Source organism: Monopterus albus, unplaced genomic scaffold (assembly GCF_001952655.1).
Source record: "Monopterus albus unplaced genomic scaffold, M_albus_1.0 scaffold24.1, whole genome shotgun sequence".
Lineage (NCBI taxonomy): Eukaryota > Metazoa > Chordata > Actinopteri > Synbranchiformes > Synbranchidae > Monopterus > Monopterus albus.
The window spans coordinates 892,603-961,451 of NW_018127904.1; the positions used below are offsets into that span (position 1 = coordinate 892,603).

Below are 68,849 nucleotides of genomic sequence, written 5' to 3' on the forward strand. Positions count from 1 at the left end.
TTTCCCTTGGAATGTTTGGAAAGTGTGAATGGTGGTCAGTTTCTCAGGCTGACTTGAGATTCACTGTGGGGTGTGTGTATGTGTGAGTACACTCGTGTGCCTATGTGTCTTGCATGCACCCCACCTTTAACAGCCTTCTTCAGAAGGTCTGCAGACTACTGCAAAACAGAGGTTTGTGTTATGGTCGGACATCAGCATGTCACGGAGCAAAAGCTACAGCAAAGAAGAGTTTTCCCTCAGCTGTATTATTACGATCACCTCTTGTATCATTATAAGTTCAAATAGACGCTGTTGTCGGTGTTTACTTCAACCATCTTCAGCAACTACAGTGTACTCTGTGTTCTCACAGGCAAAAGTCTAATTTAATCTTTAAAAATCAAGCTTTACTGTGTGTTCTAAGAATGTGCAGAATGACACCCTAAATGGTCATTTGAATGTTTCTCTCTCCTCAGCTGATGAGCTGCCAAACTACAGCGTGACCACGCTGGCTATCATCATCGTGGTGCCCATCATCATCCTCATCGTTCTCTCCACTGTAGCTATCCTCGTATTTAGACGCATCCACCACAACCAAATGGAGAGACTGACGTCACGAGATGCTGAATACGGAACTATTGATGGCCTCATAGCATCAAATGTAGGGGAGAGCACTCTGGCGGTGAGTAGTGAATATAATCTTAAGTACAGTGTTTGAAAAGGAGAGGATCTCCTGAACTTGTTAGACAGATCAGAATAGGAGCATTTTTAATTGACTGGTATGTTAAATATGAAGCCTAATCAAATTTAGCTTCATTTGATTTCATTGCTTTAATCCAATCCCAGCTGTCACAAAGATGTCATGAACATAATGCACAACATCTAGCAAGACACTGACTGACTGACTGACTGACTGCTGTGTTTTGAGATGCTTGAAATAACAGACTGTCAGTCTCAGTGTATACATTTAGAATATGGACATGAATTACCATTCTGTGTGTATTGTTTTACTTATCAGAATTCACTATAGGTCCATTTGAAAACGTTATTTAAATACTTTACTGATGTAAATGACAATTTAACAGTGTGATAGTGGATCTAATGGGTTTTGGTTTTGGGTAATAGGGTGACTGTTTCCTCTACTCCTGAATTACAGTGTGTCTTTCAAGTTTCCTGAATTTCAGACATGTCCGCCAATAACAAAAATGGGAAATCCCTTCTAAAAGTATATTCAGACTGAGGGATTCAGCTGATGAGCTAAAACACTGTTCTGTTGGTGGGCACATCTGGCCCTTCTTCGCACACATCTGGATTTTATACTGTAGAGACACAATGGCAAGTTAAACATTGTTTACCTCTTTTTTGATCCACATTTATGATCAAAGCTGATCAAGTTTAGTCTTATGTTGCGATTGACTAAGCAAAGCCCTGAGCTGAAGACGGCCCCGAGCTGTCTATTCCTTACATGTAATTTCTCTTAAATTCATCTTTTCTTCTTTTCTAAACTATTTACAATACAAGCCTTAGCTTGTTCCGCCATAGTTAGGACTCTTTATGCAAAAAAGAGAATCTGTCATGCCAAGTCAAAATAAAACAATCTACAGGGCCATTATTGTCAATTTGTAAATGTTATCCCATTTATGTGAGTGGCTTTTGCAGCTCTGTTGGTTTTATTTTGACTTGAAGAGGAAAATCACTAGATAGGCCATTAAAACATATAGTTAGTATGGTAAACATATGGTTAGTATGGTAGTTAGGTCAACATATGCCATGCCCGTCTAGAGAAATGATTAAATTCAGCCGTGCACGCTATCATTGCTGAACCTGGTTTACTATACAGAGCATTATCTTTACCATGTTTAGTAATTGTTATGTAAAAACATTTAACATAACGCATTGAGGCTGCATATGCATGAGCCTTAGTGTGTATGTGGGTGGGTGGTGCTCTTGCTGGAAATCCTTAAAGTGCCCATGGCTCATTTTGCTCATTTCCAGCCATTTAATGTTTAATCTCGAGTGCCTTTAGATTATCTTTGCACCAGTCGTAACTCAGAATAGTCTGTAATTACTTCAGAATGATATAACCAGAGAGCCTCTTCCTAAAAACGAGAGGATCGTTCATGAACGCGCACAACTCCCGTTGCCAGTGTTGTCGCAAGTGGACAGAACAATGAACCGCAACGGCATAAATTAATTTGAATTTCTCCTCCATAGATAGTTAAACAACGGTAAAAGTACCGATGCATAAAGCAGACATATTAACTTTAAACTCTAAAACCTGTTTTGTATCTTCTCAGTCAGTTTTTCCAGTCCGTTAGAGGATTGTCTTCTGCTGTTTATTTCCCCTTGACTCGACCACAGATATTCAGTTTTCTGCAGAGTGGTTTATGTTTTGAGGCCCACTAAACTAATCCAGAGTTTAGGTGGAGTCCTGTGGTTAGTGTTTAGTCAGACAGACAGCCCAGCACATTCAGGAGCTCCCACTCTGTGTAATCAAGTTCAGTAAAAGCTGCTCACAGTGTAGTTTGTGCCCTGAGTAAATATTTGGCTGTTGCTCTCCACTTCAGTGATTCTCTGTCCTTATGAATTATATTAGTGTATCTTAATGTACATTTTAATTTCTTTTTGTAAACATGTCTAAACACAGATCATCCCATTTATCTTTTAAAATTAGAAATAACCAACTATTAAAGTATAATAATTTGTCTGTATACGTATGTGCCAGAGAGAAATAGGTGACTTTGGCTTTTTTTTCCAAGCTGTTACCATCAAAACACATAGCAATGAAAGTTCCAAATATAGATCCACAGAGTGTTTGTTTTAGCACAATTAAAAAGTGCTTGGCAGCAACATGAGGGAGATAATCTCAAACTGTGGAGTGGCTATGGAAGGCAAATCGGACTGAAGAACATGCGGTTGTTCCTCTGCAGCCTGCTGCCCAGAAGTCGTCTCTGATTGTAATAACATTACCGTGTTCTGATTGCATTCTGCTGCTTAACGGCCCGGCCCAGATAGACGCTCCTAAAAACAATCCTCCTGTACCAGAGAGAGGGATTAAAACTGTGCAGAGTAACTCATCATTGATTTTATGGCCTCTTTCTTGCTTTCCTGTGTTATGATTCCAAATTGTGTCTCAGGCAGCTCTTGCATTATGCATCTGTTTATATGAGGCATCACTCTTCTCTCTTGTTTTCAGTCCTCAGCTGCTGACTCTGCTGCTATGTACTGCCCTCCTGTGTCAGCACTGGCGTGCTGCATGTCTTGCAGCTGAGATAAAAATAAAAAGCTTAGCAGCATTGCGCCTGTTTTGGAGCCTAGCCCATGGATTAGATACAGTCTCCAGCACCTACACCAGTCACCAGGGAGGGGGTGGCACTTCTGTTGTTGTCTCAGCAGGAGGCACTCTGCACCTCCAGCCCTGACATACCCACACAGACACAATATCCTGATACGCACGCACAGCTCAGCCCCCTCCATCCCATGTGGGTGCCACATCAAATGCGGCCCGCTTGTATTAATCTCCATTTGAGTCCCACATGCCTCTTATTTCATAATTTTTTTTTTTAAGGCTCAAGGATTTCATTCGGATAGCACACATATAAATATACAAGCCTTAGAATCGGTGCCTCTGTTTCTCTCTTTCCCAGGATTTGCTAGATCATTCCTGTACTTCAGGCAGTGGCTCAGGACTTCCATTCCTTGTTCAGAGAACTGTTGCTCGACAAATTACACTCAATGAGTGTGTGGGTAAGTGTCCTGGTAACGATTGTTTTCATATTTACAACAGCACTGCCTCAAAAAAACAAAAAAACCTCACTCAATGAGACACTTCAACTGTGCTGACACTGGGGGCTCTGGTGAAAACTGCAGTTAATTCCCACAGTAAAAGGTGGTTCTGGCTCAACGTAAGCCTCAGAGCAGCTGTACACCATTTAGCAACATGCTATGGTGGACATTGAAATACTGCTTCTGTAAGGGTATATATACATGTACAAAAGTACTTTATCCACAAGAAACATCAATTTGAAATAAATATGTTGCAAAAGAAGCAGTGCTGTGAAGATGCTGTGAAACTGAGCCAGAATGGATGTGCAACAGTTCCAGCAACAAAGTCCCCAGAGCCACAGTTGCACAAATTTTATTTTTGAGGCTGGTTGTAGTATAAGTGTCAGAGAAAACATTACCAACAGCAAACATATTTTTATACGGACAAACGTGTTGCCATAGTTATCAGCGTGCAAGGTTCAAGTGTCCATTTGTGTTGAAAAGAACTCATTACTGTTCTTCAGTAATTAGTGGTTAAAACAATGTGCATGATTTGGTATCTGGCCACTAGGGGGCAGCAAAATAAAAGCACATTTACACAGACATCTCATCACAGGTGGGTTGCTTTGGTGAACATGTTCACAAACTGCTTCTACATCAGACAGACAAACACAGCTATATTATCATTCACACAGGATTGCTTCTCTTGATAAGTCCCTTTTCTTTAAGCTTTGTCTTGTCTTCCCTGACCTTTGACAAAAATATATGGGCCTGTAGCTGTTCACTGTTTGGGTAGTTGGCATGCAGTGAACCTTGTCACAGTGCTTCTGAAACTCTTCCTACTGAGAGATGATGAGCGGAAGGACACGTCGAAGCTAGAGAGTGCTGTACACTTTAATGTAAATTATGGTAATTCAGGAGCAGGTAGCAACTTCTACACATAAGAGTGACATTTTAAAGCATCTGGTGTGGGATTTCTATTTAATTACATGTACTCAACAGACCCTGCGTTTATGGTAATGCATTTAGTCCAAGATCACTGAATTTTATTAATGGATTCATTTTTATAATTTTACTTGCATTCATCGTATACCTTGTTTTTATTTATTTTTATTCATGCTTTGTTTCAATTCTTGAATGTAGAAAAAAGCAAATTGAATCCTTCCTCCTGGCGACAGTACATTATTCAACAGCAAGGTCACAAACCAAACACACACTGAGCCCCTCACACCAACAGCAAACACACATGTTTATTCAGCTCTCTCTGTCTGTGCTAATTTTTGTTTTTGGTTTGTGTTTGTGTTTGTGTTTTTCCCAACCAGGTAAAGGCCGTTATGGTGAAGTGTGGAGGGGTCAGTGGCAAGGAGAGAGTGTCGCTGTCAAAATCTTCTCCTCCAGAGATGAGAAGTCCTGGTTCAGAGAGACTGAGATCTACAATACGGTGCTGCTGAGACATGAGAACATCCTCGGTGTGTGTGTGTGTGTGTGTAGAATATCACATACAGATTTAACAAGCTCTTAGTACAGCTCGTACACTGCCGTGTGTGTTAGATATTGCTAATTACATCCAGCATATGCATAATTTGATAATATATAGCAAGTAATCAATGGGCACTAGTGCTTAAAACATTGCTTTGACTGATTTTATTCATTTAAAAAATGTGTTTATCTTGTTTTAAAAGTCAGAATCACTTATCCAGACCTGTCTGCCTCATTCTTATATTAATTGTTCTTTAGTGTCTGCACATGCCCCATTGGTTACACATGATGATGCACGTTCTGATTAAAACCTTTTACTAACTGCACTAACGTGTTTCTCTCGACATAGGCTTCATCGCTTCAGACATGACCTCGAGGAACTCCAGCACTCAGTTGTGGCTGATCACTCACTTCCACGAGATGGGCTCATTGTATGACTACCTTCAACTCAGCACCCTCGATGCATCCGGCTGCCTCCGCATGGCACTCTCTATCGCAAGTGGCTTGGCACATCTGCACGTTGAGATCTTCGGCACACAGGGCAAACCGGCCATCGCGCACAGAGACCTGAAGAGCAAAAATATACTGGTTAAAAAGAACGGGCAGTGTTGCATTGCTGACCTTGGTGAGAACCCTAACATTCTGTATGTATATCGTAAATATCCCATTTTTATTTCTCTATATTTGTAGACTTTTCCATGTTTCCAAAGTAATTTTAATCTAATAGTGTATTTGCCATAATTTCTTTGCTTTCAAGATGTGCATAAGACGCACTTTTAAAATGACAGACTCATAGTTTATTTGTGTGGTGTTTCCAAAGATAGAAATGATGTGAGGCTGAATTTTGGGGAAATGTTTAATAAAATATTGCACAAGTCAGACTGAGTAGAGCCCTACACTTACCCTTGGATTTTAATATTTCACTTCATGTAAATTGGATTTTAATAAGGTGCTCATTCAAGGTGACTTACCATAAATGTAAGATGCTTTTAACCACCTCAAAGCTAATGAACGGGTTAACTGAATGTTCATGGGCACTACGTAACAGATGCATCTGCAGTATCATGGCTAAATTCTGATCTGTCCCGAGCCTTATTTGTTGGTGAATGTACCACTCCGCCCTTAACCAGAAATACATTAGGAACAACTCGGACCACTTACACCAATGTTCCATTTGCAGATACTTGAATAAAAACTAATTGAGGTGTGAGCCATAACCTGGCGGCAGGCTCAACATGTTTACAAGCTCAAAGTAATAAATTCTGTTCTGGATGACGCATTTTCGTGTCCAGACAAATACGGATGCAGTTGTTTGTCTCCCAGGTAAGCTGTTCTTTTGCTGAGGAGAGAACAGGACTGTTTACAACGAACAAGTGGTGTTTGAGCATTAAGCCTGTTGATGGGGCGAATCCGGTGTTTTGTCCTCACCATAGTTGTCTGAGAAGGGAAAACGTTTCTTTGCACTCACTTTAAATCTCAGTATAAAGTGAGTGTTTTAAAATGTTAATTGTTTTTATATTTATAGAGTCTATATTTTGTAAAGCCGATGTCATTTATAATTGGATAAATATGGTTTATGTGTTTTCATGTTAGGTCTGGCCGTGATGCATTTTCAAGACACCAATGAGTTAGATGTGGGGAACAACCCTAAAGTGGGCACAAAGCGCTACATGGCCCCCGAAGTGCTCGACGACTCTATCCAGATGGACTGTTTCGAATCCTACAAGAGAGTGGACATCTGGGCCTTGGGGCTGGTCCTGTGGGAGGTCGCCAGGAGAACAGTCAGCAATGGTCAGTATATTTTACACAACACAGCCACATCTCTTTTAAAATGCTTATCTTCCTTAATTCATTCACCTTGGCCATCTGTCAGTCTTATGTGTTGTATAGTTGTATTACCTGTGCACATAATCATGATTATAAAAAAACAAAACAGGGTTGTAGATTGAGCATTCAATAGATAAAGAATTGGGGTTTTCTTCAGAATAAACACAGAATCATGGCTTTAACTTGAGCTGCTGAAAGAAATGACCTTGATACGCACATCGTCACTCACAATCTCAGGCATCTTAGGTGAAGTAAAACCGCGACTGTCAAAGAGCATTATTGCTTCATTGTTGGAACTGGGCTTTCAGGAGACACTTAAGATATAGATTTACCCTCAACACAGTAACCTCACATCTCAGTTTTGTCCCACAGTTACTTTTAAGAGCAGGTTAAAGAAAAAACAGCTGTTCCATAGCATCAATACGTTTTTATTGCCTTAATCAGTTTTACCCTTTTATGTTCCCTGCTCTTGAAAGTCATTGGTTGTATTCTCTGCTCTACATTTAGGCATTGTAGAAGATTACAAGCCACCTTTTCATGACGTGGTTCCAAGTGATCCCAGTTTTGAGGATATGAAGAAGGTTGTGTGTGTTGATCAGCAGAGGCCCAACATCCCAAACAGATGGTTCTCGGACCCAGTAAGTATAAAACTCAAATAATCACTAAAGCTACGAGTTCTGGAAACCAAGCCAGCACTGGCATGACGGTGACAAAGAACCACTCTGCTTCTCCCAGCCCTACTAGCTTGCAGCCTCAATGTGAGAGGACTAGATGAACAGTGTTGTAGTCGAGTCAGTAAACCTCGAGTCCGCGTTGTCTCGAGCCCCTAGTGTTCAAGTTCAAGTCAAGTCTAAATCAATGAATAGTCTGAGTCGAGTCCCCGTTACCTGAGTCAGTCATTAAGGTCTACATTAAACACAACTGACACAGCTCTCAGCATTTTAAAAGTTCACTTACTGTGTGTGACACCATAGCCAAATATAACAACAATTCTGCCAAGATGAGTGGGCCAAAATTCCTCCACAGCGCTGTGGCAGACTCATGGCAAGTTATCGAAAACGCTTGATTGCAGTTGTTGCTGCTAAGGGTGGCCCAACCAGTTATTAGGTTTAGGGGGCAAACACTTATTCACACAGGGCTTTGTAGTTTTGGATTTTGTTTTCCCTTAATAATAAAAACCTTCATTTAAAAACTGCATGATGTGTTTACTTGTGTTATCTTTGACTAATATTTAAATTTGTTTGATGATCTGAAACATTACAGTGTGACAAACATGCAAAAAGATAAGAAATCAGTAAGGGGGCAAATACTTTTTCACACCACTGTATGTATGTATGTATGTATGTATGTGTGTGTGTGTGTGTGTGTGTGTGCGTGATGTATGCTTTGATGGAAGTGTTCTGGAAAAAGTCCTCGTCTCCAAATTCCAAGTCCACATGCAGTCAGTGCTCATGTCTGGGTCACGAACACTAAAGTCCAAGTGACGTCACGTTGGAGTCGGAGTCCTGCACTTGAGTACCACAACACTGATGTATTGATTGACAGTTCTACGTTTTAGATCATATTCTACCTAACAAATAATAAGAAGTTAGAGACTGTAGTTTTGAGTGGCACATCATTCATATCTGAATGTTTTAGGTATTCAGAAATAAAAGCATTACAGTAATACTCACATGGACCGTGCTGACTGGTTTCTTTCTCCTAATTATTTTCAGACTTTAACCTCGATGGCTAAACTCATGAAGGAGTGCTGGTACCAGAATCCATCAGCTAGGTTAACAGCGTTGCGCATCAAAAAAACTCTCACAAAGATCGACAACTCTCTGGACAAAATCAAAACAGACATTTGAGCCTGTCTCAAGAAGAGGAGGCAGACATGTACTAAAGGCTTTTGAAGACATCCAGCGGGCGGACCATCTTGGAGAAATCTCAGAAGACAAAAGACTTGGGTTTAGTGCCCTTATAGTGGCACAGACCTGTATTTATTTGAAAACACATTTTGGCATCCAAAGATGGCTTACTAGGCATTTCTGAGACTGCCAGTGGTCTTGGAAAAGAAAATATAGGACATAGGAATAGGGAAATATCTATTCAAGCTATAACACTGTTAGAAATATTCTTCAAGGAAGAAACTGTTACCTTGGCATTTGAGCAGTCTTGCTTTTTTTTGTTTAACACTTTTTTTTTTTTTTTTACCTTGACCAATGTCTAAACATATTAGCAGTTTAACTTTATCTCTGTAATTGTACAGTACTGCATTGTTCATTTGGACAAGAGGCCAACCTGCCAGTTTATTCATTATACTTTTTAAAACTGAGATCACAGTATTATGAGAATTATGTTAAAAAGTCAATTACTTTGTCATGCACCCTTGTTTACAGTGCTGTCAGAGCAAGTTTCTTGCATTATAATCAACCATATAACATTTCGTTGTGCAGATGCACCAATGGCACTGTTCTTTTTGTGAGATATCATCCAACTTGAGGTATTCTGTTGTAGACTTTTTAATTATCACCATGGATTTTACATACCTGTTCTGATTTGCTTATTCAGCTTTACAAACAGATGCAAAAAGAACAAATAAAAATATCTACTAGATGAACTGAACTCTGTTTCCCCAGAGACCTTTTACTAAGCCTGTACAGCCTGTATACTGTCCTGACGTGTGCATTGTTGTCTAAATGAGTGCACTGTCAAGTAAATGAAGTCAAACTTCAGCCTTTTTTTTTTAAATTTCCATAACATTTTATATCAGTTATTGATTTCTATTAATTAAATAGAAAAAAAAAGTAATATCCGTCTCATTTGTCCTGATGCTGTGTTCAGTCATAGTGACATTGCTCCAGGGATGGACGTTGTCAGCTCTTTCAGCTGCTACTGAAGAGACTGCAGTGAAGCTTTGTACAGACACTTGTGGATCTGCTGCCTTTTATGATTCAGTTTTCCTCTAGTACCATCATTGGATCAAAGGTTCAGTTTTCCCAGTACTTTGCTTAATAATGACCAAACACCAGAAACTACATTCCCATTGGCTTCAGCTGCACTTTGTGGTAAGTGCAAATCAGCGAATCTTAGAATGCTAACATGCTAAACCAGAACAGTGAACCAGTGTTAGCATGCTGATATAAGGCTGAATCATCATTGCAACTTACAGTGAATCTGTTAATTATTCTGGGCCTTTAAAAGCCAACCAGTAATTTTGGTCATGCAGTTTGACTTCAGATCAAACTCTATCCAGCTTCTTGTTCTAGGTATTACAAATATACTGTATAAGTGCAGTAGAGTGTATAGTAGGGACCCAGCAAACTGACAGCCAAAACTCAAAAACTAAAATGTGAGGTTATCTTGAGCTGATTCACTTATGTACCATCATTTCTCCATAATGATCTATTTCTGTGTTGTAGAAAGCCTGACATCTGTACTACTCTAACAAATGAATTTATGTTAATTTGGAAAAGGTCAGAAGCCCAGGCATTTTCCTTGCCAGCTGTCAACTGAGTGCGTAACAGATATCTTGGCAGATGTCAAATAGAAACTGAGCTCCTGATGGTCCAAGCTGATTAATATGCTACAGATGATAGAGACGCAGCAGTGGATTTCTGATGGTGCTGAGACACCCTGCTTGTGTTGATCAATGGCTGTCAGACTTTGTAGAAAGACTTTTTTTTTTAATATTCAGTGTCATTTCATCCATCTTGCACCCACAGAGCACAGATGTTTGACCAACCAGCTTTAATTCAGTGTTCCCTCAAAGTTCTGCACTTGGTTTGTGTACATGTGCTGTAACTCTGTATATTATGACTGAGAAGGAGAAGTTTAATTTGCATGGCAGATTTTTTTTTTTAAACACATTTTATCAATCACTCGGTACAAAAAGAGCAGAAGTTGCCATATCAGTGGTGTCTGCAGAGCCCATAATAGAACTGAGGTTGCTGATTTCACTTAACTGTCTTCCTATTGTTTCCAAAGCTGTGCTGTTTGTATACAACACATACCCTGCCTCCAAATTGCTGTAGAAAAGGAGAATAGAAAATAACATGTTGTAATTTGGTTTGCTTATGTAGTGTTTGGGATTAAGCTTGGTTCTTCACTGTCCCTAGTGACAAATGGCACATGATGTTGCTATGGAGCCTGAGCACCAGGAACACGACTTCACGCATATGGCCGGCAGTAAGTAGCTTCTTGCATGCAGGTGAGTTCAGCTTTGCCCCCTGGTAAATGTACAGCAGACTCATTTGTGATTTACTGCCTGAAAGTGTTCGCTCTTTGCCCGGTTATGAGGAGCGTTAGCGGCCATATCTGTCTAGCCTGGTTTCTCCCGTTTAGCTGACATGAGTGCTGCACATCCAGGGAGAGAAATTGCAATAACCACAGGGGTGCAAGATAAGGTTGCTTTAGCCGGGATTACCACAGAGGCAAAGCAAACCACGGACAGTCCCTTGGGGGCCACAAACTTGTGAATTGCAAATTTGTTGTAAATCTCAAGTTCAATGTTGTCAAGGGTGGTGGGTCCCACATTTTTCTTGTAGCCCTCTCTTTTGGAAGGGCACTGTGTCAAAACAGATTTTGGGCCTCTGGTATTTTTGTTTAAATTGGGGTTACATGCTGCATATTTATTGTTTAGTAAAATTATCATGCACTAATTGGCACAAAATCTGGGTCAGGTAGTGTTTTAGGATAGGAGCACTGGTTGGTTTACAGTAAAGCTGCCAAGTATAATCTGCTCTGTGCTCTGATGGCGACATGAAGGTGACTGTCCCTACTCTGTAGGGCTACAGACAGGTTCATAAAGCATATATAACTTAGTTTATTAGGTCACCAGGATGTACACAGAGCCAGTGCATCCCCCTGAAACACTTAATGTAATATCCATATTCCTTTAGTGACAGTGCATGTCTGCTGTGCTCATCAGGGGAGTTCAGTGTTCTTACTAATGATGTTTTGGACTTGGTTTAAAAACTCTTCATTACCCCTTTTCAGTGTAATGTAAGCAATTTAATCTGGTTTTCTTTGACCACATTTACTAAATAAATGAAAACGGACCCCTCAGAGAACAGAGGGAATCTCCATAAGGTGTTTTATTGGACCCGCAACAGTTAAATGGACGTGCAAAACACTTTCTCTCGGATTCCCATTCACATGTCTTTATCAGAGGTTTGCAGCGCTAATCCTCTAACATTCCGCTCAACAGAGGCGGAGCGAAACCTCTCATTGCGTTTTACAGTTTCCTCCCAGCGAAAGCCATTCGTGGCGGGGTGCCTGGCCGGCGGACATCACCGCAATGTCGCGTTTTCTGTAGAGCAGCTACGTAAACGGTGCGTCGGAGAAGGAGCAGATGCGGCACTTGCCATGACTTGTCGCAGGAAGCGGAGCTTTCGTGCGGCGTTGGTCTTCCTGTGTGTCGCCCAGCTGACTGCAGGTACAGGAGCTCAGTTCATATTTTCATCAGACACATTCATTAAGTAAATTACAGTTTTGGGTCAGGGGTTTACGTGAGTTCATAAATTGCATAGGTGTTACCTAACCAAGATAAATAGTTAAGCAGACAGTTAAATCTCTTGTTTTGAAACCTGTTAAAGCTGTTTTTGAGAATTATAGGTTATGTCATCAAATAGGAGGACGCATTACAAGTTGTATTTAAAAATTATTAAAAGCACATATATTTAATTTTTCATTGACCAGTTATGGAAGGAAATTAAATAGCTGACTTCTACAAACAGCCTGTTTTTCCATGTTTGGTTTTGTATAGGATGTTAACAGACCAAGTATTCTGGGGGCTTTTATTATTATTTATTTGTTTGTTTGTAGAGAAGTATGCGTGGCAGACTTGTGGATTAAACAAAATCTTGAAAATATGCAGAATATTGTCACTTTTATTCTTCAGTGCCATTTCCCAATCAGTGTCTATGCTGTGAGATTATGGTGAGAGCATGGCATTGGTGTTCTAGTAAAACCTAGTTGTTTCAGTTACATTTACACATCTTATTGAGATCTGAATGGTCTTTTCTGTAGACTTGTTTTTAGTCAGTCCACCAACAATTAATTAGCTGCTATTTTAATAAACATTCGCTCATATTAGACACTTTTCAAGAAAGGCTTTGAGTAAAACATTGACAAATTTGGGGAAAAAAAGGATGTACTCATGACAGGAAGGTGTGTGGGAGCTAATCTATTGTTTCAAATGGAGCAAAGAGATTGGTGGGTTAACTGTAAAAGGTTTTCAGCCATTTACTGTTCAATAAAAATCAATTATAGAAGTGCACATATTGTACACCTTTTTCTGAACACACTAATTTGGCTATAGCTGAGTGCTTTTGCAAGGAGATGGCCTGATTTCTGGTAACAGGTGAAGTAATATGAGGCTGCAGTTTATCTCTCTATGTCATAGCACACATACAATATGATTCATGAGTTTTATGACAGTTCTTGTTGAAGAAGTCTGTCGTGCAATGGTTTTTTAAAAATGTACAAGTTTCTCAGCACTATACTTTACATTGCTACTGCATTTGAATAGACTAATTACTTAAAAAGTTGTTAATCCCTACAAGGATAAAAGGTAGATTTAAACAAACAAACAAACACAAATAAAGCTGCATGGTTGCTATTACTACTGCACATTCTTTGTATTTGAAAAATTCTTCCAGTGAAAGAAGGTATGTATGCTGTCTGCTCGTCCACTTATGTTTTCTGCAGCTATAAATACTTTCTCCATTATTGGCCACATTGTGAATGTTCTAGGAATTTGCCTGCCTTTGGTTTCACTACCCTGCCTTTGATAGTGTTTTTGAATCAGCTTAATTATACAGACGTCACACACTGAGTCATATATGATTTTGTCTGGTTCAGTTCCTCCAGTGTGGCCTTGATTTGATTTGATTTGATTTGATTTATTCTTTCAAGCATGTAAAGACAGTTGATATGACAACACACATGATTGTACACATAATCCAATATCAATGTGCTTATACCTAGTACATGCTTGAATGGAGTAGGAAGAAGTCAGACTTATCCAGTCCTACCCCATGACATCATCTTACCATCATTGGTTTGCAAGCAGTATCTCTACATAAATAATTCTCTTCTACACCACACAAGTAATATACTAAAAAATTATTACAGAGTGTTAACATTCATACACCACACCCACAATGTTCCATCTAATTAATCATTAAGCCTGTTCTTGCATATATCTTGATTGACACATAGCTTTATATTTATGTTTAAACTCATCAATTCTATTACTATTTTTTACGTCCACATTTAAATTATTCCATAGTTTTACCCCACTTATGGAAATACAAAATCTTTTTTTGGTTGTACATATAGCATGCATTTTTAAATTTAACTGACCCCTTAAATTGTATCCCCCTTCCCTTTCATTACCTTGAACCTACTTCTCTTGTCAAAGATGTCCTCAGTATAGAAGACTCACGTCCCCTTTACTGAGCATCTCAGAGAAGCATTCAATTTCTAACACATATATGGATGTACTGATTGAATTAAACCTTTATGTTACGTTTCATCTGGGATAACTGCTCCACCTGCACAAGACCAGTTCTTTACACCTCCAAGTACGAACATCTAGAAGGTGCTGCATCTCAAAACTCCAATGACATAACAGTTTTTCACAACTGCTGGACTGTGTTGTAACACTTCCAGTGCGTTTGCTTAACTTTCATTGATTTCTGGTTCTATTCACACAGCTTGTTTTGCTTGTTTTGCTTCACCCACTGTGTCAAACTATACAGAGATAAACAACCTTTGAATTCGCAATCAATATGAAGTCACATTTAAAGGGATACTTCATCTTGGTCACCTGCTCTATGCCATAAAAACTTAAGCACAAAGAGAAGGACATGTAGGGATATGTGAATATAAAGCAGGAAATTCTCAGTAACAGCCGCCGAGGTTGATATTAATATGTGTGAGTTCAGTCAGGTTGTAGTACAACCTTCAGCTAAGGCTTTAGTCACATTCAAAATATGAAAGCTCTACCTTCCTTTATACTCGCAATTCATTTTTTCCTTCAATGGCATTAGAGGCCAGTGATTCCACCTATGATGCTAACACTGGAGAGGGATGCCAAGGTTGGATTTATCACACAAAGGTTTTTTTATTAGGGGAGATATTACACTAGATCCCATGTGACTAAAAGTCTACGGCCTTGATGTTAATGACAGGTGAGATGTGGAGCAGTAAACACACTAAAATATTGTGTTAACTCTAATTTGATGTAATGTACTGTTGGGGTGGCATAGTATTACAGTGGTGAGAACTGTCTCCTCACAGCAGGAAGGTTCGAACATCGCAACAGAGTGGGGCCTTTACTTGTGGAGTTTGCTTGTTTTCCTCCTGGCTGTGTGGGTTTTCTCCAGGTACTCCAGCTTCCTCCCAGAGTCCAAATGCCTTGAGTGTGAGGTTGTCTGTCCAGGGTGTAGAGTATGGATCGGGCTGCATATTTCTGTCTGAACTCGACTATAGTCTGAGAGCATGGTGGCTGGACCTGACAAGAATATTATATTCCATGTTCAAACCCGAGCCAACCCCGATGCAGTTGAGTCACACCAATATGTGATTATGCCGATTGTTGTTTTGAGAACATTTTGTCTGTTTTGAGCAGGTGTTTTCTTACTCCTCAGGCCTTTTATCTCTACTGATGCTAGAAAATGGAAAATAGAAAATAGAACATTTTTAACATATTGCTTCCCTGCTATCATGCATGATTAGAGAAACAAACATGCAAACCAGCGCTCAGTCAAATCATCTGCCGCAAAAAAAAAGCCCAGCCTTCTTATTCCTCAATTTTGGAGCTACAGTCTATTCAAACTTTATTTAATAATCATTTTCCTTGAGAAAGTTGTTGCCAAGCAACTCTCAGGTATGTTGTATGGGTAAAACAGCTTTTTGTCTGATGATTTTGCCAAGATGTCTCATGTACTGCAGGTGGAGCTTTACAAAGCTTCATATGAACTTAGGTTCGTGATATACTGTTTTCCTAATTGTCGGTAAATGCAATTAAGAGACAAAATAACGATGAATTTATCTCACTAACATCACATCACTATGGTGGTTCCACTGTACATACTTACTGGTGCATCAAATGTACATTAATCTGCAGCTGAAACTCATCCCCAAAATGCACAACTTCCTTTTATTTATTAAAAACTACAGTGTCCAACCGTTTTAGCAATTTATTGAACCTTAAAGTGAAACTTCATGACCCATTTTTAAACATTTGAATCCTCAGTAGGTATAAAATGTGCTTAAGACTGAGTGTCAAAAGGTCGAGGCAGAATTTATTGTCATTCTCTTCATATGTAACAGTATAAAGTGGAACAAATAGGACCTTAGCAGGCTGTCATCCTTACTGATTAGGACTAGATATCTTTAGATATCATTCGAGACCTTCTGACCAAAAGGACCTTTTCTCACACTGAATCCATGAACTGGAGACACTTTGACCACATCCTACACTGTGACCACCATCTCAGGAAGGCTTCTAAATTACTGCCCAATCACTGAGAATATCATCTGTGACAGATTGTATTGTGTCCTTTCATCGTAGCACATCTCAGTGCAATGCTCTACCAGATGACATAAGGAGCTGCCACTCTTTTAGCAGTTTGAAAGCTAAACTGAAAACTCTACTGAAGGCCAGCCAGTGATGTAACTACTGATTTTGAGCTTTGCTAATGTTATCTTGTGTTTAAATATATTGATATGTTATGTCCTGTCTAGTTTTGCATCTATAGTTGGTTTTATATTGTATTATATCAGTTTTATTTGGTATTGTTTTGTCATTGTGATGATGTTTTTGATTGCAACGTGTCGGGGACTTCAGATGAAAATTAGCTTTAAGCTAACTCTGGTACGGTACATCAAATTACAACATTTATGTTTAATATTGTACATGGTGGCTTACAAATAAAAGTTGAACTAATAATAACAATACATATTTGACATGCATAATACAAATAACATTTACTTTCAAGGCAGCTACAACTCATGCGGACTTTGGCCTGTCTGCAGTCCACATCACAAAATCAATGAAAAATGATCGGCTTTCTTGGGAGTTTGAATAGTCCCTCACGACAGGTGTCAAGAATGACCTCTGGCTAAACTTCATAGTTTCAGGTGTTGCTTTGAGACACATTTCAGACAGCACCCACCTGGTTTTACTGCAGTTTGTATGTACGTTGACAGAGATTCATTAAGTTATAATAAAATGTATGGGAATCATTTTTGAAAAGGTTATTACTTAATATTCAGTGTTGAAATGAATAAACAATTTATCTAAACATTACCATTATAATTTAACAACTATATTATAGGATTTATTTGTTGACACTTTGGGCAACTTCCACTCTTGTTATTACGGGCATCTAATATGGGATAAAAACTGGAGCTTCTTTAAAAATAGCTGCATCAGTTAATGTACAATGCTCACAGTTATCCCATGGTTTTTCCAGCCAGCAGTCAGTGCAGCCTTGCTTAGTAATCAGCCACACTCTTATCAAACAAAGCATGACAGTAGGTCCAAGTAGAACAGAAGATTATCTGGGTGTTAAAGTAAGAGGCATTACACCAGTCTCTCCACCTCCAGCCATTTAAGAGCATAGACCTCCTTACATAACAGGCACATCCTTCTTTTAAGGAGTTAAAGACCACTAACCCTGACAGTCTGTGGGTTTATTGTCCTTTTGCTCTGTTTTTATGAGTCTGGGTTAACTGAAAGTGTCTGTGAAGTAAATAATGATCTAACTAGCTTGAATAATTTGTTTCAGGTCTGAAGTGTGTGTGCCTGCTCTGCGCCAACCACACCTGTGAAACAGCCGCAGATGGTGCCTGCTGGAACTCTGTGATGCTGATTGATGGGAAGGAGGAGACGGTCAAGTCCTGCCTGTCACCTTCTGAGATGAAGGGCCAGGTCTTCTGCTACAGCTCCCGCAATGTCTCCAAGAGGAACTGCTGCTTCACTGACTTCTGCAACAATGAGACTCTGCACCTATACCCAGGTGCAGCCTTTTTTTTTCAATTTCACACCAAGATAGGTTAAATAAACAGCGGTGCTTCTGAACTGTAGCTGAGAATGTATGCAGGCAGGCAGTCCATGTGTTAATGCCACATTGCTCAGTTGCTACAGTATTCAGTTGACAGTGTGCGAGATTTCCCGTCCTTCTGGCCCCAGCTAGACGAGGTGGATGCTGATCCTACCAGATCCTGTGACATAACAAATTTGGCAGACGCTATGGGATGGCGGTTGGCGATGCTCCCCCTCCCTCCCTTGAATTCTAAATAAATACTTTGCCAGGCATGTAGTCTATTGCACGTTAAAAGCCTCTCATGGGTCTGCTGGGTGGACATTGGCCTTAAAGCAGTGAAGGATTACTTACACCTGTGGATATACAACTTAATGGAAAATGCTGGCAGGTCAATAAATAAATAAAATAAACAAGTGAAAAAGGCCTTTTGGCCTTTCACATTAGTCAAGAGTTGTGGTCTGCAGATGCCTTATTTTATCAGACCAACTATTCAGACCCCAAAGATATTTAATTTACTGTCACACAGGATGAAGAGGATGAAGAAAAACTGCATCCCGTTGGATTTTGCCATTTTTGCTTAAAGAAATTATCAGATTTGTTGTAAATTATTATCAGTTGGTCGACTAACCAGTTAACCTGCTAACTGCTGGCTCGGTTTTGTACACAGACTTTTGAAAAGCATAAATGGTAAATACAGAAATATAAAACTAACACGTTTAGCTGGACACTCAGGTCAGTTGTGCTAAATGGAAGTGCTGCTGTATATGCTGGTGTCTGTGTTCATATTCCTCTTAGATAGAAACAGCCTAGGTTTCCCTTTCCTGCATTTTTCAACTTTTGATAGTGACTGTCGGTCACTATGAATAATGTTTGACACCAAATAAAACAAAAAAGTGAGAAAACTAAGTTTTCTCCCACTGATTTTGTTCAGGTAAAACAATTGGAGTTAAACGGCATTTTCAGACAGCGGTCAACGTCATAAACTGTTCAGGCTACTGAGGAGATTTAATGTGAGAAGGGCTGCAGACTGTTGATAAGATGGGTCGGGGCAACAGCCTGAGGCTGTGATGGTGTTGACAATCAGTCTGTTCCACTGCTCTGCTAAATATCAGCACACAAGCTCATCCAATGTGTGATTTATTTTTGTATACATAAACACTTAATATTTATCAGGGTTGTGATGTCTGTGCAGGCCTAAATACTAAAATGCATCTACATTTATAAGCTGAAGTTATGGGTTTGCGTAGCTGGATTTATGGTTTGGTTTAGTTTATTGTGATGTAACACCTTGCTAAGGATAGCTCCAGTGTTCTTCTGTCACTGTTATTTCCAAACATTCATTTCTTAAAGTCAAACAAACAACATAAAATTACAAATGACTGTGGAGATTACCTCCTTGACCCAGGCAGAATTGCCTAAGAGTCAGAAAAAAACCAGTTACAGTTTGTAGAAGGTCTTTTGCCACTGGGCCAGGGGAGAGTAAAGTCTTGTTTTGCACCATATCTCCTGAAGTCCAGTTGGACACATGGCAGGATATGTGGTTAAAGGTTAGAGATGTCTTAGGAAACTGTGGTTGAGTTCACAACATTTTGCTTTGCACACTGGGCCATCTGCATGTTTAAAGGCTCTCCTGGTGAGGATATTGACGTTTGGGGGATTTTAACGAAGGAACATCGAGCCACTTTTTTAGGTTTCAAATCTGTATTATTACTATACTCACATGAAAGAGTTAATACTTCCTGCAGTCGTTTGTGAATCTAATATGAAGCTACAGCAATTCTCACAGATAGGCTTTAAATGATTTGTATTTCTCCAGACCTATCACTGTTGTACTATGCTATAGAGCTATTACCGTGTTCATCTGTAAATGTCCTGTTATCACAGTGCCCATCAGCTCTGCCATTTTTGTTTGTGACAAAATCTTCTGTGTCTACCCACAGAGAGAATGAAGGCTACATAGAAACGCCAGGTTATATTGTTTTGCCAAACCCACAGTTTATTGCAGGGTCTCACGGTGCACCTGCGTTTGATCAGTGCATATCACTTTAATTTAAATGAAGGAGCATGCTAGATGAAAAAATACATTTGGATTTTTACTTGCTGCAGAACAGTTTACTGGCACAGCACATCTGTATCTCTTTATCACTTTGATTAATGGCAATTATGGGCAGTGACTAAAATGTCTGGCACTCTGGAAAAACAGCTTTTGGAATAGTTAGCTTTGCATTTGCCAAATGTACCATCTCCATCTGCAACGTTTCATATTTGCCAACTGGCTGACATCTTCATTTTCACCAAGCCTGCATTAAGAAAAGGGTTATACAGTGCATCTGTCTGCATATTTGAGCAGTAGTATTACACCAATAGAAATATGTTGCTCACTTGAAAGGATGATTTCTGTCTACACTTACACCATAATCAACACCACCACCAGAGGGTGCAACAATCAAATGGAGCTCAGTCACAAAAGATACAATTGTGATTTCAAGTCATGTTGTATCTGTTACTAGAGAGGCCGTTGGAAGAACCTGGCTGGGGCAGGCTGCAGCTCGCTGCGATGATTCTAGTGCCATCCTGCCTGCTGAGTGTGGGGATCCTTCTAGGTGTGTTTGTTGTGCAGGGCCACTGCTGTGCCTACAGACGAGCCCACAATCAGGACTCGGAGGATCCTCTGGATGACCAGATGCTCATGTCACCTGACAAATGTCTCAAAGATCTGATCTATGACATGAGCACCTCAGGCTCTGGATCAGGTGAGAGGAACTCTGTCAGCTGTTTAATATGTCAGCACAGTCTGTGATTATTTGCTGTGTGATTCATTCTGGGTTGGTGAAACAAGTAAAATGTAACTTTTGCAACAGTAATTGATTTGCTGAGACAAAAAGACTCTTCTTCGTTGTTCATAGCCTTGGCTGGTGGAATGATTTGCTTTGTCTCTTGCAGGTCTGCCACTACTGGTCCAGCGAACCATAGCTCGAACCATTGTCCTGCAGGAGATCATTGGGAAGGGTCGGTTTGGTGAGGTGTGGCGGGGCAAGTGGCGAGGAGAGGATGTGGCAGTGAAGATCTTCTCCTCCAGGGATGAGAGGTCCTGGTTCTGTGAAGCAGAGATTTATCAGACTATCATGCTTAGACACGATAACATCCTGGGATTCATCGCTGCTGACAACAAAGGTGTGTGAACCTTTGAATGTATAATGAGCTCAATAGCTGTAATATCTTGATAAGTTAAGATCCGCTGACCTAACTTAATCAAATATGCAGTTACTGTGCCAACATGTGACTGTATTATTTGCTGTGTGCTGCAGATAATGGCTCATGGACTCAGCTCTGGTTAGTGTCAGAGTACCATGAGCATGGCTCTCTGTATGACTACCTGAACAGGTACACAGTCTCCATGGAAGGCATGATTGTCCTGGCTTTGTCCATAGCCAGTGGGCTGGCACATCTCCACATGGAGATCATTGGCATGCAGGGTAAGGCTGGACTTACTAAATGATCGAGATGACAACACTGACCTCCTGTCTGAGAATTTAAAGGATTATGACGCATATGTGCACAATAAAGATACCATATACTACAGTCTCCATGGACATGATGCAAGAATTATCATAACCTATATGTGTATCCTCTTTGAATTAGGATTAAATTTAAATTAGGTCGTAATTTAGCACCGCAACTAACAAGTATTTTCATTAACAATTAGTGTGTTAATTACATTTTCAATTTATTGTCATTCAGACTAAATGAAGTTAAAAAAAGGAAGTAACATCATTTTCCAAATCTCAGTCTTTGTATATCTGTGGGCCTACAGTCCAAACTGCAAAGATATTTGAACTACCATGAATTAATCCAGAGAAAAGTGACACTCCCTTTATTTGAATTACTTCTGTGATTCTAGGGAAGCCTGCCATTGCTCACAGAGACCTAAAGTCTAAAAATGTTCTGGTGAAGAAGAACGGCACAGCAGTCATCGCAGATTTGGGTTTGGCAGTGAAACACGACTCCAGCACCAACACCATAGACATACCGTCGAACCACAGAGTGGGAACCAAGAGGTTGGATATACATCACATGGAAACACAGAACAAAAACACACAAAAACAGAAACAAGAAATAAAACTGAAGTGAGTTCAAAGCTGATCTGGTTTATCTGATGTGTTTCCTATGGAGTTTTCATATTAGTCAGCCTCTGAATTTCTCAACATGTTTTGAATTCATTGGCCAATAGTGTTAACTGGCTCTGACTCCATAGTGAAAAACATCTGTTTCCATGTCTCATGCACATTCAGTTCCATTAGCGATTCCTAAAATAATATGCTGTTTGTTAACTGAGTACTGTTTGCTGGGTGTGTACAGAGTACCATAATGAAACAATGACAAAGTGTTGTTGAAGGTCTGCTGAGAAAAGTACTGGGCAAATGTCACGAGACCTCAAATTATTAGATGATAGAAAGCAAACAGGATCGATCCAGGCATGATACAACTAAAGGCTGTGAAAAAAAAAAAGGTTTTCTTGTAGTAAAGTGATGAACACAAGTGTTTATCCAAATAAATTAGAGCAAAGTTTGTGTGGGAGTTAAAACAACTAGACCTAGGCGACTCCTCGTGGCGACAGGATCCTCCAGGATGATGTCTTTTTTCAAAGTAGAGCTGTAAACCATCAGTGTGGTGATTGTTTTTAACAAAGTGGGAACAAATTCCCAGAAAAGTAACATTTAAATCTTTGCGGTCTATGAGAACATTTACGTGCATGACAGGTAAATTTAGCTTGTTTTCTTCTGTAGTTTGCAACAAACCTGCACACTGAACTTGATTAAAGAAGTACTTTTTATTTATTACATTAGGCCTTAATCATTTTGTCCTCTGCAGGTACATGGCCCCAGAAATTCTGGATGAGACAATCAATATGGATAGCTTTGAGTCATTCAAGCGGGCAGATATCTACTCGCTAGGCCTGGTGTTCTGGGAACTGGCCCGACGATGCTCTGTTAGGGGTACCTTACATGACACATGCACATATACACTCCTATTGGTTTATCAATATTCATGGAAATATATAATGGATCAGTCACCAGCAAAACTGCACTCAAACTGCACTTGTCCCAGTAATTGTCCCAGTTGTTATGGTCAGTTTGTCCCTTGCAGATACTAATTTAAAGTAATTTATATCCTGGTGGGTTTTCACTAGGTTCTAAATCATCCGTCCTGTGTGTCATGAACCCAGTGATGAAAAGCATGTTCATAAACATTATATTTTCACAGGACTTCATGAAGATTTCCAGTTGCCTTACTATGACCTGGTGCCTTCAGATCCGTCCATCGAGGACATGAGAAAGGTGGTGTGTGACCAGAAACTCAGGCCCAACATTCCCAACCAGTGGCAGAGCTGTGAGGTGAGAGAAGATAGTATCACTAATATGCTGATATAATTCATAACTAGTGTGTTTATGAAATTATAATAGATGATCCGTCTGGTCACAGGCGGCACAGGAGGGGTAACACAGCTGAGGCTTTGTCTTATGTAACTAGTGATTGATACATTATTTATATTTGACCTCCAAATGAAATGTTAATTGAAAAACTGATCATTTTGATAAGGCAGTGTTGGGGAGTAGTGACTACATGTAATAAAACTAGTAGTTCAAGTACAATTTGCAGTAGCTTGCTGGTAGTTCATATTTTGCACAGTGATTCAAGTAGTTAAATTACTAGTTGGCATGGTTCACTACTGAAACTACAGTTTTGGACCATAAAAGGAAAGGAATGTTTTATATTTTTTATTTCACAATGCTGCATGTGAGCAGCTTCTCGGTGCTGCCTGGGACATGTCCAGAGCCAAACAGAACCGCCTGTTGGATAAGAACTTTGACTCTGATCATTTGTCTTATAAACAAGTAAAAACACAGGCCCATTATTTAGACCAGTGTTCAAATGTTCATACTGTCTGAAAAGCTGCAAAGCTGTTTTAGTTGTTAAGACAGAACAACTCAGATGTTTCAAAACTGACAAGACAAGTCGGTCAAATGGTCTAAAAAGGTGCAAATTAAATAATCTTTCTTTACTGTTTTAGTCGTAGTCAGATAATACAAACGACATTTCTTGCAGTTTTGCTCAGATGGGATTGTTTTATTTAGGACATGTTTAGGTCTCCGGTTACAAAGTCAGCTGAGTGGCGAGCGACTTTGTTGCGATACATTTTGTTATAGGTTTGTATCACATCTACATTGTCAAATTGATAATTTTTATACAAAGTAGTTTGAACTACTTTTTCTAAACAGCTTTAGTTAACAAACTAGATTTCTCCCTGTAGATTTGCTGTAGTCGAGCTTCTCCCAGTGTGAAGTCACTGGTAGCTTGATGACACTTAATGACACTGTGCCCTTGTTGATACACCAGGCAATGCGTGTGATGGGCAAACTGATGAGAGAGTGTTGGTATGCTAACCCTACTGCTCGACTCACTGCTCTACGGGTCAAGAAGACTGTGTCTCAGATGTTTGTCATTAAGGAAGTCAAAGACTAGTTTCCCTGTGGATCAGCGCTGGCGCGATACAAGGAACAGGGAGCAAAGACAGAGAAACTGTGCTCTCTAACTGCCCCAGGCTGCCCTCTTCAGGGCACAACCCCACTCTTCACCCTCAGAGAGCTTCGCTGGGTTGTTGTTGATGCCAAAGTATTGCAGGAGGTATCTGTGGCTGCTGTGGACATAAACACCTAATCAACCAATTTGAACCAAACAGCTAAAGTTTTTTTTAGGTAGAGCCATTTGAAATATAATTAATGTATATACAGATTATTTTGCTACCTCACACATTTAAGTGCCCAAAGCTTGAAGTTGCACATTGTGATGTTTTTATGCCATATCATGTAGCAAACACAGTATTGTTGAGTAGGTAACATAGCTGCTTCTGACTCATTTTAGACGACACATATAGACTGTTTCTGATAATCTGAACCTTAAAGCAGGGGTTTTCAACCAACTGTGACTGAGGGAACACCATTCTGACTAAGGGGTAACCCAAGGACCACTGTTGTAGGTTGGCTACACCACATGGGCACTGTTTTAATTCTGAAAGTGACCATGGCTTTTTTTAAACGTTATATCTTTGCATGAACTAGATTACTCACACATGTTTAAAAAATAAAATTAAACTACTGATAAATTAAACTACATTATTGAGGGCGACAGTGAAGTGTTTGAAGGTTCGAATCTCGGTGCCTGCAGTCCAAAATGTCTAAGTGTCCTTGGGCAAGACATTGAACCCCCAAGTTGCCCGTGATGGCAGCGTGTGTATGTACAGTATGCAGTGGCCCGAGGTCCCCGGCTCCAAACTAAATTTTGTTGTATGTGTCACAATGTTACAATGACAATAAAATAAAGCTTATTGAATGCATGGTCAGGGACCACCTGCAATGCCTTCGCAGGCCACAGACCACTGGTTGAAAACCCCTGCCTTAAAGTGTTTAAAATGCTTTTGCTTAGTTATAGCAGTACTGTGGTACATAAAGAATTGTCTGAAAGCTCTGGAAAGGTTTTTCCACTTAACAGGAATAAAGAAGCACATTTATACAAGTTTTTTAAAACTGTGACCTAGTTCTGATTATTGATTGTTGGCCATTCAGAGTGGCTCTGTGCTGTAGATGCCAATGACAACCCTTTGGTTAGTCAGTCTGCTGGTCCACTTACCTCAGCAAATGTTAGATGGATCACAGTGACTGATATACAGTACAGGTATATCTATTCCCCAGGAGATGACCTCTAATGCCCGGACTTTCCATCTAGCAACACACACACTCACACACACACAGTGTAAACCAACGAAGGTAACAAGCTAGAGTTGAGCCTTGGGCTGTCTTCAACTGTTCAGCATCAAAAATTCAGATTTACACAAGAACTCAACCTCAGGCTAAACCTTATTTTTTTGGACTGATTACTAATTATGACCTAAGGATTGGAAGAGCATCTCTTTAACAGCCTCATGAAACAGGTGGCACTATAAATGTTGAAGTATTGCTCTTAATATCAAAAGAAGTAAAAGTATGATCAAGGTGTTTGCAGTTATTTAAAAAGGGGACAGTCACAAATAAATTTTATTTACATTTTGTGAGCAAAAAAAGGCAGGGGGCTTGATGTAGGAGCCAAACGTTGTATAATATAATGCTATGTTAATACCATACATTAGCATTGCTTGTAGATCACTTTAAAGAATAAGGCAGGTCATTTTCTATATTAACAGTATTTTCAACACTCCCCATGCAGAGACTAAAACTGACAATGAATTGTCTCCGTTCGTCAGTGTTCAACATAGTTCCTCATTAGCAAACCCCAGACCCCAAATGTGAGGAGCTAGCAGAATGTAAACAAAGCAGAGAGCTCGCACAAGGTCTCACACATGCAAAGTTGAGTCTGACTTGGAAACTTGGAGCCAACAAAGTCAGGCCTGGTGTTTTGTAATGAAAAGATACATTGCCCAGTGCAGCCGGTGGGTTTCCCTGATGTGTTTTTAATAGTTTTTGAACAACAATAGAGGTTTATCACACAGATGAACAAGCTAATCCAAGACTCACAGCTGAGAGACTTAACCATGGGTAGTGGCAATACATTGTTGGTTTTAGTCTCTGTATGGATACTGCTGAAAATACTATTAATATAGAAAATGACCAGCGTTATCCTTTAAGAAATGTCACCTGGACAACACAGACTGGATAATGGGTGCACATTAGGTTCACTAATGCCACTGTCAGATGTGGCCTATACTGCCTTGTCATATCAGGCTTCGGGAAAGCGCACATGGGTAAATCTGTACGGCATGTGTGCCTGTATGCGCCCATGTGTTTGCAGGCATGCCTGTGTGTGCATGTGTGTCTCATATCATATGATGTGATCCTGTATTTAAAATGTAATCACTGTAATGTTCATGAAACTGTGAAACTAAGGCTATGGATAAAAACTTTTCATGTTTGCCCATACACTGAGGCTTTTGATTCACGCGTAGCTCTGTATCCTCAGTCCTATATTTTACTGTTATGCGTATCTATTTATCTATCTATAGCACCAACAGTGTTGCCTTTCAGAAATAAGCTATGTACAGTCACCTGTTGGTATTTTGGCAAATCAGCTGATGTTCAAGTCCCTGTCCTTCTGTGAAATAATTAGTCAAATTCAGTCAAAGAATTATTTGACTGGGATGCAAAGAGGCAATGTATTATTAAAGCATCTAGCTCTGCCTCTGCTCACCATGTGCAATTTCTGATTGGTGTCTTTTTTTTTAAAATATATATTGTGAATGTCTTAGATCAGTATTAACAAATATGATACTGCTTTCATAAAATAAAACCTACTTTTGATTTTTAAAGCCTCCACTCATTTAGATTCATACATTTGATTTATGTAAAACTGTTCTGTGTTGCTCAGATGTGGATTTCATGCCACTGCATTATTTATTCTGTATAGAAATAAGTGAGATCACTGGGTCAATAAACTGTTTCTCATCGAATGTGCTTGTTTCATGGGTTTTTTTTCATGATAAAAGGATGAGGTGTAATTTTGAAAGCACTGATTGTGCACATTACTGTATGTAGTGCAAATCTTCCCAGAGCAACTTATCTGAAACAGGCTCTCTTTATCTTCCACGCTATACTTTTACCTTAACTGACATGACTCATCTCGTCACTTTTGTTCTGCCGCCTTATTTGTGTACACTGTTCATGATGCGGATGTGTCCGTTAGATAGAGGTACTGCTGAGGACAGCGGCTCTACACAGATGAGTCAGCCCCTTAACGCTCTGTTGTGAGCTGCTGAAACACGGTTTTTGTGCTGGCTGTCACTTACGAGAAGGTCACAAAGTGTCACGTACTCAAGAGGTTAATGGAGAATTGAAAACCTTCCTGTAGTGAAAAAACTAAGCATACAGAGCCTGGTTTCCTAAAATTGACATAATTATTTTAGTGCTTAGTTTTCTTTTAACCCTTTCAGCCATTTAAATGCACATTATTTTTAAACTTTCTCAATATTTGACACATTACAAAAGCGCTGATGAGAGTGCACCCAAATGCCTTTTCCTTCAGAGTATGTGGGGTTAACTAAGACTTTTTCATGCACAAACAAACAAAAATGTGGACTGGGATTTGTACTTCTAACTGAAGTGATCATAACTAAGACTTTTTCATGCACAAAGAAACAAAAATGTGGACTGGGATTTGTACTGTCCTGTGAAATGGGATATCTGTGTTCCAGACAGTCCTGAGGTCGGTTTGTCAGCAGCTCTGCTGTGGGTCAGTGGGACAGAGAGGATTGCTGTGAGGCAATCTCTTAGTTAACAAGTTGTTTTGTTCCAGATTCTTTTTTTTTTTTGTCTCCAAAGTAATGCAGCATGGTTAAAGATGATATTTCTTTCTGTAGATTACAAAATGTACTGTACCTTTTGAAGGTATGGGTGTCATAGTTGAAAAGGTCAAAGTTTTCTTTGGCCTATCAGCCATTGTCTCCCTGACCGCTGGTATGTGTGTGATTTTTTTCTTTATCTGATCATGTCTGACACCTTTGGCCCAATGACCCATGCTGTTTGTTTGGGGAGTGAGACACTGGCCCCAGGCTAAATCAGCCTTCTGTCTGTCCTCACAAAGCAAGTCTCCCTGCTTGGCAGAACACAGGAGTTAGGCACAGACAGACGCTTATCCCACTGAGAAACTCTGGGTGAAAGAGGCTGGAACCAGGTACCATTGGAGGCGTGAGGTGGCATGTTCTCATAAATTATTGATTTCTGACAGACCATAAATCAAATTGCCAAGACTGCACAAAGAAAAGGGACTATTTGAAGGGGATTTATGCAAAAAAAAAAATCTCTCCTTCCTTTTTTTCAAAACGGCAGACCAGCCCTTCTCAAGAAAGAGAACAAAAAGTAAGAACAGATGAACAGGAAAGCAGGTACGTGAGGCTGCAAATGCAGGCCCACCACAGCTGTCACATGGTGTGGATTTCCGTTTTGACGCATTTTACTTTTAGCTGCAGGGCAGGGCCACAGAAACTCTAAAAAGCTGCAGCAGCGCGACTTGATGATGCTTTGAGGACTACTCTACCAAGCAGTCCACCATGAATTTCAATGGACTTCAACGCCAGAGTAGCCAAGACAATTACATTCTGGATAATGCTCACAAGAAGAAAAGCTCTCTATGGTACCGGCGTTCACTGAGGGGAAACAGTGATCGACACCGGCAGAACACAAGCTCGCTGCCCAGGGTATGCAAGGTGAGGCAGTAACTTAAGTGTAAGGTATAGCCAGCATTTAATGCTTACACATCTACAATTTGAGTCAAATATTAGGAAACACTAGTATAAAGTTAAGCTTAGAACTGAACATTTTCTTACATAGTATGGTTTTAATGAAAACCAGTTCCTTGATTTACCACCAGCTGTGCAGCCTTAATACAACTGTTCTCAGCAACTGACCAAAAGCCTTTAAACTATTTTAATCTTTTGAGTTATGTAACAGTACATAATCAATATGTTTGCACCCTGACCAACTTCCAAAGAGATTTAAGATCTAAATCCACAGTATTTTATTGTTTTAAAGAGGAACTCTGCATTTCTCCTTTTGCAGCCCAAACAAATCCGCAGCAATTCACTGGTTGATTACTCTGACCCACAAAGGTAAATATCAGTTTGTCCTTTATCTATACTACATTGAAATTGCTATACATTTGATATATTATCTGTATTTGCAGTAGGTTTTTTTGTTTTTTTATTATTGAAAGAGGGTTAGGTATATAATAATCAGTTCCTGAAACATTTGTTTTCTGAATTTCTATTTTGCACAGGACGACAATTGTACTGGAAAAGCAAGACAATGAAACATTTGGTTTTGAAATTCAGGTAAGCCTTAAAAAATAAACATTATGATGTTTTTTTAGGTTCTTAATGGAGAAAAAAAAACTTGTGTCCAAATTATGTTTAAGCTTTTTTTCTGGAAAGGTATTGTTTTAGCAGCTTTCATGACAACACTGCCTTTTGTTGCAGACCTATGGCCTGCAGCTAAAGAACAGATCTGCAGTGGAGATGTGCACATTCGTGAGCAAGGTGCAGGAGGACAGTGCTGCTGAGAACGCTGGCCTGACCACAGGTGAACCACCCACATCCTCCCCACCCTATAGACCCAACACAGGCCTTCATATGAAGCAGCAGACCTAATGACATATGCACACACACTGTTGCACAAGTGCTATACGCATTAATTTTGTCTTCTCATAACTGATTAGTTCCCCTTTTTTGTATCTTTCTTTATCATAGGAGATGTTATTGTCACTATCAATGGCATCAGCATTGAAGGGTCATCTCATCAGCACATCCTTGATCTTATAAGAGAATCAACCAATAGTCTAAAGTGAGTTACAGCATCAATAACTCCCTAAAATACTGGTACAACAAATTACAACAGAAGATAAGCAAATAAAAACAGCATTTACAGTATAATAGTGCCTGTGTGATTAGAATTTATTATGTGATTCCAGGATGGAGACTGTGTGTGGCAATGTAGTGAAGCAGATAGAACTGGAGAAGAGGATGAACCTGCTCAAGGTGTGTCTCTTCAATCCTTCCCATGTTTGCTGTTCACATACTGTAGCTCTTTTTTGTTGTATTAAGTAGCTTACAAGTAGTCACGGAACCACACAAACCCAGCTGCTAATAATGGAAGAACAAAACTGCCACAGTGTAGTTAACTACAGGTTGACCTATTTCTACACCACTGTATGAAACAGCCTTGACTCAAAAATGTCAGCTAATCCTACATTACACAAACACTGTGAGTGTGCATGTAATATTCTGAATGGATAAGCTAATATATCTTACTGAAAGTGTAACCATTATGTTTGTTTTTTTGCCCATACAGCAGTTACTTAAGGAGAAACTGCTGGAGCTGCAAGGGCTCACATTACAGGAAAAGCGTCTAATGCGAGGTGAGTGCGCTCAGCTGTCAGACCACAGCACTTCCTTTCTCACAGTCCTTGTCGTCTTCCTAAAGCTACATGATTTATGATGTGAATTGAAGTGTAAACTTGAGTTAATGCAGACGAAGGAGTTCCCCTGACAATTGAACATTCAGTAGAAGTCGTTTCCTGTCACAAACTTCTCGTCAGCAGCTACTAACCGGGACGTTGTTATGTTTCCAGGTAACCTGAATGACAGCAGCCTCCACCTCTCAATGGACTCTTCTTTGAGCTCCCCCATAGGCCACTGTGGCCGGCGTTTTTCTAGTGACAGTAGCTACAGTGTGATGACAGATGACAGTGTGTTTGGGGACGCAAGCTCTCCCAGTCCCTGCAGTGCAGTCAGCACCACAGACGGCAGCTGCTTCTTCTCCTCAGATTTTCCTTCACGGGACCGTTCTGGCACAGTTTCATCAAACTCCAGCCGTCATCACCAATCCCTGAGCCGCTCCAGCAGCACCAGTATGGGTGAGAGCAACAGCTCCCTCTCTCCTTCTTGGGAGGAAACAAGGATCTCCTCCTTGTTTGGCACCCTGCCCAGGAAAGGCAGGCGTGTCAGCGTGCGCAAACACATCTTCAAGTTAATTCCTGGACTTCAGCGGTCAGTTGAAGAGGAGGAGACGGGAACAAATACTCAGTGACTTGTTGTTCACGTGCTCCTTGCATCAACTTGATGCTAAGGATTAACAAGGCTTCTCATGCTCTGAACAGACTGCAGAAAGAAACAGACTCTGCGATGACAAAGTTCCACACACTTATAAATAATAGTGTGTGCTCTTATGGAGACAGAGAGGATGGACCGTGTGGCACTTTGCTTTTGTCAGTGTCAGAGTTTACCTGAGAGGGTCTTGGAGCCTTTAAGGCTCCTTGTTTGTCTTAAACTCAGGCCACAAGAGCATTATGAAAATGTAAAAACATCTTCCTTTGAAAAAGTGTCTGAATGAATGTATGCATAACAGATTGTAATGTATAATAGCCGAACACCTACAAACTTGAACAAAATCTGAATTTTGCCTGTGTCGTATGTCATAATCATTAGCATTAATCAGAAATGTCTGAATGCATGTACTCATGTAGCATCTTGATCTTTCAGAAATAGACTGTGACCCAAAATACACCTGAATCTATGATATGAATCTTATCATTCGTTAGTCAGAATCATTTTAACGCCTCTCCTGTCACGTTTATCTGCACTAAACCAAAACCAAAGCGCTACACTGTGTAGATGGCTGCTCAGCTCAAAACAGGATGTGGGCATAACAGCTCTTACCTGTTTTCATTTCCAAAATTATTCTCAGGCCACATTCAACTCACTTTTGTTCAGAAACACTGAAACCATCTCTTGTAAATTCTAAATGTACTGCAATTTATATGTTTCACTTGAGTAGCAAGAAAATGCAGCATTTTAGAGACTTTGTATTTGACTCATGCTTTTGCAGTATGATTATGTGAATGCTAAAAGCCTTTTCCAGAATAATACACTTGTGAATAATAAACTTGTGAGTGTTTTCCTTTGGTTACCGGATACTGTAGCAATGCACTCTCATTTTAAAGTTTAAAGTGGAAAGGTACTACACATTAGAGAGTAAACTAGACTTTATCTGGTGATGAAGCAGGTATTACAGCTAATTTACTCATAAACAGATGTGAATATTATATTTGGGAAAAGCACAACACATCACAAAAATTAAACTGTACCTGAGAAAAGAAACCAAACATTTCTGGCAACAGGTTTAACTTTGGTTTCCTGCTGCTGCTGAGCGAGAGAGAGAGAGAGAGACAGACAGATAGTTACCACATTAGCATAAATTAAACTGTGCTTTCTGGCACTGTATTCCTACAGTAAAAATACCAGAGATCTTGCATTCAAACTCTATCTTAAGTAAAAGTACATGCATTTGCAGCTAAATGTAATTGCACTATCAACAGTAAAATGTTCCCTGTGATTGATGCTGTATAGAGACAGGTGCAATGTGTACACAGTTGTAGGAAGGTTTAATTCATTTTAAGTGATGTAGTTTCTTCCCCTCACTTTCAAACTTGAGGGAATGTGAGATGATTAATGGGAGAGAAACATCACTTCTGTGCAACTGATTCCTATTTATTTATTTTTTCTTATCTTTTGCTTATTTGACTAAATGTTATGCTTCTTTGCACCTCAGACATAAATGAAACCATGTGAGAGGTTTAGAGAGGAAACGGCTCTTTAGTGGAACTGAAACATGGCAAGGAACCCCAAATATAAAGTACATTTTCTGTAAAAGAAACAACAACATTGGTTTAACAATCTATGTAAACCGTATAATAATTCCTTATTAACTGTATTTGAGTTGATGTACAAAGTAACATACAACTGACACAGTCGATTACAGAAGTACAGAACAGTACTCCTATAAATGTACTTAGCTGCTTTCCACATGCAGAAAGTGATGAATTTTCAGAAGTTGTATCAGCAGTTCAGGTGTCTTAAATGTCAAGACATAAGGTTTGTCAAAACATTACTGGTTCAGGCAGTAGCCATACTGTGAAGGAAACACATTAATCCAGTTTCAGTGTTCACCCAGTAGAGATTAAAGAATGAGGACAATCCCTCCATATGCAGATGCCAGAATCACAAAGAACCTTTGTTGGGTCCACAACAAAACCCCTGTTCTTCAGTGATTCAACACGCACACTGACTTGCATGGTACTAGCACTGGGGAGCACACTACAGAACTTGGCCTTGCCCCGGTAAGTGAAATGCAAGAATTCTTTTTTTTACTCGTTGACAATGTAGGATCTAAAGTATTTTGATTAACACACCTGGGACCCTGGAGCAGACTGTGTAAATGCTCTGTAGAAAACAAAGAGCATCAGAGCTATTCAACATCAAAACAGATGGAGACAAGTGCAATACCTCTGAAGGGCCTGGGGCTCACAGCACTGCCATCCCAGGTACTGGAGATGACTCTTGAGGCCCTACAGACCCTGGAGCAGCCTGAGGAACGAGACACCTGGTCAATGGAGGAGGGAGATGATTCGGTGTTCTACAGTGATGAGGAGCAAACTTATCAGGACATAGAAGTAAACACATCTTTTGATAATAGCGCTATAAGGCGCAAGCATCCCGTCAACAGTGAAGCAGCTGAAGAATCTATCCCAAAGGAGGAGGATGATCCAGGAGCAGAGGAAAATTTAGAGATCATTCTGACTGAAATAGAGGACGACTGTCAAGGGCTCCAGACAGCAACAACTGAAACTATGTATTAGTCAGATGGTGCAGATCCAGGGGCAGAGGCTCATCTAACTCCAGAAAAGTCAGTGAGCAGCAGTGGAGGACGTCTGCAACTGCACTGAACAAACACAGACACGCAAACAAAGCCTGAGCAGAAGGTATCATCGGACAAAGGTAAGAGAAGCTTTAGTATTATTGTGCAGTGAAATACAGTAGATTGTTTAGGAGGCAGGTGTTTGTTTACAAAAGAACAAAACAGACTTTATTCTGTTTATTTCCAGCAAATATATAAGTAAAGGCGGAAGAAGTGTTAGAGGATCAGACACCAAACCTTAAACTCTTTATTAAATGGGGAGGCAAAAGTCCCAGAGCAGAAATCTAGTGCTGAACTTCAGGTGACAGGCATCCTGAGGCAGACCAGGAGCCAGAGCAGGACCACAACTTCCATGTTTCTATGGGATTTCATCACGGGCCCGGACCAGGCTGCTCCACCCTGGCGAAGAAATCCTTCGATCACCTCACATCATCCAAATACAGCACATTGTCCTACCGCAGGATCTACAGAGGCAACACCTGCCAGAAGATCGAGGTGTTTGAGTACATGATAAAGAATTTGCAAGATGATGGTTTCAATACCTTTTTCAGGGGGTTAATAAAAACCTGCCAGACGTGACCTCCAACAGAAAATGAGCATTCAAGAAAACTGATTTACAATGGTGCAGTGGTTAGCACCGTTGCCTCACAGCGAGAAGGTTCTGGGTTCGGGCCCCACCCGGGACCTTTCTGTGTAGAGTTTGCATGTTCTCCCCGTGCTTGCATGGGTTCTCTCCGGGTACTTTGGCTTCCTCCCACAGTCCAAAGACATGCAGCTTAGGTTGATTGGTGTCTCTAAATTGCCCATAGGAGTGTGTGCGTGTGTGTGGTTGTTCGTCTATGTGTTCGCCCTGCGATGGATTGGTGACCTGTCCAGGGTGTACCTCGCCTTTGCCCGATTGCCGGCTGGGATTGGCTCCAGCGTGACCCCGTTCAGGGACTAAGCGGTAGAAAATGAATGAATGATTTACATACTTTACAAATGTATTTGATCCAACACCTGCTTGCAGTGGTGTAACTGTCCATGTCACACTAACCACTGCTCTTTGTTGTGCAGCATCTGACTGGAGAAGAACACACAACAACCAGCACACATCTAAGATGTATGTACTTTAGCATGAAAACATGTTATGGGGGGCAGGTATTTGAACAGATGAAACATGAGAGAAGCTCAGGCTTTCATAATCCTACTATCCATAATATCTAAGATGTTGTTTTCTATTCCAGCTTCAGTATCCAAACCTCTGCATACTACTAGGGGATTAACTTAGCCATATATACTTACATGCCCTAATGTCTAGTAAATAATTACTAAAAATAAAGATATGTCCTCATTTTGCTTTCTGAAGAATTTCCATCAAATTGTGGTTAAGGGGTTTGAGAACAGACGACAAACTCATCAAATCCCAACACAAGTTTATTGGGTGTTTTGAACCAACAGTTCCATCTAGTGTAAAAAAAAAGAAATTCATCCAGTTTCTACAAAAAACACCTAATTAATACAGTATTTAAAACTGGAGAAGCAGCTGTTTCACCTGTTTGTATCAAACATAGAGTACATGACATCTAGAAAAACAGATGTCTCACCAGTTTAAAAAAAAAAAAAGGTTTTTATATACTCAAGTCATTATTCAGTCCCAGCAGCGCAAGGAAGATTTATGTGTTAAATCTATGAGGCCCTGTTTCCTATTTTAATCGTTGGCAGTGAAATGATAAGCTGATAAAGAACTTATCACATGGAGTGTTATTTCTTAGACCTTATGGTCCAGTTTTCAGACATCATCAGGTACTTCTGTGATCTTTCTCCCAAGTGTCAGTGTTTTCTAAAATCACATGTCTACAATGATGATGCTCTTCCTCCTCCATCCTCTGGCACAACTGTTTAAACTCAGGGTCACCTCATACTGATCCAGTAAGAGGACATTAGGAACATTACACATCCCCACACCATCTGCTTTACACCACACATATTACTGCCACCAAAGGGTTTCCCGCTTCCTCTGGACAGTCCTGTGTTCTGAGTCTGGAGCACAGGCCGTGCCATAATGCGAGGCCACTGAAGGCCTCCATAGTGCATGATAAACACATGAAATTCAATGTCAGTCTCATCCCTGAGCGTGGTATTGTGTGAACTGCCACCTTTGGAAGATGTTGCTGGACACACACGGGTTGAGGAGAAGAGAGTTATCCTGAGAGCCCGCCTCCAGGCACATGAGCTGGGAAGAAGAAGACTCTGCTATGATGTGCTCAGCCTTCACAGGGACAACACAGGAAACATAATCAGTAAACAGCGCTTTAACCTCAACACTTTGATTCTACTATGCCTAGTTTCTTTTTTTTTTTTATTGCACCAAAACAGCACGTAACAAGACATGGACACAAAACATTTACATTTACAGAAGAATGTGGGGAAATGCTGTGTGGTTTGTGTGTGAAGTGTGGTTATGTTCATCTCTATAGACTGGTGCTAAAGAAAAAGATGGAGGAGGAGAAGAGAACTAGAGAGAGAGAGAGAGAGAAAAGAAGGAATAATAAAATAATAAATAAATAAGATAAACTAGGCTTATTTTCAAATGACAGCAACTTTTGCTTTTAGTGAATCTGAAACAGGCTGATCTAACTGATTAAGAATTTCTAAAACAACAGAGGAAACAAACACGCCGACAGCAGACAAAGCAAACGGCACGCCTGGAGTCAACCTACCAGAGCTGAACTGGATGACCTGTAATCCCAGCGAAGCTTGGGATTAGTGTTGTCACATAATTGTAAAGCAAGGCCGTTTCCCTCATCTTGGGGAGCGACACACAGCTGCTGCTGACGAATGGTCTTCATCCAGGTGAAATTAAAGCACTGACTCTGAAGACCAGAGAGAGAAGTGACAAGTATGTAATTATGCTCTCTGAAAAGTGAAGGATTTGGAAGCAAGACAGCCACGTTTAGAAAGGACGGGTCTTCTCTTGGACTCTGACTGCATTTGTCCCAGTGTATTTGTGTGTTTTGCCCCTATAATTAGCACAGGCATGAGCCCAAAATGACATAATATGAGTATACCTCACTCAGATCTACTGAGAAAAAAATTAACATTTGCCAGTACATCAGTTAATAACAATGCTTCATTTACTTAACTATTTAAATAAATGTGAGAGCAAGACTTTAAGTAGGGAGCGCTCTTGTTTTACTTTGCTCTTAGAGACCTTTTGCTTTCTTAATGCACTAAGCCCTTTCATGAAATGTATTTATCATTTATTTATTTCCATTTATTAACTACCACTAAAGAAAGATCTGTTCTTGAGTTAATTATTTCCTTAACACCAGTAATATGTTAAATTAAATAAAAACACCTACCTGCTCATTGAGATTACACATGTCAAAGGACAGAGAGCCTTCCTGCAGACTGAGGCATTTTCTTAAGCCAAGATTTAAGACCTACAAGGACAAAAAAAAAAAAAAAAAATAACAGTGGCTTTATGGAGTAAGTTTACAAGTTTCAAATTTTAACTGATCAGTTATGGACAAGTAACAAAAATAAAAAATAAAATAAATCTGAATGCAGAGCGTGATGAGTTGCAACAGACAGAGAAAAAAAGCACACACACAGGAAACTGTAGCACACTGACATACGTACCAAGCCCTCAGCTTGGACTAAAGGAGCATGCATATCGGGATACACATTGTCCAGGTACCACTTGAAGCTCTTGCATTTGAGCCTGTTCCTAAGCTCAATCTGTTCGGTGAGGTTGCCGATGTCAATGACTGTTTTATCCAGCAGGTGATGGTAGCTGTGGCCATAGAAAAGCTCCTTGTACTCGTCTAGCCAGACCTCAGCCACCCTCGCCAGGTTCCGCTCCACTGTTTTGTGCTTGTCTTTGGGGAATTTGTAAGGACTCTGTCCTCGGAAGATGTGTCCCACTCGAGAGCAGGGAATAATCTCAATTTCTCCTCCGCACATCCAGATCTGTTTGAATGACGTCAGATAAGATACCGAGGCATGTGAGAAACATTCTGTGGAGTTTCCAAACAGCTATAGCCAGCATGGATGCACGAACTGCTGAGTGACAAACCTTAAAAGAAATCTCCATGTTCTCCCCACCCCATACATCCAGCCCAGAATCATAAGCACCAAGCTCATAGAAGTACTTCTTATCTATGGAGAAAAGCCCACCAGCCATAACTGGACATCTGTAAGGTAAAATAAATAAAAACAACTAAATATCACCTTAAGCCAAGAAACAAAAATACTGATAAGATATACACAAAAAGAGTCAAAGCAATGAGCTGTGGAACAGTATGGTTTCAAATTTTAGGTACCTGATGGGATCTGTGACGGCCATGTTATTCCTTTTAATGTACTCTTGTGATAATGTGTCCCAACCAAATACCAAGGGCCATTTGAAAATGCCTCGTTGGAAGTTGTCAACCAGCATATAACTGAAGATAAAGAGCCAGAACAGAAGCTCCAACATCACAATGACATTTCATCATTTGTTGTTACTCAACATTCAACAGTACTACAGATATCACGCCCCATGTGCGGCGTCGGGTCTGTCAGTCACCTCATGTCCTTTTCATTGATGACTTCAATAACTGGACAGGCCACCTTCTTGCGATCCAGATAGATTCTCTCTAGGAGCGGCTCCAGCCAGCCCACGTTACACTCAATGTGGGAGTCAAGGAAGGTAAGGACCTCACCTGCAGTAGAGGAAAGAGCAAACATCCTGTTAAAGAGTTTAATTCCTATATAATCACTTAACACTCATCCCTTAACAAACAGTTCTTTGAAAGGCGATTTGTTGGTGTACACTGTGCCAATAATATGCACAACAGCACATAGAGAGCAGATGTGGCTTCACTGTTGCTCCGATGTTCCAGTGTCATAATTATTACAAGGCCAGTTATAACACACATTTCACTGTCTGTCTTATTTCATGTACACATCTAGTAATATGTGCGCATTAGTGCAAATGTAGATGCATCAACTCAGGAGCAGTTTGGATTTGAAAGACAAAGGCTGGATCAGATTTTCTTCTCTTCTGACCAATTTATCTGTGTCTGTGACACAAAGATGACTATACCTGAAACCATAATGTACTAAACCAGAAAGTGAAGATTACACTGTTAATATAACCTACAAATATTGCTGTTCTTTAAAATTAAAAAATCTGTAAATACTTTAATCTAGATTTCAAATATGTTTACATACTACTTCCTGTCTGATGAGCTCATCTGAAAATGCAATAACTAAAAAAACATGGCCTGTGAGCGGCTATGTCCTTTTGAAAGGCACCATGCCAAGTCAAATACCATTTAATTGCTTGAGAAACAAAACAACCCACGTATGAAATTACAGTATGACATCTTGCAAAACTCGCACAGAGAGTTCTGTTACTGTCTTAACCTTTCTTTTATGAGGGACACATCCCTTTATTCAATCAAGCAGTGTTTACCTTGGGCAATAGCAGCTCCAGCTAGCCTGGCCCTGATCAGGCCCTGCCGCTCCTTCATGCGAACTATTCGCACTTTGGGAAACTGGGACATGTACTCATCCAGTGGCTCCTTCAGATATTCTGCCAGAGTGCAAGAAAGTAGTAAAGCTCGTGCATATAAATTACTACACATGACTGACAACACTGATAGCACACAAAAGTCAATCAAAAAGGAAACCAGCAGCACTTAAAAATTTGAATAGTCACTACGATATCTGGGGCTAAACTTAAACTACCAGGAATCAAATAATGGGTTAATATCAAGTCTGTACTGTGCACCTTATGGGGCACTGAAATAACCTGTAGATTTAACCATTAGTTCACTGACAGACTGTTGGTTGGACAAAACCAGTAATCTGAAGACATTCCCACAGGGTCTGTGAAACTGTGATGGACATTACTCTACATTTTATACACTACACATTAGGAAAATACTTGGCACATTAATCAGTTGAAACTATAATATACACAACATAAATCTAAGAAACAAATTGTGCAAAATTTATGACACAATGTTTATAACCTAATGTAAAAACTAAGAGAGTGATGAGGACAGTGAACATTTTGGAGAATAAGCTTCAAAACTGTGCCAAACGAGCGAGGTCTTTTCATTAGGCCAACTATAAATATTAGGGATGTAACGATATTTGTAATTTCACAATATCACGATAAAAAAATGTCTCGATAATGACTATGACGATATCTACATACAGGTATTTCATTAGTATAACTGGGTGCTGGTCACATAAATTGAAACTGACATAGTGGACTCAGAGAGGTTGTGCGACAGCTTTTCAGTTTTCAGGCGTAAAGGAAACTGATAAACCTTGAACAATTTGCAAATACTGTCAGGTGGAGGCATTGCCAGCCTCATGTAGGACTGAGACAAACCGGGATGCATCTCGCTGAAACAGTCGGGACACGACTTTAACCAGAAAAAACCTGCTGAGGGTCTATTTAGTGAGGGGTATTTTAATCTTTTTTTGTCAATTTTTTTGATATAGTGAGAAATATCGTATCGTGCACTTTTTATAGTAGCAATGTCGTAGTGAGAGGTTGTGGTACAGTTACATCCCTAATAATTATCAATGTATTACCTTGTATATATTAGTTTGAATACCCATTTTAGGCTATAAACAAATTCTTGTATTAAAACTGAGCATAATAATGCAAGTAAATGTGATGTTCTTTGGCACAGTGGGTACTGGAGACTAGCCAGAAGGAACAACTTGCTTCTAGTAATAAATGCCCAGTGCCCTCTTTTGTCATTAATGACAGTGTTCTGGTTTTGGCAGTTTCTTAGGTCTAGGTACCCATGAAGCATTCGGGACACTATTTACCTTTGGTGCTGAAATCATCCACCAGAATAACCTCTTTGATGAGGTGTGGTGGGGATCTGTTGAGTACACTGTGCACAGAGCGAAGGAGCGTGGACCACACTTCATCTACGAAGCAGAAAATCACACTGGTGGAAGGCAAGTCATCGTGGACCAGATTCTGCGCACACCTGAAACACACGACCAAAAGGACGATTCAGCTTTGCAGTCAAAGAGGTTTTAGAGGTGAACTGTGTGGAAAAGGAGACTCACATCTCAGGCCTGGTGTCTGGGATGGCGCGGTCCAATGGGATCCGGTCACTCAGGTAGACATTAAAATACCCTTCGTTCCATCTCCTCTTCACCTCTGTATCTTCATTACTAGAAAGTAATGCTGCCCAACCAAACTGGCCCACCGCATTAGGATTTCTGGGAGCGAGAGTCAAGTCCACAGCGAGCACTTTGTGGACACTGGGATTTCTGACAGCAGTGAGATTATCGTCCGATTTCTCTCCTGCTAGAAGCTTGGTAGAATTTGTGGGTTCGTTCACTGGATTTAGATTTCTCTTGTCGACCATCCTCACCTGTTCCTTCAATTCGATAATGTTTACCTCTTCTTGTACATCCTCAATGGGAGGTTTAACTGGACGTTCCTCATCAACCTCACTCAATTTTATTTCAGCCTTGGTCTTAGGTTCATCACCGATGTTTTTGTTAGTTGATAAATCTGATTTTACAACAGATTCTTGTGCTTTATTGCCATCTTGACTGTGCACCATCTCTGATATTTGGCTATGTTTGTTTTTCTGAGCATCATCTGACACCTGGGTTTTAATAGACTCTCCTGTATATAAGACACGCGTTAGTCTAGTATGTTCTAATTCTGGCCTATTTATATCCAGCTTTACAGCATTTTTCTCTGCAGTAACACCCTGCTTTGAAGTGACATTTTGCAGGGCAGCTCCTTCTTGTTGTTCAAACTCAAAAGAATGCACCTTTTTGTCCGCTAACCTTTGGTCCAGTCTCCTGTCTCCTCGTCTGTACGCTTTGAACAGTTTGATGCGTGAACCAAGAGCTGCTTCGCCCGCATGGTTTACAGCCGAGTCGACCTTCTGCACTGGGTGTTTAAACATCCTTGTCATGAATTCTGTCACCCTGGACTTCTGTTCAAAAACTTCTCTCTGTCTCATTAATCGCTCTTTCAGCAACTCAGTGTGCACATCGTTTAGTGACATGCGCAGTGCAGCAATGTCAAACATAAGCCAAATGACTGAGGCAACGAACACAATGGCGAGTACCCTCCCACTCCCCCTCAAGTATCTACAAAAAGTCATTATTTTTCTGGTTTACAATGAGGAAATCCACGTAGAAAAAATAATATGTCACACTGCGCGGAACACTTTTGATTTGTAGGCAAAGTTTTCTTGTTTTTGTAGAAGTTAGCTGCCTGCGTGGCATAGTAACAACGGCAGACAGAGTTGTCACCCGTAGTCCAGCGCTAAAATACAGTGTAATGCTACTTTTTCATACCGTGTCGCTTCGGTCCTGTCCATTCACCTGGAGACATCATGTTTGTTCTGGAAAAATCACCAACTTCTCCTCATGAAAAGGAACTTTGCTATAGTTATCGCTTCTTTTTTTTTTTTTAGCTGAGTCTCCACGACAGAAGAATGACTGGGAACGCGTAGCACCTAACTTCCAAACTGTCAGTCAACTCAGACTGGCAGAAAGTTTATCTGCCAAGCCGGAGAAAGCAGGAAGCGTGCAGGAAGTTTGGTGTTTGTTTTTCAAACTAAGACATTCAGAGACAGGGTTTGTAACGTCGGTTAATTTATGTGTGAGGCAGACGAGGAATGACAAATCTAAAGCGTTGAATTTAATAGTTTAAGTACATTTAAACACTTCTTGGTAAGTTTTTACATCATTTGGGGAAAACAGTCTCAATAAAAAGGCCATAAAATAGCTGATCTGGAGGTTTCAGTTTAAAATAGAACTGTTATTAAATGGTCCTGATGCATGGATTGAAAGTGACAGGCCCCGGGACACGGAAAGTTTGATGTTTGTCTCTCTTTGGTCGTCTTATGTCTCCTTTTAGTCGTTTTGTTTTTCTTTGTGGTCGCTTTCCATCACCTTTTGGTCATGTTGTCGCTCTTTTTGATCATTTTCCGTCTCTTTGTGGTTGTTTTGCACCTCTTTTGGTCATTTTGTTGTCATTGTTGTCACGTAAAAATAAGAGCGAGCAAAAAATATGAAGCTCAATTATTACAGCACCTTTTAATGGGAACTTTACTTTGTAGGTCTTAACCGGAAGCAATTTCTAACTCCGCAGTTTTACAACTTTACGTTTACGTCATCAAAGTATAACCACTGCTCACTTTAACCGGAGCAAAATTGCAGTATATGTAGTCAGGTATATATAACTTGACAGTGGCTGGAATGAGCTTAAATTACTGTTCGTTCTTTGTTTGGATTTTTTGTTAAGAAAAGCTACTCTGACACCTTAACGTCTAAGTGACGTTTTACGAGATTAACAAGCCGCAAGACCTGTTTTACAACTGTGAATAATGCGGAGTGTTCGTGTGCTGCCTTTGAACATCTTGTATTCAACAGTGAGTACAAGAACCACATAGACAAAGGGCAGCGGGTTCAGGGGATTAACAGGCAGTCATCTCAAATGGCTACACTTAGTTACACATTAGTTACACATTACATGTTAGCTGAGAGCCCACAGTGATGGCTTTATTACATCTTGGATAAAAATGTAACCAAGAGGAGCCTGTTCAGTTAAATCGTGTAATCCTGTAATTTATTAAACAGAGCTATAAGGTGACAAATTCTCATAACTGGGGAGTTGCATGAAAAATCCAACTTCTGAGTTGGCAGTGACACCATGATATTCACTTTACAATGATATAGGACTAGTAACAGAAAAAGAGAAAATCCTCACACTGGATGAGATAGACTCAAAAAGTAGTTGGCATTTTGCTTGAAACATAACTCAAATCACTAATAGTTTTAGTCCTGGAAAATTCTCTAGGTACCTTTTATGTCATTTGACTAAATGATGATTAATATTCTGACCCTCTCATGTATGTAGCTTGGGGGGACAAAAATACAGAGACACCTCTGAACTGAACTGCATATGGGTGTACCTAACAAAGTGGCCGGTGAGTGTATACCGTTATTTTAAAACCTAAAGTACTTCTCGCACACAGTGCACATATGCACAGTCACATTTGTAAAACCTCTGTTACTGCAGCCATTAGGCAGTGATTAGTGAAGGCAACGACAGGTTTTCCTCTTCATCAGCAGGCCTCTCCTGGGAGTCCTGTTGGCTCAGTCCAGCCTATTAACAGTCCCCAACACAAGGAGGGAGGGGAGTGGTACCTCCCATGGTGGCTGCCCTTAGCCACACTACACAAGCTTTCATTAGTGTATTAGCAAAATGATTGGCCTCAGGATAGCCCCCGAGCCCTGCAATGCATGTGTTAACTTATATGTTCCATCCCCTGGGCAATTTATTCATTTATTCAACCGTTTCTGCATTCACTCTCGATGGTGCTATCACTTGGTAAATTTGATTGGGTTTGCGCTAAACTGATAAGGAATAGGATCAGGCCAGACACTAGCACAGCAGAGGTGACGGAGTAAGTGAAAGTCGATCACCAGTGTATAAAGTTTCATTTGCAGTGGCATTACCTGAAGTGTGGAAACATACAGGTGTCTGTGCTGCTCTTGCATGTACAAAGTAGAACTAAATTAAATTATTAGTTAGCAACAATTTTTTACAATTGATTTATCACTTAAATAATTTTCCAAGCAAATATAAAGGCAGTTTAAGGACAATTTTCTGAGAGTGTATAATAGAATGAATGACTGGGATGATCTAAAATGCCCTTCTTTGTTCGAAATACTCTAGCAATGGTCATGTATGTGCTTTCTGAATGAGTTGAGGTGTCATGTCCGTCATGCTTACAGCAGATGTAGTCCGTGAATTGTGAGAGAGGTAGGATTTACTCTGAGAAGAAAAATTCAGCACTTAATCCAGCAAGCATGAAAATTAATCGTCTTTTTGTCATAATCTGTAACAGAACCTATCACAGAGTATCCCATCAAAAAGATTACACCACATTAACACATATAGAAATCTTGCAATGACACTGGAATATGTAAAATGATTTAAATGTACTTGTATGATATCTTTACAACATGTTAATTAGACCCTGGAATTAAAATTACAACAGTTGGCCTGTGTAATTTACATAGAGGTCATGTTGTCATAATATGGCTCTTGTTGAAATAGACAGCCAGCAACAATATGGTTAAGTCTGACCCACTGACATTTTCAGCTCCAAATTATGCACATTGTGTGAATTAAATTAATTAGAGAATTCATTAAGAAATATGGCTTGTGGAAATGAGTATAATATTTAGTTATGTGATGTAATTTTCTTTCATTGTAAAAGCTAATTTGTTTCATAACAGTTCCTGCAGTAGATTCCCTCCCTGTACTAACTATGATGTATGTAATTCGTTATCCATTTAATTAATTATGATTGGAATTAGTGAATGTACAGCTTGTTTTGACAGATGGTTCCCATCAGGGAGACCTTTGCACAATTAACTTATAATCAATTGCATCCCATTTTTTCTCTTTGTTACGTCTTGAAGTTTGTGTGCAAAATATCCACAGCATATGCATCAAGTGAATGCTTTCCTCTGAATACATCAAATGAGCAATTATATATAATTTGCCCAATAATATAAAGCAGATAAACAACTTGGATTCATTTCATGCTTTGTGAGATACCTGCAAGCTAGTGTGGACTCCCACTTAGGGACCATTTCCGAAGTGTTTAATCTGTTTAGCCACTTATGTCCTCTGCTTGATGTATTCATGGGATTTTTTTTAACCATAATGTTGATTGATTCACTGCAGATTTTGCACTTTCTTAAACACATAACATAAGAATGCCTTGTTTTTGTCTGGAGACTTACAGTATCTTATACCTTTTATCACTGAAAGGGTTTTTAAGGGAGCCTTTCTGTTGCCACACCTGTAAATGGAAAACCCAGGAAGCTCTCAAGTTGTACTTGCCTTCGTCCACAAGATGGCGCTTTAGTTCTGTTTATGTTGTGCGCTGTCTGCTGGGATGACAGTTCTCCTGGCTATCTGGAAGAATCTGCAACAAGGATTCATATTGTTTTACTCCCTGTGCAATATATATATAATTCTATACAAAATAAAGATTATGAAGTATTGACAATCAATGTTATTTCATTTTAACGCACATTTTTGGAAATTTATGGTCATAAAAAGTATGATCAGTGACATGACAGGTACAGGTGTTTTGTTTTGTATCACAGCATCCAGCTCTCGTGATGTGTGTTTTTATTTGGTACTATAAAATCTTGTGCAAATTCTGAGCTATTTTCTTCAGTAATTCTGTTCATCTTCTTTTGTTCAGGCTTGAATAAATAACCCCCACAGAGTAAGGAGAACCATCACCTTTTCTGCAGCATACAGGTAGGAAATTCTATTTTCTTTTACAGTCTCTTGAATGTCAGGATCCCCACGAAAAGAAAGGGGATAGAAACAGCTTAACAGTACTGTGGCAGCATGCATATGTTTGTGTGTCGAAAGAGTGCTTACATTACATAATAACTGATTAAAAGTTTGAATTAAATCGGGATGTAATTCCCTTCAATCTTGCTTTGAAACATCAGAATATTACATCAAATGAGCCGGATACCGGCCCTGTTTAAGAAGTCCACAGCCGTTAAAATAATTTTTTTTTCTAGGTGACGTGAAGGTGACACGGATTTGGCTCCCACTGGACATGACTTAATGTCTGACATAAAAAATAACTACATAATTTGTCTCAATCCAGAGGGCTGACTTGGCATGGGCAGCAGCAGACCTAAATGTCACCCCATAATGAGTTCTGGCCAAAGGTACACAGTTAGGACAGTGCCTGCTGGCACCTGGGATGCCCACTGGCTAGCTCTTTACCCCACAGCCATTTGGACAACCCCAGTTTTCTTTGTGAACGCTGCTGTACATGATTTGCATCCAAACAAAAAGTTTTAGGATTGTGAAATTTTATTTAACTCTGGCAATAGAATACATCAGAATACACTTTGTTTCACAAAGCAAAATAGTGGGCTTAATCATGATAAAATACAAAAGAAAAGAGTAAATAGAATACTGCAGGTGTCTATAAATCACTGAAAATGGCATATATCTTCAAATCAAATAAATTAGAAAACAGGTGGAAGTGATCCTCATTGTTACATGCTGTAGCTTTCTATGACTCACCTCTGCTGGACTCAACAATCAGCGACTTGTTCTCCCAAAAGGAATGCAAGAAGACTTTCAGTTTTGAGGAACTTGACTTCTTTTGTTTGACTAGTATGAGACCTATTGGCAACACGCCGGGTTTATTATCTTACAAAGGTGCAGGAGATGAGGGAATGTTGTATCTAAATTAACTTTTTCTATTTCCTGGTGAATGAAATCAGTTTCCTCCTTTTATGTTACTTTTCATCTGCCTTTTGTCTTGTTGCAGAATCTTTTCTCTTTCTTTCTCATTCATCTATTTTGCCCTTTCCTTGATCTGATAGCATTAAACATATAATTAAGTCATAAAGGAGGGGACTGATGAGTGTAGCAGATGGTAATTGCGTCCTACATTTGAATGAAATGATATGCATTGCTACAATTTACAGCCTTTGCCTCATATTTTATTCAGCAACCTTTTATCTCTTTTCCTGCAGAATTATTCTGCAATAAATTTAGACATCTTATCAATAGCTGGAGTGATAGTGGCAGAAACATGGAAAAAATGAGCCTGTGCCGTTTTATGCTGTTTAAAATAATTTTCCATAATAAAGAAGCCATCAGAGCTGCTCTATCACTGTAGAGGGGTGGATGTTCCTATTTCAGCTGCCCTTGGTTTGTGGACAAGCTGTCACCCTCCTATAGTTTGAAGAACTGTGCAAAGACAGAGGGAGAGTTGCAAAGTTGCAGGTTATTTGATTTATTTATGTAATAAACTAGCTGTTGAACAAGACAAATAAGTTGCCTGATGTTATCCTGATCTGATACAGCTCCTGTTGCAGTGCAGTATCAAGTGGATGTGTACCGACCTTAGCTAAAGTAAACTAATAAAACATAAATACTAACCGTAACTAACTGTACTAAAGTAAACTAATAAAACATAAATACATGTAATTTTAGGGTTAAAGAAGTCATTTTTTTCTGAGGAAATGTGCCTTTAGATCCCATGTAAGAGTACAACCTGTGTTTAGTTACCATTTTAGTACACTTTTATTACTCTGTGAGGTGTTTCTAATATTTTGTGTTTATATTAACACAGTACATTGCAACACACAACCTTCCAAAATGCCAAAAAGTTGACTCAAGGCCTCTGAAAGAGTTTAAGCAAAAACAAAACACTACAACCTTCACAATGTTGTAGACCTGTTGCATTAGACCATACAGTATGTGTCAGCTAAACGTACCTAATAATGAATGTATCTGTTAGCATGCAGGAGTGAAGAAGAGTGCAGATCTAGCTCCCTGTATTTCTCTTCACAGAGACTTACAATTCGGCAGAACATTCGGATGGATCCCTCCTTCACAGGAGCATTTGTACCCACTTCCACATGAAAACTTCACTCCTGTAATAGCAGTGAGCAGAACAGTTGAGTGGAGTAGTGCCAGAAGGAGCTTTTTGTTCCATTGACATGCTTTCCTCTCACCAGTCCCCAGTGAAGTGCTGGACTCCACTGATATTTGAGAACTGGTAGCTGGGGCGATATAGGTTTAATTCTCATGCTCCCTCCGACCTGCCAAGTACAGGCGTAGGGTGCCAGCTGGAAGGCTTTCCTATGTTGGTGTGCATTAGGTGGGTGGGGGTGGGGGGGTATTAGCAGGGGCAGAAGAGAGGAGGGCAAGTATACAGTACATGCTCAAGTGTCTCTAGACCTTGAAGGTACTACAGAAGTGCTTTCCACATCTAGACACCCCAGGCACTTAGTGTTTAGTCATGATGCAGGTCCATTACCTTTAAGTACAAGTACTTATGTTTGGTCGCCTGTTTTTACAGCCTTCCAGCTTGAAAGGAATCTACCCAGGGTGACCCAACTCTATTTATTGATGCCTCCTGAATTTCCACTTGCCGGTAATAGACTGGAAAACACAGATAATGTGTTTGATCGATCAACGTGAACAAATTTCATTTGTTGGGATCAATAACAGTTTACAGTTGACAGAACCCAAAGAACTACATTTATTTGAGCTTTTTGATTGAAGCTGTCTTGGCAAGCCGGCAACGTGAAGCACTCCAGACTGGGCCTATGTGGCAGGCATGGACTCTTCTGTTCTATTATTGCCAGCAATCTGTATTTAAAACTAATATCAGTGTGTGCTGCATGGCTTGGGGCAAAAGGCACCAAACCAATCTGATATACAGCATGTGTTTCTTTTTGGTTCCTTGTGATGTGAATTAGAATGTGAAAAATAACAATTCCCTTACATTTTTCACTGGTATCCATTTTTTCATTTGAGGGTGTAATGATTAGATTTTTTTTTTTACCAGCAGCATGATTTGTATTACATTTTCACTGTGTTCAAAACATAATAGAAAAGTGATGTGGAACCAAAGGGAAAAAGAGGAAATTAACTGACGTGCAGAAGAAAGACGTTTCCATGGCTCAACCTTTTGCAGTTTTCTTCATGTTTCTGCTTTTCTTGATCATGCTCTGTGGAACGCCCTGAAGACATGAGAGCCCCTGCACTGTGCCACACAGTTCCAGGCCAGGCCTCTACCTTCTGCACACACAGACAAAACAGTATAAGATGGGAAGTCCACATGGATAAACATTTACTGTGGTAGGTGTTGCTTCGGGCAAGTGCCATTGAGGGGGAATTTACTGTGTATACACCGGTGTTACAGCAATAACCTTCTTATAGAGGTGTTTTTGCAAAGCTTTTAACTCCCATGTAGTAAACAGGCTCGTGTTGGGCTTGTGTAGGAAAAGCTATGGATAAAGATACTGGCCATATTTTACTAACCTGATATTTTAGGAAATTACTTAGAATTGTCAAAGCATATCTTTTTGAACCTTTTTTAAGCTTGACATCCTCACTAGGAGTGATAGACTGGTTAGGGAGATTGGAAAGTACTGAGATGCGCCACTAGATTGTTGGTTTTGTTTTTTTTTTTCCATGAAATTTGTTGCCAAAAAAACACTGGCATACAACACCATTTAAGGTAATATGGTGAATTTGTTAGCAAAACTTTGGCTAAATACACATCGAGCAGACGTGGACCAGCATTTCTTGAATCATGTTTGTGTCTGCCTGAAGAAATTAAGTCAGATTTTAAATACTGAGCTTTGTTTTTGGACTCATACCTAAGAAAATATCAGGCTCTTCAGCTGTTAAAGGCTCCATTATGTTTGTTAACCAGTCGCTATCTGTGTCTGTCTGCTGTTTGATGTTGGACAGGTAGTGTAGGGTAGATTTTTAAAGTTTTTAGCTGAATACACTTGTCTGCTGTGAGAAGTGGTGAGAATGAACCAAAACAATCACACCATGGACCAAAAAGACCCAAACTGAAAGATAAAGTTCCACTGAGCTGAGCGCATCTGCAGCATTGGATGGTAACTACGAAACCATCACTATGATCAATCTCTTTCACATTTGATCTATTGTTATTATGAAAATATCCATTGTATTCATTTTAAGAGTTCAGATTTTAGATCTCCCAATGACAGCATCAGCATGAAAAGTATGGACAAAGTTGATCTTAATCTGCCACATCTGAATTTACAGTTCACTTATATCTTTTATTATGTTCCTTTACTATAGAGCCTCTTCTTCATTTGTGACTCCAGTGCTATATACTATAATGACCAGTGTTAGTGTAGATGCTGGTGAAGATGGCGCCTTTGTGCAGCCTGCTCTTACTGGAGGATCTATGTCCAACTGTTGTGTGGCTGTAGATTTACAGGGAAGGGCACGGACTCGGACTGGAGGACAATGCTTTAAGACTGCTGGTCCCTATGCTTAAGATTTGGCACAGGTTAGGGAGAGGCATGAGATGCATATTGTTTGTGTTCATTTGAATAAGGACAAATGTCAGATTTCCATGGCTCCGGGCAGCCTGCATGTTAGATGATCAACTCTTTTGGGCCCCTGGATGTGGGGTCATCAGTAGCGCTTCCAGGTCACTGTCACTGCATGCCGGTTTGGGGCCATAATTGACCTTTTGACAGAGCACAAAGAGACAGTCTTTCTCTAAGGGCAGGAATAATCACTTCAGATTTACTTGTGACTGTGCTTCTGTAAGCTAATTAAAATGTTTGTTTTATTTAAAAAAAATTAAATTTGTGAGCTAAGAAAACAGTTTTATAGTTATTAGATTTTTTTTAGATCAGTTGTGGTTTAAATAAACGTTACTACCTTTAAGACAAAAGTAGATAAAATGAAACAAATCACTGACAGGTCACCGATCATCATCTGCATATGAAAATAGATTGTCTCAAGTTGCTTGAGCAATGTGGCTAAAAACATGACCCAAGTGACTGTGGTGCATCCGTGATTTTTATTGTTTTCTGACTTAATGTGAGTCAGTCATTTACTGTTGTATGTTAAGTTAACATTTCTGTTATGTATGAACAAATGAGTAAGTACTTCTCATGGCTTATTGTAACAGTGCCATCATTCCCTGTTGTCCTGATGTGTGTGGCTGTAGAAAAAGGTTGAACACAGCCCATATCCCCGAAGCCCCTGAGCTCCCTCGGGCCTCTTTCCGGTCCAGAATCTCCAAAGATGCATGCGTTTACCCTTCATTGTGCTTGTTATCCCTCACAACATAGCACCCACAGCCATGTCTGTGTTTTCGTAGCCCTTAACATTGACTTTCATTCACACCATGTGCTTTTACATAGGATACTTCCTTAGTTTCTCTCATCTTAATTTTACACTGTTATTCTTCCTTCGCTTGCTATTTATTCTCCTAATTAAGTTTTGTGTAATTGATGGCATGTACTACAATGTACTCTCCTTGGTTCCAGAGCTTTAATATATGGCTAAAAACATAGAATCTCAGTTTCAAACATTATGTATCAAATCCAGTTGCATGAGTGTCTGAGTGTGAAGAAAAATGCTCCCAGCATCTTTGCTGGGATCTTGGGAGTATTTACAAAAACAGCAGCAAGAATGCCAAGGGCCAAGCCTTTGAGATCAGGGTATTACTTTATTAATTAAAATACACGTCGCCTTGTTGCCCATGGGTATACAATGTAACACACTTGATTGAATCAGGTAGTGGCAGCCTAGGCCTTTTGTATTTTGTGCTTGAAGGGACGAGAGAAATTTGAACTCGGCTGTATTACTCTGCACACAAAAACATGTTTTGGGAAACGATTGTAAGCTTTGGTTGAAAGCTGCAGCAGATTTAAAATATGGTTAAATTCCCATTCAGTAGCTGGACTTCCATCAACTAAGGGTTTTCTCATACTGTAAAGTTTATATAACTGTCAAAAAAGTTTTGATAAATGTGGTTCCTTTAATTTGTTATCTGTTCCATTAGACAACTCATAAGATCAGTGTGAGAGTACATGATGATCAGATTTATCTCTTTACCTGTCTCACTAGCTATATAAGTCAGTCTGAATCAACATACTAATGTCCTAGCATTCATTTTATCACCTTTCTTTTGCAACATCAGAGCATTAATCTAACAATTTCCTTGGACATATGTTGTCAAATTCATGTTTGTAAGTTAATTATTGACACTGTAAGTCTCAGTTGTTTTTGTGACTAGTTCACATCTCATCCCATCGTTTTCACATCTACTACAATGCAGCAACCGAACATAAAGGAGATTTGAAAGTGCCTGTACAGAGAAATAAATACAGATTTTTACAGAGTCTCTTAGTTCTGTGGAGTATTTAGAAATGGTAAACAACTATAATCAGTGTTAAGCGGTATTTTTGTGTGCCTTTTCACCTGTAGTTGGTTCATTTGGTTAGTCAGATATATATAGATGTTATTACATTACCAACCTAGGCTTTTTGTCCACCTCTTTCATGTAAACCACTTGTGTTGGTAAACCCAGGGTTAACAGTCAGTTTTAAACGTTTTGTTTTATTTTATTTTTATGTACCTACTCAATACCCCTAGATGAGTTAAAACTTTTCACTGGTTTTCAGTCTTGTCCTTAATAAGGTCCTAGGCTACCACAGATGGGCTAATAGCTTTAGCCATGTGATACTTGATAATTAGAGGATACCTTCAGTCATTTTTGTTAAAGAACCACCCCCACCCCTTCAAAATCTGCCAGTACATAGATACTGTTCTTCACATTTGTCATTAAAGATATAAGACAGTATGCATACCATATGTTTACTAGACTGTTTAAAATATTCTACTTTGCTCTAAAATACTCCACTTCTTGAGTATTTGTGCCCAGACTGTAGAGTACCTTTTTATTTCATCGTCACCTTATTGCCTAGAGTTTGTCATAATGTGAGGACAAACTCTAGGAGTCTCCCTTCATCCTCATTAAGGGTCTGTTCTGCAGAAGTGTGAATATGTAATCTTTTAATAAGCACCCAGACAGAATAAAGTTAGTCCCAGTTCTTTTAGTGCTGGGGTGGGAGTGGTAATGGCACCCAGTACTAGACAAAAGGTAACTATAATGAGTGTACGTGAGTGTGAGAGAGAGGGAGAGGGGAAAGAGGGGAAAACCCTGTATGTGCTTGGCAATTTCAAGAGTCAGCAGCTGGGGTAAAAAAAAAAATCTCTCTCTATATATATACAGTATATAAGGAATGTAAATTTTCAACTGTACTTCTTTTTCTAATTTTAATCTCTCCTTCTCTCTCCTTTGATTCACACTGACCTCCAGTCTAGGTCTGTTAGATGTAGTCCAGGTCACAGCAGACAAACGAACAATGGAAATATCAAAGCCAGCCCAAGGCCTTTACATTTGGTTTTCTGCTCCAGGTAATCACAGTGTATAGATCAGTGCAGAGCACAGCTGAGGCATTGTCTTCTGCTTAGCCAGTCTTTTATTCCTCTATCTTTTTTCACGGGGCTGAATTTACTGACTCTCATTTCTGCTGTCATTGGTAAATCACGGGGTTAATTGTGTCTTAATACAGTGTGGCTACTAATGTTTAAAATGGCAAATTCAAATGAGATTTCATTAATTGAAACAGTGTCAGTCTGATGGTAATATATATCAACTTAAGAGGAATCGGAGAGCTTTGGACTGATGGTGCTGCATATCCATTAGACACAGACCTGGATCCATCTGGAAACAAAGTGTTTGTCAGTAAGCAGCCCAATTGTGTGAGATCATGGCTGGCTGTTCAGCGTGCAAGGTTGTGAAGTGTATCAAGAGGCACAGCTGAGTGAGTCGACTAGTCTGTGGTCTATTGATAACTCGTGCCTGTTTTAAAATCCTGGCACAACAATGCTGCTAGGGCCTTGTGTGCTCCACTGAGCAACAATACCTTCTCTCACTGGCAGCTTCAGTGCAATGATGACAAACAACAATAAAGGAGCTCCCTTTTTTTCATGGGCCTCTCAATCCTGGCACCTTTTGATAAGAATATCTTTTAAGTTTATACAGTGATAAACTCGGTATTCATGGGGAATAATTATTTCAAGGTTTGTTTTTAAATAAACAAAAGCACTTTGTCAAGGTGGATCAACAGACAGCTGTTAAAAGACAATACAGAGGCTCACTTTGCAGCCACCTACAGTACCAATCTTTATTTCTATCTCCTCTTCTTTGCTCCTTGGCCCCATTGCTATCCACCCACTTCCACACACACACACACACACTGGTGGTATTCATTTCTCCTGCCTTGTTCCTTTCCTTGTCTGTCTCAGTGTGTGTCTATAGCGCTCGTTGGCTGGACCAGTAGCTGGGAGGTATAGTGGAGTGTAAGCAGTGTTGATGTGGATGGCCCCTGGTCAGAGGCCAGGCCCTGGCTGTTAAAATGCAGCTTCTTTTGTGCGTCAGAGCCAGCACTGCCAGTCCTATTCCACCACTGACGCTAGGGGTGGGGAGGCATTTACCCACCACATGCATTAATTCCATTGGCATTGCTTGATGTAGGGCTAAATGGCATTGTTACAACGTGCCTCTGAGAAGTGTTGACAGGTCCATATGCTAATTTTAATGAATACAAGGGAGGCATTGGTTTTATTCACCTCAACTCAGCTGCAGAATCCTATCTACACCTAGACTAGCAAATATAATTGCAGCAAACTCAAATGAGCTCATTAGGAAATGTATTGAATTTACACATTATTTCCAGTAGTTAAGCTGAGTTATTTTCCCTAAGGACTCAATTACATACTCATTTGTGACTCAGGTAAATGGCTTTCTGTGTGTGACTTTTTCAACTGCAAAATTGTAGTCACTGAATAATTTGTAAGGAAGCTGTTGTACAAGCACATCTATTGACATTCATTTGTGTGAGCATTTCAAACTGCGAGGGGAAAAAACTGCAGACAAGATAACTACTCGCTTTTGTTCCTTTATTCACTTCATTTGATTAGTTCATAACATTTCATTCACTTGTGAATTATTTGAACGTGTGCTCATTTGTCTTCAGTGAGTTTCCTCGTAATGTTTTTGTTCACAACAGCCTTGTTGTCTTTCTGACACAAGTCATTTCATCAGTGAGCGTATAGTTGAACTTTTATCTAGTCAAAAGTGCAAGTGCAAGTCCTTTTTCACAATGGAAGAAGGATGGAGCGCTCAGTCTAAAAAAGACCTGGTGAGTCAGGGTTCAGTATCAGGGATTATGCCAGCCTCCTGCGCTCTGAAATGAAAGTGAACATTCACTGAGTGAGTCACTTCTTGAACTGTGTCCTCCCTGAGCCACAATGAAGAGATTGTTGGAGGAACGGACATGGTGTGGAAAGTATGTGACAAAGAGGAGTGCCCAAAATTCAAATTGCTTGTCAAATTCCTGTTTGTTCTGTGTGAAAATGGCCTTAATGACTGGAAAACAACAAAGAATTTTGGATGGGTAAGCATAAGGGTCTCCACAGAGCTTTGTATTGGCTTGTGCTAGATGAACTAAAGTGACTCTGGCTTTTGGCAGAGCTCCCAGGAGCTCATTGAAGACAGTTTCAGGCGGTTGTAGTGGACTTCAGTGATCGAAATGTGCTACTGATGTCTGGTTTGCATAATAAAATGTTCCATAAATTAGCTGTGATCTCTTCATGATTGGGAGAGCATTGTACTCTAACTGGCCATCCATAATAGTGCCTTCTCCTTTATTGGACTGTATATTTTAGAGAGTGACAGAGGAAATTTTTGGAGAGGATGACTTGTCATAAAGGTCATTCTCCAGATTCGTACTCACATGGCTCATGTCTTACTCTGCTGAGCCAGCAAGCTGTCCAGGCTGTGGAAAATTTCGTTTTGTGTCATTCTGTGCACCTCTGTATTGTGATTTTATGGTATTACGTGTGGTCTGTGCTGTTAGTGCTGGCTGTCCTCCCCCATGGAGTGGCCATAAGGGGAGTGAGACCGGGCCTAGTGCTACCCTAGCCCTGGAAGCCTCGGTCCAAACGCATCCTCTGCACTGAGCTGTAAATATCACCAACAGCTGGTGGCACACAAGTTAGTCGTGTTTAACAAATTACTGGCCTACATGTGGAGAGGCAGGCGACTTCACTTGCCTCCTTGCCAACCAAGTGGCCATACGAGTACAGTCTGCAACAATCAGCTTTATGGATTTAAGTAAAGAAATCACTTAAGCACATCTATTCTGTGAAGCAGTGTTGGTCAAAGAGAGATATTATTAAGTAAAAATCTATCCAGAGATAACCAGGCAGTATTGTCCAGCATGGCAGATAAACTACACAGCAGTGATCTCTATTTGAAGACACATTCCAGGTAGAGACAACAGAAAGTCAAACTTTTTGTAAACACAAGCCTGTTTGATCCCGCCCAGCTTCTACTCCTCATATACACAGAACTCTGTCTGGAGAGATAGGAATTATCTAAGTTACCTTTGAGCTCGGTAGCCCATCTAGTGCCCCTGGTCTCACACATAATGACATTCAGCGTAGCCCAGATCACATTTATGATAGCATATTTGATACAGCTGTACACCAGCAAAGAATATCACACCCTAAAAGAACACCCCTCCCCCCCCTTTCAGTTTAAACACAATCCATTTTCCAGTGTAAATCACTTGTCACTCGATTGCAAATGTAACTGCTCTGATCTGAAAGAGAGAGGTGGAGAGAGAGAAAGAGAGAGAGTAAAGATTATCTTTTGGGCCATTTCACTGGCACTGTTGCGTGACAGAGACTGACAGCTCTTTCAGATGACTGACAGGTGTCCTTTGAAATGCCGGTGAAGCAGCTTCTGTTCAGACTGTTGAAATGCATATTTGGAGCTCTTATCATAAAGCCATGGATGGCCCAGATAGGTGCCGTTAACATTGCAAATGGCTCCGGAATTATTCATTGTCAGTGCTGCGGGGGGGTGGGGGTAGGTGGGGTGAAGTTTGATTATTCTGCTCACACAATGGCAGGGTGCTTAATGATTCCTCTCCACCTTGGCAGCGGCATGTGCCGACTTCAGGCGCTAGCGACGGGTGACACAGGTCTGGCCAAGTGTTAGAGCAAGATCATACGTCCGGGTCCCATTTTAATTTCTAATACATTAATCTTTTCCTCACAGATCCTCCATGAATATTCCAGGGCTCCTTGTTTGTCGGGAAGGCTGTCTCGCTTTCATCTATTCAGGTGGTTTCATTCACTGTGAAAGCCAGCTAAATGGACCCGATCAGTCAATGACAACCAGGATACAATAGAGCCCGGTAACACGTCCCTTTTTTCCTTTCAGCCTTCTGATAGACAACCCTGACACCTGCTCCCTGGGGAGACCCTCCGCCAAGTCAGTGCACTGTTCCTTGAGAGACTTCCCTTACTTTATCAGCCCATAAAGGATTGTCACAGGTGACTATATCAGCTGAGGTATGGAGCTGCTCTCTCTGACCTGCCTCGGCACCGTGTGGTCGAGGCACCATGCACTGCTTCACAAGCGGATTAAGGTGGCTTAAATGCTGTCATACAAGCGGACTCAGTGCTTCACACTTTCTAAAAATGTTAAGCCTTTGTTCTCTTCCATTAATTAGCATTGTCTTAAGTTCATTAGACCACTGCTCATGTTGTTACTAATGAGGCAACGTAGACCACCTACATCAGCCGTAGCTTTGTAGAGCCTGACCTGACAGTGGCTCCTGTGCTTTCCCATCTATGGAGTAATGACATACAGACAGAGGGGATGCAGAAACACAGATACAGCCCAGAGTGAGGCTCACACTCATTAATGGTTACATTTCAGAAATTTAATTAGCATTAGATATTAAAACACAGGACTGCATAGATACATTTAAGTGGACAATGCTAAATGTGTTGATCTATAATGGAGACAAGTTTTTAATCTCTTTTGTTAACAGCTGAAGTTAACTGTGCAGATTAAGATGTGTTTTAGTGGCTTCAGTAGTGTTGTAAAAGTTTGTTCTCTTCTTATCTAATGATTATTTCAGGGCAATGCACTTCTGCTTATCCCTTTTCCAAAACTAAATGAGACTTACAGGGGCCTGTATTCTAGAGTGGCATCTATAACTCAACAGAGGGAACACCTTAACAAAGGCAACTTAAATGTACACTGACAGATATGGATATAAGAAGTGTCAAGCCCAGTGATGTAGACTGGGCACCATTCATAATTATGATATCTGATTTCAGCTCAAAAGGAAAAAAGTGGGGGGAGAGCACCATTATTTTAATGGAGAAGAGACAGCCTTCTCCCTCAAGGAACATCTACACTGACACTGGCTGCTGGAAAATTGGGATTTATACTTTCTGTTTTCTATTAATATGGAGATGAATACAGGTGCTGCTGTGTCGTAAAATTAGTTTAGCTCTTGCAAATTGCAATTACACATGTTGAGGAGAGAAGGGTGATGTCTGTGCATTTCACAGGCAAGAGAAAATGTAAGAAAATTAGGAAAAATGTCTAGGTTTAAAATGAACATTATAACATGTAATTCTGTCCTCTCCAGCCCCTCAGCCAGTCTGGCAGATGTACCTATTTGTTCTGCTTAAAAGAATAGGACACTTTTCCTTGCTTCTCATGCAAGGAAAAAGCGCATCAAATATGCTATAAATGTTTCCCTCTTCAAGTGTGAAGACTTGGGAAGGGCTTCAAAACCCAGGGAAGTCATCCAAATTTCCCCGCTGTCATCCTAAGGGGCTTGTGGAGGGCATTTCTGAGCAGAGTGCACTGGTGAATGTACCAGCAAGGTGAGGTGGGGCTGTACCAAAGAAATACTTCAGCATAACAGCAATGATTGGATTATAGCTGTGCACCCAGGCACAAGCCTCTCCATGAAAGTGTAAGCCAATACAGAGTAGGGAAGATACAGTGCACAAACAGACTCTGAATCAGTGTATTTTTTTAATCTTAAATGGAAACATCAGTCTCATCGTCTAGCTAATGTTACTCTCTGTAATCTCTGTCTAGCATCTTTAGTCATACCATGTTAGCAGTTATTTATGGTTTGTTAGGGTTGACACTAAATATACATTTATTTTACATCCACTACAAGTTAGCTACATTCAGCTAAGGTTATCCATCCGGAATTATCACAGTCAGTAAAGGGAGATCTAAACATTTTAAGCAACTTTAAGCGCCTCCCTCCCAACATGGCGTGATGCACCTTCACATTATCTATACAAAGATAAGCTAACTGGCTCCAGCTGTAGTTTCGTATTTACTGTACAGGTATGGGTGTGGTATAGACTGTCAAAAAGTGTCTTCCTTTAAACAATCCTCACGTTATAGTAAAAAAAAAAAGGTGGTGGAAAAATTTGTTACAAGATTGCTACAATAACAGAAAATTGCTAATATTTGATGGTCAAAAATTGTAAATATGTCACTGACCCTTGCAGTTGATGCAAAAGTAACTATTCTTCAACAGAGTCCCGTGACTTAATCAGTCAGCTACAGCGTTTACCTGGCATTGGGCTAACTTTCTCTCCACAGCCAGTAGAGAGGCTCTGGTACTGAGGCAAGACATTAATTCACAGTGTCAACCTGTCCCCCTGGAATATTTATGATGCTAAATACATTTAATTAGGCACTGGGAGCTATGATGGGAGAGAAAATGCACTGTCAGTAAAAAAAAAAAAAAAAAAAAAAAAAGGATTTTGTTTCTTCTCCTGCTGATAAGCTGGTAATGCTGCTTACTCATTCTCAACGACAGGGAAACCAAATACACTGCAAAGGGAATTTGAATCACTCAAAATCATTTGTGGCATGTTCATTACAATGTCATCATAGCACCTGAGGAGGATAGTACAGATTCTTATTGAGGAGCCGACTGTTTTCCTGAGCAATATTTGACATGGCAAGCAAGTATTATTAATCTACATCAAGGCTTTTGTCTAGAATACAGCGGACATTATTAAATTAACAAGATTGACAAATATGGGCAGCATGTTGTAAAGATGATGATGGTTTGTTAGTCTTTCTTGCAAGGAAGAAAAAACTGATGGTCTTTGTTTCTCTGAAAGTTTATAATGCTTAAACTTAAATTATGTAGTTCTTAATTTGGGCAATCAGCACTATTAATTTGCCTGCTGACAGTTGGGGCTAATGTAATAAACCAATAATTAATTTTAATAATAAAAAGCAAGCATCAAAATGATTGTAGACTTTGTACTGCTGTACTCCAGTCATCACAAAAAGAGATTTTGATGCATTGGCTGACGGCCCGGTGTAAAGTGAGACATCATGTCTGTCTGTGATAAAAACATGGCTACAGTAAATAATAGCCAGTTTCCATCTTGACATCTGTCATCCAAGTGGAAATGGATGGGGAAATGACCAACTCTCTATCGGCTGAGCTCTGGCTGTGTCACTGGCTGAATGATGCAAATGGAAGATAATATCAGTGCTATACTGAATGGCATTACTCCAAATCTAATGTCATTAAAAGGATGGGTATTAGCTTGGCTGTCTGGAGGTGGTGGTGTGGGCTGCTCCGGCTTGACTGACACACAGATTAAGTGCAGTGACAGGGAGCACAATAAAGTCATCAGAGAATGTGACATGTCAGTTAGGGGGGGGATGAAGGGATGAATTGTCACTCTCTGTCAGAGCCCATCCTCTCCCTTATCCATGATGTCCCATACACCACCGTGGGAAAACAGGACAGCACATGTGCTTCAGACAAATACTTATTCAGGTAGAGGACAAACACAGTATACCCACTCAAGCTTTCCTTTTCTCTGCATGTTTGTAAATTTACTCCCAGAAGAAGAGCAGACGATGGATGAAAAGCTTAAGTGTGTCAATTTGTTTTCCTAAGACATCACATGACATTTTGTCAATGTAATATTTGATCATTGCAATAAACTAGTACTGAAAATATGCCCCATCTTATTTTGGGAAGATGACTTTTGACTGTATCCTGGCTTCAAGCTATATTATCTTATTTCACAAGTGATATTAAGGCTGTGTCATCTTGAAAGAGAAAATCAAATGGACATTATAATGGATGACAATCAATACCCTTGCAGCATATACTGTACATAATTAGAAATTACTTATAGAACCTACAGATAGAAACAGATTAATTGATTTTATTACCAGCCAAAAGATAATGCCTTCTTTGTCTGTTACAAAAGAATACATCCAATATGTACCTTTGTGTCAAGCTGCCTAAGGTCCTCAGTACAGGTTTGAAGATTGACTATCCCAGGGATTTTGGAGTATACAGTCTGGCCAAAAGATGGCAATGTTGCAGTACTGAATTTCAAATGAGTTTCCTACTGGTTGGACCCCCATCGCAGACTGGCCACTGCCTTTCCCTGCAGCTTGCTTCTTGCCAAAGTAGCCCAGAAATTTGTCTTCTTCACAGGGAACAACTGCACTGAAGTGCGAGAACGACGTTAAAGTCGATCGCTAAAGTTCCACCAGAAAAGTTGTACATAGAGGATGGATGAAAGGTTGAGGGAACTGGCTCACAAGGTGTTGAATGCACATTTCTCATGTCATACAGATGTGCTGCTTAGTATACAGTTAATACATTTAGCACAGTTGTGGCAGCTCTATAGTTTTTATGCACATGTTTTTTTTTTTTAGAATTTAATATGATTTTTTTGCTTGTGTTCTGTTCTATCACACAGGGCAATTTCTGTAATTGGGAATAAATTATTTTTGTCCTTTACAATCCCAGCTTTTAAATAAATTTACCATCACCTCTCCTGTATCATGTCCATACATTTTGAAATAAAGTTTAGCTAGGTTAAGTGCAATTTGTGCTTAGATTTGCTTCAAAGTGTTTCTGAGCAGTTACAGACAGTAGGAAAGCATTTCAATGCATTTGGTGCAGCCAGATAGACACTCAGTGGGGGAGCAATTGGACAGCTATTATAGCACTAAAATACCTGTAATGTGCCTCTGCAAGTGGATTATGAAGTTATGTCCTATACTGAAATGGTTAACAGAACAGGTCTGCTGAAAATAAATTGTCAATTTGCCATTCTCAACAAAATTACATCCTTCTTAGATGCTTGCAGAGGGAGCTTTAGAAAAAAAGCATACAGTTGGGAAGACAACATTTTTATTAACTAAAGAATAGAAGAAAGTTGCTACAAAATACATAATTTTAACTTTGTATATCTGGTTGCAGACACTTGAGTGACACTTGTTTGCGCTATTGTTTTGAAGGTAACAGGAATAGAACTCTCTCCCATGGCCACTTTGCTGGTCTTTATTATTGGCTTATTGCCTTTAAGCTGTCACCACTCAGAGCATTTCTCCTCTCAGGGGATTGTCTTCTGGGACTCGAGAGAGCTCGGCTGGCTAGGAATACTCCGCTGCTGCTGCTGCTACTGTGTCATGTTGCATGCAATGTACAGTACTCCTACTGCTGATTTTTGCACCAATTTACACATAAAACATCCTCCTTTACATCTGTGGGAGAAGTGTCTGGGTTTAAAAATTTCATTTGCAAAATCAGCAAGTGGAACTTTTATTTAGGTGTATTTATTACATTTCTACAGTTATATAATGTTTCTTTGATTGTTGAAGTCAGTTGTTCCCTTTCTTAAGAATGTTCCTTAAACATTTAGATTGCATTGTACAATAGACTGTGGATGTTTCACTGCATAAGGTCAGTACATATGAGGAACATGAGCTGAATGCCAATTGAGCCTCAGTCAGGTAGCCTCCTAGCCTTGAGCAACTGTTGTTTATTGGCTATTGCATTAAAGAGAAAGTGTAGATGTGCAAATAAAGGAACAAAGATACAGAGAGAGAAATATAAATATTTGTAATATGGGGGTGGGGGGGGGGGGTTACATATGCTTCATCACATTTGTTAGTTAATGCTTAGGCAATTTGTAATAAAAAAAATGTAATTTAAAATTCTTAGGCAAAAAAAATGTAATTTAAAATTTTGTTTTGGAAATATGACATATGGTGATGCACAGTGGGAAACAGTTGAACTGAAGTGTATAGAAATCCCAAGATTTAGCAAAAGGGTGTGATTTTCTGCTCCCAAGCCTAATCCCACCATTCCTCCACCTCTCCTCTCTTATGCCAGTCACATTTTCTAATTAGCTTTCCCTGTAGAGGAAGAAGATGGATTATATTTTAATATCTGGGGGCTAAAATTAGTTTATATTTTAGCAAGTTAGCACTTCTTAGAAGTTGATTTACTCTTGAAGCTGTAAAACCCGTGAGCTTGCAATTAATCATTCTCTTTGGTCTTGTTCTCAAGGAAAAAGAGGCTGCAGTGTCACCGGCTGGATCACAATAGGTAAACACCTAATTTACACTATTTAGAAACCACCTCTCTAGTATTGTACAACGCATGACATTCGCTCCCTGAATTTTACTGTCCTGCTCTGGTTATTAATTACAGCACACTTCTAACAAAGCGACATTGTCTTTGACTAATCATCGACACAGAATGATTAAAGATGTTCCTCGCTTTTTTGAATTACTTGCTTCCCCCTTCGTCTGTGTTCATTCATGTCGCTGCCTTTTTTCCCTTCTTGGTCAAAAAGTCGGTTTGCTGTTATCCGATTACCAGCGTCCTGAGAGGCTTTCAAAGGCCCATCCATCAAGACTAAAGGGTTGAGAGAAAGCTTCGACAATGCTGCTGCAGTGACATAAAGCACTGAAGGATTCATGGTCGTGGTGATGACTTATCATGTAATATGACGTTATGTGATGCTTTCTGATGTAACTTTATAAAGGTGACAGTGTATGTTTATCCAAATGTATCAAGAGTCACCTGTTTCTGTAAAACGTCAGAGGGGTTGTTCACATTATAAAAAACGTTATTCCTCTAAGATAAATTAACCTGTGTTTAGATGCGACACTTTCATATAAAGGTGCTATAAATTAACACCTGCATAATATGGCTTCAGTAAAATGTGCCTGACAGAGGAGCAGGTGTATGGATGCTGTTCTTAAATGTACAGTCCTCTCTTCCAGCCACACAGTGTGAGGAGAGTATCTACTAAGCCTGGATCTGGCATGGCTTTGGAGCACTGTTTGGTGACTGGAGGTAGAGCAGTGTCAGGAGGATCATCAGTGGCTCTCTCCCAGGGAGATGAGCACCATAGGCCAATTTCATATGTGGGGCTCGGCCCCTGGGTCTGAGTGGAAGTGGGCTGGGTCCACCCGGTATCCTGGCTTCATTAATCATCCCGCCAAGGCTTACTGGCAAACCCCTCTCCGCCCTCTCCTAGACAACCCCTTGGATTACACAGAGCCAGCGAAATGTCAGCCCAAATCTGAGTCTTGATGCAGATAATCATTTCAATAATATTTCTCCATTTGTGCCCCCGATGCCAGGGGAATAAAGCTTTTCCACTGTCAGGTAGCATAAGACTACAGTTGGTGGGAATACTTGACTCTGAGCCAGATGGCTTAGCCATGCTTGCAGCATATGTTCAACAAGCAGTCCTGTGCCAAGCACGCATTAGGTTTTTATTAATTTGAAGCAGGCAGAAATGCATACATATATAGTTACCTGATCCCACTCCTCCTTACTACCCATGAAACCCAGAGTTCCCTATAGAGAAGTGAACTAGACTGTGCTGGTGTCTGCAGCAAGACAAAACATGATCATGGTACATAGTTAGTGGTTTTAAACAGTACAAAAGTAATCAGATATTCATAGACGCCACAATTTTAATATAGCATTTTTTAATACTACTCAAAATGTGTATTAGCTAATTGTTGTGTTAAAGAAAATAAAATTATAATTAAAATATTTGCTGTTTCCTCTGATCTTTTTTAAAATGAGAATGCATTTGTAATCAAAGGCGGTTATAACACATATTTACAGCTCTGATATCTATCATAGCAGCACAGGTTGTTACAAAGTAAATTACCCTTTAGATGCACGAATATTCTTAGGTCCAAGACAAAAGAAACAGTACTGCATGGGAGGGCAAATTTATTCCTTACCACTAAGTTGAACTTCCCTTTAACAGCCTTGTGCTCTGCAATCCTGGGAGTTCTTCTCTCAGTGACTTATGGTAGTACAGGGGGAGGGGGGACGGCGCGCTGAAAATGTCAATAGAAATAGTAAGTGTGAGAGGGAAGGCTTGCCTAATTAGTGCCCATTTAGATTTTATGACGGCTCTGAGATCTGCTCTTCGTGACAGAGAGCACTATAGTTGCATATTGTCCTAGCCTGAGGGAACCATAGGAAAACCCAGATTTATTGTACCTATCATACCAGCATATTTCATTTGCCATTATGAGATGCCATCTTGCAATGATGCCAGATTATTTATTACAGATTAAATTGTGGGACCTGGGTGGTTGAGGAACATTTCAAAGTACCATTTCTCTTATTAACTTCTTCATTATCTGCCCCACTGTGATCTAAAAGCTCCCTCCTTCCTACCTGCGTTAACAAATACATTACTGATTGGACAATGCCTAACTGTTTCTCTAGTTTCTGCATTTGTTTCCTAACATTAGTGCTGGTACGCACCACAACTCATCTATTTCCTCTACTTAGTGCAGGCTGTGATTTCATTAGGCCTTATTTCAGTGGTAAAGTTCTCTTTTTCTTTTTATAAGGTAGTTTTTTCAGATTTGGTAGGTTTTTTTTTTTAGATTTCTTTTTTATAACCAGCAGCTATCTTAGTTTTATCACTGGGAATTTCTCCTTCTCCTTAATGAAAATCACATTTAATTTGTGGTGTAGCTTGGGTTTTATTTACATGGAAAAATAGAATTGTCATTTTAAACCACAGTGTTTTGAAGTGTGAAGGAAACAATTTATTTTGAAAAACTGGAATAAAAGCTATAAAATAGGCTGCTCCAAACATTGCTCCTCCTCCACAGAGGTATACTGAAGGAGGACAGTGAGTGTTGCACTCTGCTCTCCTTCATCCCTATCTTGCACTGCATTTTCCAGATGCTTGAGCAGTTTTATATATTTTGTGTATTAGGTAATGTTTATTTACTATGTCACTTAAACCCCAGGATGTTGGTATTTATCGTATTTACACATCAGTATCTCCACAAAGGCCTGGAGAGTTGCATTTAAGTCATTGTGCAGGGTGGTATTAAAATGTACTTCATACTGTGAGGGGAGCTCGTCAGGGAATAGCTGGGCTCAGGACTCCCATTACCCAGCATAAAAGTGTCAGCCACTTTAATTACATTCATGCCTTCCCCAGTCCATTTTACTTTAGCCACAATCGGATTTCATGAGCAGATCACATGCCTCTGTCTCAACCATGTGGACATTGTTGGTGGAGGAACTAACATGGTTTTTTTTTTTATATTTTCCTTTTTTCCACCTTTTTATCTGAACTCATGATATATGACTCGGAGTGGTGTTTAGACATAAGATATTGCAGGTGTTTCCAGGCAGTCATGGATCTTCAGTCACAGGCTGAACGCTGTGTTGCTGTGTCTGTTGCTCAGATCCTCAATGTGAATTTGAGTATCTGTCCCTGAAACTGTTGATTAAGTTGGCATACCCAGCCATTAAATATCAGTGCACCCCGCTGAGAGTAGAAGAATGGGTTGTACACAGGACACCCTTACAGAGAAGTGTGATGGCAGAGGGTGGGGGTGGCGGGTCAAGTTCCACCGGTCAGACTGTTAGCGAGCGCGGAAGAGTGTCACTTACTTTTTCATGGGGAAGCTTCCTGACCTTCTAGGAGTGAAAGCGAGATCCTCTCTTGTTTATACTCAGCCATGGATCAGTGCGTGGAATATGTCTACATCCTCTCAGCCAATTTCACACAGAGGAGGCGCAGTGTGGGCGGCCGACACAAGCCGTTTCCCCTGGACGATGAGGCCCATCCCTCACGCACGTCTTCTGTCTGTGACTGGAGGTGCTGAGAGACAGACACAGACAGAGGCACTCTACTGCTCCACTGGGCCACAGAACTATCCCCTCCCTGGGGACCCTCACAGTGGGACCAGCCTCTGGCTCTGGGTCCTTATTTAAGAGACCCAGAGAAACAATAGCGACCTGATGAAGAGATTTATTGCTTTGTTGACACTTCCAGGATAATGTTTTTTTAATGTTTCATTTTCTGACAAACAGAATGCATTTAAATTGTGTGATGAAATGTGACTTTTCTAAAAAAAATGCCCTGCATTGATTGGCATAGTCGAGTTGTATCTCCCTGTACTCAATGGTGTAATGGTGAGAAAGTTCCCCAAGTGGCTCAGCTGAAAACCTCAGTTTTTAAATGACAAAAGAATGGGTCCTTCTAGAGGTAGTTTATACGCTGGATAAGTGGACACAAAGCACTCAGGTGAATTTTCAGAGAAGCCATTAATTACCTCTAATGATTTGAATGTGACATGCACATTTGCTATAAAACCAATTTATGATGCACATTAATGTCCAGCTTTTCTTAAAACAAAGATGCATGCACATATCAGTCATTGAAAAGTAAGCACAAAACAATCATCCAAACTCTTAATTAGAAAAAAGGGATTTATACCGTTGTGGCTTAGTCTAATTTTACATTAACAATCAAAAGGTAATCAAACCTTAGCCGGTGATCCCACTTCAGAACCACACACTGCTCTTGAATGAAGTCAAATCAAAAAATCAAATCAAATTTTATTTGTATAGCGCCAAATCACAACAAAAGTCATCTCAGGACACTTTACAAAGTAAGGTCTAGACCTTACTGTTATCAATATTATTACAAAGGGAAACCCCAACAAATCCCCCTTGAGCAAGCACTTGGCGACAGTGGGGAGGAAAAACTCCCTTTAACGGAAGAAACCTCCGACAGACCCCGGCTCTTGGTGGGTGGCCTTCTGCCTCGACCGGTTGGTGTGAGTGGATAGAGGAGAGACAAAAGAAGAAAAGCAACAAGACACAACAATCAAACACTGATCAGGGCGATGTGGCTGGGGACTGCTGGTCAGAGACGTAGAGCTCCAGGGCAACCTGCAGAAAGGGACAGGAAGAGAGAGAGGACACACTACGGGAGAAAGGAGACACAAAGTTAGTAATGTGTAATGGTGGCATATAGAAGCATAGGGGGAGAGAGAGGAGAGGAGAGCAGAGCAGAGCAGGAGGGGAG

General features: G+C 40.0%; 4 protein-coding genes and 1 long non-coding RNA gene across 6 annotated transcripts in view; 4 read left to right on the forward strand and 1 right to left on the reverse strand.

The window, feature by feature from the left end:
- LOC109957102 (activin receptor type-1) overlaps positions 1-9,834 on the forward strand; it is a 26,513-nt gene extending 16,679 nt beyond the window's left edge. Inside the window, exons 6-12 of the mRNA XM_020594715.1 lie at positions 453-658; positions 3,624-3,723; positions 5,064-5,210; positions 5,570-5,845; positions 6,814-7,011; positions 7,555-7,685; positions 8,763-9,834. Coding sequence (XP_020450371.1) covers positions 453-658; positions 3,624-3,723; positions 5,064-5,210; positions 5,570-5,845; positions 6,814-7,011; positions 7,555-7,685; positions 8,763-8,897 — 1,193 coding nt within the window. The 3' untranslated portion in view covers positions 8,898-9,834. The remainder of the gene's footprint in view (positions 1-452; positions 659-3,623; positions 3,724-5,063; positions 5,211-5,569; positions 5,846-6,813; positions 7,012-7,554; positions 7,686-8,762) is intronic.
- A 2,316-nt stretch (positions 9,835-12,150) lies between these two features.
- On the forward strand, positions 12,151-25,430 carry acvr1c (activin A receptor type 1C). Its single transcript, XM_020594751.1, has 9 exons — positions 12,151-12,466; positions 17,832-18,062; positions 20,600-20,842; positions 21,033-21,263; positions 21,398-21,565; positions 21,991-22,147; positions 22,962-23,086; positions 23,355-23,485; positions 24,489-25,430. Exons 1-9 carry the CDS (start codon positions 12,187-12,189, stop codon positions 24,612-24,614), a joined length of 1,692 nt encoding a protein of 563 aa, XP_020450407.1. The 5' UTR covers positions 12,151-12,186; the 3' UTR covers positions 24,615-25,430.
- Positions 25,431-29,042: 3,612 nt separating this feature from the next.
- Positions 29,043-32,535, forward strand: cytip (cytohesin 1 interacting protein). The gene is made up of 8 exons (XM_020594768.1): positions 29,043-29,340; positions 29,693-29,742; positions 29,910-29,964; positions 30,109-30,211; positions 30,379-30,472; positions 30,600-30,666; positions 30,980-31,046; positions 31,260-32,535. The coding sequence occupies exons 1-8, from the start codon at positions 29,185-29,187 to the stop codon at positions 31,715-31,717; spliced, it is 1,050 nt and encodes a 349-aa protein (XP_020450424.1). The 5' UTR covers positions 29,043-29,184; the 3' UTR covers positions 31,718-32,535.
- A 3,247-nt stretch (positions 32,536-35,782) lies between these two features.
- galnt5 (polypeptide N-acetylgalactosaminyltransferase 5) lies at positions 35,783-43,081 on the reverse strand. The gene is made up of 10 exons (XM_020594799.1): positions 41,456-43,081; positions 41,207-41,373; positions 39,828-39,947; positions 38,937-39,072; positions 38,692-38,811; positions 38,445-38,562; positions 38,009-38,338; positions 37,729-37,809; positions 37,087-37,239; positions 35,783-36,635 (listed from the first exon to the last, which is right to left on the reverse strand). Exons 1-10 carry the CDS (start codon positions 42,514-42,516, stop codon positions 36,489-36,491), a joined length of 2,433 nt encoding a protein of 810 aa, XP_020450455.1. The 5' UTR covers positions 42,517-43,081; the 3' UTR covers positions 35,783-36,488.
- A 23-nt stretch (positions 43,082-43,104) lies between these two features.
- Positions 43,105-60,349, forward strand: LOC109957144 (uncharacterized). Of its 2 annotated transcripts, XR_002274502.1 has the most exons (4): positions 43,105-43,791; positions 46,651-46,709; positions 57,919-57,983; positions 58,084-60,349. It is a non-coding gene; the product is annotated as an uncharacterized LOC109957144 (long non-coding RNA). The 2 variants fall into 2 exon arrangements; XR_002274503.1 differs by lacking the exon at positions 57,919-57,983.
- The last annotated feature ends 8,500 nt before the right edge of the window (positions 60,350-68,849 follow it).

What these genes read in the sequence shown, in the direction of transcription:
- acvr1c (XM_020594751.1), top strand. Translation starts at nt 12,187, where the DNA reads ATGTCTTTATCAGAGGTTTGCAGCGCTAATCCTCTAACATTCCGCTCA. An exon ending in TGTCGCCCAGCTGACTGCAG is followed by an intron (nt 12,467 to 17,831) that starts GTACAGGAGCTC and finishes AATTTGTTTCAG; the next exon opens with GTCTGAAGTGTGTGTGCCTG. An exon ending in CCGACGATGCTCTGTTAGGG is followed by an intron (nt 23,087 to 23,354) that starts GTACCTTACATG and finishes ATATTTTCACAG; the next exon opens with GACTTCATGAAGATTTCCAG.
- cytip (XM_020594768.1), top strand. Translation starts at nt 29,185, where the DNA reads ATGAATTTCAATGGACTTCAACGCCAGAGTAGCCAAGACAATTACATT. An exon ending in CGCTGCCCAGGGTATGCAAG is followed by an intron (nt 29,341 to 29,692) that starts GTGAGGCAGTAA and finishes CTCCTTTTGCAG; the next exon opens with CCCAAACAAATCCGCAGCAA. An exon ending in GAATCAACCAATAGTCTAAA is followed by an intron (nt 30,473 to 30,599) that starts GTGAGTTACAGC and finishes ATGTGATTCCAG; the next exon opens with GATGGAGACTGTGTGTGGCA.
- galnt5 (XM_020594799.1), bottom strand. Translation starts at nt 42,516, where the DNA reads ATGACTTTTTGTAGATACTTGAGGGGGAGTGGGAGGGTACTCGCCATT. An exon ending in CCAGACACCAGGCCTGAGAT is followed by an intron (nt 41,374 to 41,455) that starts GTGAGTCTCCTT and finishes CGTGTGTTTCAG; the next exon opens with GTGTGCGCAGAATCTGGTCC. An exon ending in TGGAGCTGCTATTGCCCAAG is followed by an intron (nt 39,073 to 39,827) that starts GTAAACACTGCT and finishes CCTCTACTGCAG; the next exon opens with GTGAGGTCCTTACCTTCCTT.